Source organism: Triticum aestivum, chromosome 2A (assembly GCF_018294505.1).
Source record: "Triticum aestivum cultivar Chinese Spring chromosome 2A, IWGSC CS RefSeq v2.1, whole genome shotgun sequence".
Lineage (NCBI taxonomy): Eukaryota > Viridiplantae > Streptophyta > Magnoliopsida > Poales > Poaceae > Triticum > Triticum aestivum.
Window position 1 is genome coordinate 105,315,906 of NC_057797.1, and position 71,933 is coordinate 105,387,838.

The 71,933-nt window shown below is 45.9% G+C and overlaps 3 protein-coding genes and 1 pseudogene across 3 annotated transcripts; all 4 read right to left on the reverse strand.

The window, feature by feature from the left end:
- Nucleotides 1–6,689: 6,689 nt before the first annotated feature.
- LOC123191568 (cytochrome P450 709B2-like) lies at nucleotides 6,690–8,542 on the reverse strand. Its single transcript, XM_044604252.1, has 4 exons — nucleotides 8,257–8,542; nucleotides 7,955–8,175; nucleotides 7,598–7,851; nucleotides 6,690–7,500 (listed from the first exon to the last, which is right to left on the reverse strand). Exons 1-4 carry the CDS (start codon nucleotides 8,540–8,542, stop codon nucleotides 6,690–6,692), a joined length of 1,572 nt encoding a protein of 523 aa, XP_044460187.1.
- Nucleotides 8,543–10,715: 2,173 nt separating this feature from the next.
- Nucleotides 10,716–12,825, reverse strand: LOC123187826 (cytochrome P450 709B2). Its single transcript, XM_044599786.1, has 4 exons — nucleotides 12,440–12,825; nucleotides 12,121–12,344; nucleotides 11,764–12,008; nucleotides 10,716–11,670 (listed from the first exon to the last, which is right to left on the reverse strand). The coding sequence occupies exons 1-4, from the start codon at nucleotides 12,711–12,713 to the stop codon at nucleotides 10,869–10,871; spliced, it is 1,545 nt and encodes a 514-aa protein (XP_044455721.1). The 5' UTR covers nucleotides 12,714–12,825; the 3' UTR covers nucleotides 10,716–10,868.
- A 4,979-nt stretch (nucleotides 12,826–17,804) lies between these two features.
- Nucleotides 17,805–17,944, reverse strand: LOC123038503 (uncharacterized; annotated as a pseudogene).
- Nucleotides 17,945–28,937: 10,993 nt separating this feature from the next.
- LOC123187828 (cytochrome P450 709B1) lies at nucleotides 28,938–36,041 on the reverse strand. The gene is made up of 4 exons (XM_044599787.1): nucleotides 35,670–36,041; nucleotides 35,359–35,582; nucleotides 29,881–30,125; nucleotides 28,938–29,771 (listed from the first exon to the last, which is right to left on the reverse strand). Exons 1-4 carry the CDS (start codon nucleotides 35,941–35,943, stop codon nucleotides 28,970–28,972), a joined length of 1,545 nt encoding a protein of 514 aa, XP_044455722.1. The 5' UTR covers nucleotides 35,944–36,041; the 3' UTR covers nucleotides 28,938–28,969.
- Between the last annotated feature and the right edge of the window lie 35,892 nt (nucleotides 36,042–71,933).

The following is a 71,933-nucleotide window of genomic DNA, read 5'->3' on the forward strand; positions in this document are numbered from 1 at the left end:
TATTTTTTAATTGTGGAGGATCTACGGCCTCCTCATCAAATTCAGGTAGAAACTTTCACTTCGGATAGCTCTTGGTGTGGCGATTACTGTTGTATTTCGCTGCAGTGTTGAGTACTTCACTCCATTTGATTTTGAGTGTGTCTTGTGCAGCCTTGAGCCTTTGCTTCTGTTTTTTTAGACTTCTCGCCGTGGCAACAAGCCTTTGGTGGGCATTATGTTGCTCCTGGCACCTGTCCGGTGTGATGTCGTCTGGACTGTTATCTTCGACGGGGTTGGGTTGTTCGGCTTGATTTTCTGTGTTGCCGTGGTCGGGTAATGGTTCACCCTACTCTAACGTTGGGTCTATGTGATCGTTATTTCTGCCGAGGCGGGATTTGTAGCGGCGTTTACGTCCCCTCTTTGACTGCTTCTCGAGGGAACCACCCTTCGTTGCGTCCTTCCGTTCCTCGTTGTTATTTTCTTTGGGTGTGTCCACCATGTATACGTCATGTGATGAAGTGGGCGTCCAGTGCCCTGTGGGCAGTGGTTCCTCTTTGCCTCCCGCATCATCGTCCATACCGTCGATGCCTTCGGAGTCGAAGTCGAGCATGTGTCATCGACGGTGGCTACTAAGTGGGTGGTGGGTGGGCGGCGAATTTCTTCGTCATCCGCATTGCAATCCTGTCGGGCGTAGTTCGGTAAGGACTCTCCTGACAAGGAGAGAGACCTTAATGAGTTCAGTATGTCGCCAAAGGGCGAGTACTGAAAAATATCCGCGGAGGTAAACACCATGATCAACGCCCAATCGGATTCGACAGGAACGGGCGCAGGCGGTTTGGAGTCCGTGTTCGGAGAAGGATCCGGCAGTTTGGCAAAACGGCTCTCGTGAAGGGTAAGGTCGATATTCGGCTCGATCGCCGCAAAGGATACGACCTCCGTGGCGGGGTTTATCCACCCATCCATGGATGGCGCAACTGGCTCCGAATTGAGGCTCGGAGCGGCTGCCGGTGCGATCTCCTGAATACGGTCCAATGGTAGAGCTAAATCATACTTATCGTGACCACGTGGCGCACAAGGCAGGGGCTCGAATCCGTCGAAGATCAAGTCTCCGCGGATATCGGCCGTGCAATTTAAGCTTCCAAACCTGACCTGGTGGCCAGGGGCGTAACTTTCGATCTGCTCCAGATGGTCAAGCGAGTTGGCCCGCAGTGTGAAGCCGCCAAACACAAAGATCTGTCCGGGGAGAAAAGTCTCACCCTGGACTGCATCGCTATCGATGATCGTAGGAGCCATCAAGCCTAATGGTGACGACATAGAGGAACTCTCAATGAAAGCACCAATGTCGGTGTCAAAACCGGTGGATCTCGGGTAGGGGGTCCCGAACTGTGCGTCTAAGGAGGATGGTAACAGGAGGCAGGGGACACGATGTTTACCCAGGTTCGGGCCCTCTTGATGGAGGTAAAACCCTACGTCCTGCTTGATTTATTCTTGATGATATGAGTATTACAAGAGTTGATCTACCACGAGATCGGAGAGGCTAAACCCTAGAAGCTAGCCTATGGTATGATTGTATGTTGTTCTATGGACTAAAACCCTCCGGTTTATATAGACACCGGAGGGGGCTAGGGTTACACAAGGTCGGTTACAAAGGAGGAGATATACATATTCGTATTGCCTAGCTTGCCTTCCACGCCAATTAGAGTCCTATCCGGACACGAGACGAAGTCTTCAATCTTGTATCTTCATAGTCCAACAGTCCGGCCAAAGGATATAGTCCGGCTGTCCGGAGACCCCCTAATCCAGGACTCCCTCAACGGTGGTGGATTTGTTTTATAGAAACTATTGATCTCTCATGCTTCACTTAGATTATTTTGAGAGTCTTAAATAGCATGGTAATTTGCTTAAATAATCCTAATATGCTAGGTATTCAAGATTAGTAAAAAATCTTATGAGTGTTTTGAATACTAAGAGAAGTTTGATACTTGATGATTGTTTTGAGATATGGAGGTAATAATATCAAAGTCGTGCTAGTTGAGTAGTTGTGAATTTGAGAAATGCTTGTGTTGAAATTTGCAAGTCCCGTAGCATGCATGTATGGTAAATGTTATGTAACAAATTTGAAACATGAGGTGTTCTTTGATTGTCCTCCTTATGAGTGGCGGTCGGGGACGAGCGATGGTCTTTTCCTACAAATCTATCCCCCTAGGAGCATGCGCGTAGTGCTTGGTTTTTGATGACTTGTAGATTTTTGCAATAAGTATGTGCATTTTTTATGACTAATGTTGAGTCCATGGATTATACGCACTCTCACCCTTCCATCATTGCTAGCCTCTTCGGTACCGTGCATTGCCCTTTCTCACATTGAGAGTTGGTGCAAACTTCGCCGGTGCATCCAAACCCCATGATATGATACGCTCTTTCACACATAAACCTCCTTATATCTTCCTCAAAACAGCCACCATACCTACCTATTATGGCATTTCCATAGCCATTCTGAGATATATTGCCATGCAACTTTCCACCATTCTGTTTATCATGACAAATTCATCATTGTCATATTGCTTAGCATGATCATGTAGTTGACATAGTATTTGTGGCAAAGCCACCGTTCATAATTCTTTCATACATGTCACTCTTGGATCATTGCATATCCCGGTACACCGCCGGAGGCATTCATATAGAGTCATCTTTTGTTCTAGCATCGAGTTGTAATCATTGAGTTGTAAATAAATAGAAGTGTGATGATCATCATTTTCTAGAGCATTGTCCCAAGTGAGGAATTAAAAAAACGACCATAAAAAAGAAGAGAAGGCCCAAAAAAGAGAAAAAGAGAGAAGGGACAATGTTACTATCCTTTGCCACACTTGTGCTTCAAAGTAGCACCATAATCTTCATGATAGAGAGTCTTTTGTTTTGTCGCTTTCATATACTAGTGGCCATTTTTCATTATAGAACTTGGCTTGTATATTCCAACAATGGGCCTCCTCAAGTGCCCTAGGTCTTCGTGAGCAAGCAAGTTGGATGCACACCCACTTAGTTTCTTTTGTTGAGCTTTCATGCATTTATAGCTCTAGTGCATCCGTTGCATGGCAATCCCTACTCCTTGCATTAACATCAATCGATGGGCATCTCCATAGCCCATTGATTAGCCTCGTTGAGGTGAGACTTTCTCCTTTTTGTCTTATCCACATAACCCCCATCATCATATTCTATTCCACCCATAGTGCTATGTCCATGGCTCGCGCTCATATATTGCGTGAAAGTTTATAAGTTTGAGATTACTAAAGTATGAAACAATTGCATGGCTTGTCATCGAGGTTGTGCATGATGAGAGCATTTTTGTGTGACGAAAATGGAGCATGACTAAACTATATGATTTTGTTGGGATGAACTTTTTTTGGCCATGTTATTTTGAGAAGACATAATTGCTTAGTTAGTATGCTTGAAGCATTATTATTTTTATGTCAATATGAACTTCTATCTTGAATCTTTCGGATCTGAATATTCATACCACAATTAAGAAGAATTACATTAAAATTATGCCAAGTAGCACTCTGCATCAAAAATTCTATTTTTATCATTTACCTACTCGAGGACGAGCAGGAATTAAGCTTGGGGGTGCTTGATACGTCTCCAACGTATCTATAATTTTTGATTGCTCCATGCTATATTATCTACTGCTTTGGACATTATTGGGCTTTATTATCCACTTTTATATTATTTTTGGGACTAACCTATTAACCGGAGGCCCAGCCCAGAATTGCTGTCTTTTTGCCTATTTTAGGGTTTCGAAGAAAAGGAATATCAAACGGAGTCCAAACGGAATGAAACCTTCGGGAACGTGATTTTCTCACCGAACATGATCCAGGAGACTTGGACCCTACGTAAGAAATAAAGGAGGAGGCCAAGAGGTAGGGGCGCGCCTACCCCCTCCCCCCCCCCCCAAGGCGCGCCCTCCACCCTCGTGGGCCCCCTGTTGCTCCACCGACGTACTCCTTCCTCCTATATATACCTACATACCCCCAAACGATCGGATACGGAGCCAAAACCCTAATTCCACCGCCGTAACTTTCTGTATCCACGAGATCCCATCTTGGGGTCTGTTTCGGAGCTCCGCCGGAGGGGGCATCCATCACGGAGGGCTTCTACATCAACACCATAGCCCCTCCGATGAAGTGTGAGGAGTTTACCTCAGACTTTCGGGTCCATAGTTATTAGCTAGATGGCTTCTTCTCTCCTTTTGGATCTCAATACAATGTTGTCCCCCTCTCTTGTGGAGATCTATTCGATGTAATCTTCTTTTTGCGGTGTGTTTGTTGAGACCGATGAATTGTGGGTTTATGATCAAGTTTATCTATGAACAATATTTCAATCTTCTCTGAATTCTTTTATGTATGATTGGTTATCTTTGCAAGTCTCTTTGAATTATCAGTTTAGTTTGGCCTACTAGATTGATCTTTCTTGCAATGGGAGAAGTGCTTAGCTTTGGGTTCAATCTTGTGGTGTCCTTTCCCAGTGACAGTAGGGGCAGCAAGGCACGTATTGTATTGCTGCCATCGAGGATAACAAGATGGGGTTTTTATCATATTGCATGAATTTATCCATCTACATCATGTCATCTTGCTTAAGGCGTTACTCTGTTTTCATGAACTTAATACTCTAGATGCATGCTGGATAGCGGTCGATGAGTGGAGTAATAGTAGTAGATGCAGGCAGGAGTCGGTCTACTTGTCTCGGACGTGATGCCTATATACATGATCATACCTAGATATTCTCATAACTATGCTCAATTCTGTCAATTGCTCAACAGTAATTCGTTCACCCACCGTAAAATACTTATGCTCTTGAGAGAAGCCACTAGTGAAACCTATGGCCCCCGGGTCTATCTTCATCATATTAATCTTCCAATACTTAGTTATTTCCTTTGCTTTTTTACTTTGCTTTTATTTTACTTTGCATCTTTGTCACAAAAACACCAAAAATATTATTCTATCATATCTATCAGATCTCACTCTCGTAAGTGACCGTGAAGGGATTGACAACCCCTTATCGCGTTGGTTGCGAGGAGTTATTTGCTTTCTGCAGGTACGTAGCCTCCTACTGGATTGATATCTTGGTTCTCAAAAACTGAGAAAAATACTTAGGCTACTTTGTTGCATCATCCTTTCCTTTTTAAGGAAATCCAACGCAGTGCTCAAGAGGTAGCAACCCACACGCGCGTGGACTGGGTGGTGACTGTGTGGGCTGGAACTGAGTCACCCACACGACGCAGCTAGCAACCGCGCGCCGCGAGTCGTGTGGTCGAGCGCTCTAACGCCCACACAACACGCTATGCCTATGTGGCACTAAAATTCCAATAGATTTCTTTAGGATTCATGCAAAATAGAATCAACATGCATCAACACGTGTGGGCGAAGTGCAAATATGCCACACGTGTGGACGTTATTATTTGGGTAAAATTTTGTTAGGACCAATCCACGGAAGGTCCAATGATTTGACAAGGATTCAGCCGTATACGAACACGCGATAATCCTACATCTACATAACACGCTACGGAGACTTACGAAAGCTTCCTAACTAAATATCTCTGCCCTCCCCCCCCCCCCCCTTAACGGGGTACCTAGGTCTAGCATTACTCATGAACACGTAGGACGACGCAGGTTTAGAGCAATATCCATCGCCATTGGCACGACACTCGTTCGAACGGATACTCGCCTCATTTAGATCTCCCCAGGTCTAGCATTACATTGACTTCATCGCATTGTCAAAAAAATCAAGATCGATAAAAGTCTAACATTTTCCATACCCCTACAGGTACTTCAAAGAAAGATAATAGGGATATTGACATGCTAGTTCTTCCAGCAGCTTAGTTTCTTTTCAAACCGACCCTCAAGGAATTTCCACTCCTTGTTTGACAGCTTGCGATGGTGGATTGAAATTGGATTGAAATTCCTAGGTAGGTGAAAGGTAAAGAACTTATTTCACAATCAAATGGTTGTTTATATGCATCTTGTTCCTCTTTGGCCCTTCCAAAGAAGAAAAATTCGCTCTTGTGAAAAATAATTTTTAGCCCTGACAATTGTTCAAAAAGACAAAGCACTAGTTTCATATTTCTATGCTTTGTGATATCATGTTCCATGAAAATAATTGTATCATCGGCGTATTGAAGTATGGAGACCCTGTCATCAAAGATGAGGAACGAGCCCTCCTACTCGGCCATTTTCTTTGGCTCTGCCGACAAGTATTGTCAACATATCAGCGACTATGTTGAACAATATAGGAGACATCGGATCTCTTTGTCTTAAGTCCTTATGTGTCTGAAAATAATGACCTATATCATCATTAACCTTAATCCCAATACTATCTTTTTGGATGAAAGAATTCACCTGTTTCCTTCAGGGCCATTTGACCTTAGTACGCTTTCTCAAAATCCACCTTGAAGATTACTTCATCTAATTTCTTCGAATGGATTCCATGTAAGGTTTCTTGTAAGAAAACGACTCCCTTGAGGATATGTCTCCCCGGCGTAAAGGCGGTCTGACTTAGCTGTACCACCGAATGTAATGTTTCCTGTGTAAGAAGTTGAACCCTTTCATTTCCTTTCACGGCTAATCTGAACCTACACCCAAAGTTGGACGCTCAGATTGAAAGTTAAACGGAACAGTTTTATTCATGACGAACTCAGCCAGATGTGTGAATCTTTTTGCACGTCAGGCGTCGAGTCTTGTGATGATCATCGGTAGCCCGTACTTTGGCCGCAGCGTGATCACGTCGGTGGGCGCGTGCACATAGCTCGGGGAGAGCGACAGCGCAAACCTCCGGAGGATGACGGCGACCTCGGCCTTGGCCTGGACCATGGCGAAGTTCTGCCCGATGCACGTCCTGGGGCCCATGGAGAAGGACAAGAGCGCGTTGGCGTGGCTCGCGGCGGCGCCGCCGCCGCCGGCGTCGAACCTCATCGGGTTGAACTCGTCGGCGTCCTCGCCCCACACCTCCCTGTCCCGGTGCATCGTCGCGATCGGGATGGTCAGGAGCGCGTCCCTCGGCACGGTGACGCCGCCGAGCTCCACCTCCGACCTCGTCCTCCTCCGGATGAGCGGCACCGGGCTGTACAGCCGCAGCGTCTCCAGCAGGAACAGGTTCACCAGCCTCAGCCTGCTGAGCGTGTCGTAGGTGGGGACCTGATGATCCCCGCCGCACTCCCGCAGCACCTCCTCCCTGAGCTTCCGCTGCCACTCCGGGTGCGTGCCCAGTAGGAACATGGTCCAGTTGAGCATGTGCAGGCTCGTCTCCTGCCCGGCGAAGAAGAAGGTCTTGCACTCGTCGATGATCTCGTCCATGCTCAGCAGCGGCGCCTGCCCCTGCTCCGGCGCGCACGCCTCCAGCATCAGCCCCAGCAGGTCGCTCCCATAGCCGTCCGTGTCCTTGGCTGCGAGCCTGTTCTCGATGATCTCCACCAGCGTGCTCCGCATCATCTTGTTCAGCTTCCACAGCCTCATGTTCTTCTTGGTTGGCACGAACCTGGGGAACAAATCAACGTGGGACGCCACAGTTCAGTGTATCTCTGAAACCACATCCGGAACGTGCAGTGCTATGGTTGATCTGATCAGTGGTGCACCTGAATCCTGGAATGTAGTCGGTCCAGAGGGTGGAGAAGGCGATTAACTGGATCTCATTCAGCGCCAGGAAGATCTTCCGGCCCTCTCTGTAGCTGCTCCCGAAGGCGGTGCGCGAGATCACATCCGCGGTGAGCTCCTCGAACTGGCTAGTCAGCTCGATCTCCTGGCAATCTTTCTTCCCATGACTGGCCAACTGCGCCTCCCACCGGGACGCCATCGACAGCACGCAGTCCACCATTGTCGACGTCATCACCTATATATCAAAGGTACGTAGCAACAGGCTCGCAAAACCAGCACACCACCAAGCAAGCACACTGCTAATTAAAAGGAGTGCCTAAGATGATGTACGTACGTACCTTGAGCTTGTCCACGTTGAAGGCCGGGTGCAGGACCTTCTTGTGGCGGTGCCAGACGTCGCCGTCGGTCATGACGAGGCCCTTGCCCACCAGCCGGACGATGGGGTTCATCCAGTTCTTGGGGAACAGCCCCGTCCGGTCCGACAGCAGCTGCTTCGCCATGCCCAGGTCGGCCACGCACATGTTGGGCGTCGACCCGAACCAGTAGAGGAACACGCGCCCTGCACGCACGCGCTGGCCGCTTTCAAAACACTACGACACTTCAGCTTAGCTACTTCGGGTTCGGAAGCTAACTGTGTTACCGTAGAGCGGGATCCATTGGCGGAACTGGGGCTGGGAGATGGGGATGAAGTCGTGGGAGGAGACGTCGAGCACGAGGCCGGCGCCGGCCGCGCGGAGCCGCCGGATGTCGCCGAGGTTCCCGACGAAGAACCTGTACCCCGGCCCGCGCACGCCCTGCCGCGCCAGCCTCCCGGCGATGGCGCGCGGCCTCCACACGAGGCGCACCAGCGCGTTGAACAGGCACGAGGCCAGCACGGCCGACGCCAGCGCCGCCCAGACCGTCCAAGCGGTGGCGACCGTGGCCATGGTCATCACCTCACCTCAATAAGCTGGGCGCAGCTGCTGCATGCGTGTCTGCCGAGTGCGCGTACACCTTGGAGGTTAAGTAGGTGCAGTTGTGGTGAAATTCCGATGGATAGGCGCATAGAGAATTCCGGTAACAAGTTGGACACTAGACGGTGGTATGATTGTCCTCTGCGCGTTTTCGTAAATGTAGACGTAATGCGATCTCATGACTGATTAGATTATGGTTCTCGGATTGAGACCCGTGGCTTCATGGTGACGTGATCGATGGGACACGAGCTTCATGAACAAACTCGTTTCCAAACTGCCAGACTTCCAACAAGCCCAACAGGACAAATGAGGTGCGGCCGGTGTGCCGGGAGAACTTCCTCCGAAATTCCTCCGGATCTGACCCTGCTTGTCTTGTGAGAACTACTAGGCAGTCTTCTCCTGTCTTGGGCGAAAAAGATCCGGTCTTCTGTTAAAAAACACAAAACACTCGGTCTGACGCACAGTAAGACCGGGCTCCTGTAGCGAATTCGGAAGTGTACTATAGCAACCACACCACTGTAGCCCCCCTTTAAAAATGTGAACGTTTTTTACGCGACTATTTTTGTAAAATCATGATATTTTCTTTAAATGCGAATGTTTTTTAAAATTTCTAAACCTTCTAGAAAATGCAAACATTTTTTTGAATTTTGCGAAGGTTCTCTTGAAAACGTGAATATTTTCCCAAAATTTGAAAGTTTTCTGAAATAGCAAACAAACTTTGAAAAACATGAATATTTTTAAATTCTTAGTGATTTTAGAAACCATGAAAAAATTTCTAATTTGCAAACATGTTCTGAAACCGCAAATTCTAAACAATTTTTAATTACGGAAACATTTTTCAATTTTAAGGAAACATTTTGAAAAATGGAAGAATTACAAAAAATACATTTTTAAATAAAAATTTCAAATAGGAAACATTTTTATTTTTTATTAGTTCTAAAATTATGTTTTTTTCTAGAAATAAAATAAAATTTTGAAAATACAAAAACGGGAAGAAAAGAAAAAACCAAAAAGGATAAGAAAAACCCATAAAAATGAAACAAAAAAATAAATAAAAATGGTTTATGAACCTTCCAAAATGGGTCGGCCCACTTGAGCATCATTTATCGATTGCGATCTTTGTCTCAAAAAAAATTATCGATTGCGATCCTTAACAGTCCTAAAAATGATGAAGTCCTGGTAATTGTAATCAGCTTAGAAAAATCAACACTCAAAATATAATGAGAGATAAATGAGTTATTTTGTTAAAAAAAGTGGCAATAGCATTTATTTTAGAACACATGCACCTACCATTGAACACCGCGTACCATTATTACTTGTGTGCGATTTAAGGAAGATTTTCCAATGTGGAGAAGTAGGAGTGAGTTGTATGGATCTGTTCCCTCCTGCATGTCAGGATTGATAAGAAAGAATTGCAATTTTGGTTTATCTATAGATAGTGACTATGTTTTGGGGAAATAAAGGTGGTTGATGGTAAGAAAAATCAAGAACTTATGAATAAAACACTTTATTATTTATATTTACAAATAGGAAACATTATACATTGATAATTTTACAATCTTATCTAGTGCGCAACATAAACTAAAATCCAGTCAAATAATACAAAAAACCTTGTGTTATACTTAACACCATACACCTTTTTCTACATCTCTAGGCTCTTGATGATCATGGGGAGCCCGTACATAGGCCGCAGCGTGATCACATCCATGGGGGCATGGACATACTTCGGTGATAGGGAGAATGAGAACATCTAAATAATCACGGCGATCACAGTCTTGGCCTCGATCATTGCAAAGTTCTGCCCTATGCACGACCTCGGCCCACTGGAGAAAGACAACAAGGCATTGGGGTGCTTTCCGGCCCTAGTCACTCCATTCTCGAACCTCATAGGCTTGAATTCGTTGGCATCTTCTCCCCATACCTCCTTGTCATGATGTATCGTCGCGATGGGGATCGTTAGGACCATGCCCTCAGGCACTTTGATGCCACCAACCTCAAGATCCGAACCCGCCTTCCTCTGAATGAGCGACACAGGGGCGTATAACCTCAGAGTTTCTAGTAGGAACATGTTGACCAAGTGCAGTTTGTTGAGCATGTCACCGGTAGGAACCTCACTACCACACTCTCGTAGGACCTCCTCCCTGAGTTTCTCCTGCCAATCTAGACACTTTATTATTTACACTCACAAATAGGATACATTATACATCGATAATTTTACAAGCTTATCTAGTGCATAACATATACTAAAATCCAGTCAAATAATACAAAGTTGTGTTATACTTAACACCATACACATTTTCTACATCTCTAGGGTCTTGAGGATCATGGGAAGCCCAAACTTGGGCCGCAACGTGATCACGTCCATTGGGGCATGGACATACTTAGGTGATAGGGAAAATGAAAATCTCTGAAGAATCACGGCAATCACAGCCTTGGCCTCTATCATTGCAAAGTTCTGCCCAATGCATGACCTCGGCCCACTGGAGAAAGACAACAAGGCATTGGGGTGCTTTCCGGCCCTCGTCACTCCATTCTCGAACCTTATAGGCTTGAATTCGTTGGCATCTTCTCCCCATACCTCCTTGTCACGATGGATCATCGCGATGGGGATCGTCAAAACCGTGCCCTCAGGCACTTTGATGCCACCAACCTCAAGATCCGAACCCGCCTTCCTCTGAATGAGCGACACAGGGGCGTATAACCTGAGAGTTTCCAGTAGGAACATGTTAACCAAGTGCAGTTTGTTGAGCATGTCACCGGTGGGAACCTCACTGCCACACTCTCTTAGCACCTCCTCCCTGAGCTTCTCCTGCCACTCGGGGTGCGTGCTCAGCAAGAACATGGTCCATGTGAGCAGGTGCGAGCTGGTGTCATGCCCGGCAAAGAAGAAGGTCTTGCACTCATCTATGATCTCGTCCATACTCAAAATCGGATTATGGCCACCCTCTGCCGCGCACGCCTCTAACATAAGCCCAAGCAGGTCGTTGCCGTAGCCCATGGTGTCTTTGGTGGCAAGACGGGTTTTGATGATGTTCATCAGCATGGTCCTCACCTCCTTGTCAAGCTTCCATATCCTGAGGTTCTTTTCGGTTGGAAGGTACCTGATTAATTCCACAAACATAGATTAATTTCTGCTGTGTGTTGAGTTAAATTAAACCGACAACGGTACAAGAAGAAGAACAAGATGCATTTACCTTAATGCTGGGATTTGCACGTTGAATACGGTGGAGAAGGCAAGGAACTGGAGCTCCTTCTGCGCGAGGAAAACCTTTTTCCCTTGTTCGTAGCTGCTTCCGAATGCCGTGTGAGAGATGACATCCGCGGTGAGCTCCTCGAACTGGTGGCTCAGCTCAATCTCCACGCTGCCCCCCTTCTCCATCTTTGCCGTCCACTCCGACATCATTGACCCGGCACAGTCGGACATGGTCACCGTCATCATCTGCCGTACAGATAACAGTTAGCGGAAGTGATACGCATTGTGCATTAGTGAAATTCGAATGGTGGAAAACACGCACACGTCAGCGCGTGTCGCGCTGGAGATGGGCACATACCTTGAGCTTGTCCATGTTGAAGGCCGGGTGGACGACCTTGCGGTGGCGCTTCCAGTCGTCGCCGTCGGTGAGCACGAGCCCCTTGCCGAGCAGCCGGGCGATGTGCGGGTTCCCGAGGTTCTTGGGGTACAGCCTGCCGCGGTCGGAGAGCACCTGCTTCACCATGTTCACGTCGGCCATGCACAGGCTCGGCCTCGCCCCGAACCAGTACAGGAACGTGCGCCCTGCAGAGCAGGAAACAGCGTAAGAAGAGGAAGGAAGAAGATAGATGACCAGTGTCGAACTACGGAAGCAATTGCAGTGTCTCTGAGTTTCGTACCGTGGATGGGGATCCATTTGTGGAAGTGCGGCTGGACCATGGGGACGAAGTCGTGGTTGCCGACGTCCAGCGCGGCGCCGGCGGTGTCGGCGCGGAGCCGCTTGATCTCCGCGAGGTTGCCGGCGAGGAACCTGTAGCCCGGCCCGCCGACGCCCTGCGCGCGGAGCTGCCGAGTGATGGCCCGCGGCCTCCACACGAGGTACACCAGCGCGTTGAACGCCCACGACGCCAGCACCGCCGCCACGGCCGCGGCCACCATCCAGACGAGACCCATGGTGGACCGGTGGTCACTCAAGATTCAGGATAAGGGTGAAAATATCAGCGACCTGTATTGTACGCCTCTGCTTCTGATGAGACCGGGAAATGTTTGTGTGTTTCCCTTGTGAGACTCGGGTCGGGGAGGAAGGTATTTATATGGCGTTTGCGGCTGCGTTTTGACCATGGCTTTCTGGTCGCCTGGTTGCTGGCTACGCGCCTGTGACCCACCGCCACCGGGGTAGAGAAGGAAGAGGATAGGCGTTTGGTCGCGGTGCGGGTGAGATCAGCCGTGATGCGTGCAAGTACGAGCCAGCCCCGGACACGCACCAACTAGACTATAGATGGTCCACAGCTCGTGGGAACGTGTGGTCTGCCGGGAAACCGTCGTACGCATAGTGCTGCTGGTCGACATGGACGGGATATCCGCACGGGGCTGGCTTCTAGACAAAACATTTTTCATTTTGACAAGATGGCTTCTACTCCGTAGTAGATAACGACACGCGGAATGATATATACGATCAATGGTGCTTTCGAGCACACAACGGCAGAGGCTGTCGACACAGGCATGGCTAGATTGAGCGCCTGATTTATCCCAATCGACTTCTCTTACTCGCCACGAATCTATTTCCTTGTCAAACATGGTCCTTCTAGAACGAGATGCTGATGCCTGCGTAGCGATATTTCTTTAAGGCCAACTCCAACGGAGAAACTTAAACGGACGCGGATTTTGTTGTTTGGGTCGGCCAAACGAACATTCGTGTCCGCATTTGTATTTGGGTCAGCTGATTTGTCCAACGGGATGCAAACCCACTTTGGACATGTGCGCCCCGACATTTCAACAAACACCTGATGGGCCGCCGCGCTCGCCATGCTCCAGACGCGTCCACAGTCGTGCTTGTGCTCCTGCCTGTAAGATTGTTTGGGAAGCGTAGAACCCTTTGCTCGGGCCACACTTGTATTTATATCAATAATGCCGTGGCTTACAAGATGATCGATCGAAGAGATCGTTTACAGAAAGACGCTACAGAACGGGAAGAAGTTGGACAGAAGAAAGGATAGAGAAAGACTACAAGTTTAAACATGAGAAAGTAGAGTCCTTCCTCTATTCAACTATTCCAACACTCTCCCTCAATCTAAATCTAAGTGATTGCAAGGTTAAGATTGTACTTGAACTCATCCAGTCTTCTCATAGTAAGGGGTTTAATAAAGCCATCAGCCAGTTGATCTCCAGTGGGTATGAACCTTATGTCAAGTAACTTGCGAGCTACTCTTTCTCTGACGAAGTGGAAATCAACCTCAATATATTTAGTTCGTGCATGAAAAACAGGATTAGCTGAAAGATAGGTTGCACTAATATTATCACACCACAATCTTGCAGCTTGAGGAGTTTTCACTCCAAGCTCATAAAGCAAAGTCTGAATCCACATGACTTCAGCTATGGCGTTTGCTAGAGCCTTATACTCAGCCTCGGTACTTGATCTTGAGACTGTAGCCTGTTTCCTTGCACTCCATGACACAAGATTTGTCCCCAGGAACACAGCAAAACCACCTGTGGATCTCCTGTCATCAGCACACCCTGCCCAGTCTGCATCTGAGTAGGCAGTCACAAGCATAGATGGTGACTTGACAATTTTAAGTCCAAGTCCTTCTGAGAATTTTAGACACCTCACAATTCTTTTAACTGTTGTCCAATGAGTTGTAGTAGGTGCATGCAAATACTGACAAACTTTGTTCACAGAATAAGAAATATCTGGACGTGTGAGAGTCAAATATTGTAAAGCACCTACAATACTTCTATAGTTTGTTGCATCTTCTAGTCCAAGTGCTTCTCCACTTTCAATAGTAAGTTTTTCTGAAGTTGAGATTGGTGTACTTACAGATTTAGCAGTTCTCCAATCCTACTCTCTTGAGTATGTCATGTGCATATTTCTCCTGTGAAAGAATTATACCATCTTTTGTCTGTTTGACCTTGATACCAAGAAAATAATGAAGATCTCCCAAATCTTTAAGAGCAAACTCCATCTTTAAATTCCTTGAGCAAATAAGTGGTGGCATCTGGACTTGAACTAGCAACAATAATATCATCAACATATACTAGAATATATATAGTGACACTACCTTTTTTATAGAAGAACAATGAGGTATCTGCCTTGGATGGTGTAAACCCAAGTTTCTGTAACTGTGTGCTCAACCTTGAGTACCAAGCTCTTGGGGCCTGTTTCAAACTATACAATGCTTTGTCTAGCTTACAAACATGATGAGGTGTGCTTATATTCTCAAAACCTGGTGGTTGCCGCATAAAAACCTCTTCTTCCAGAACACCATGAAGAAACGCGTTCTGAACATCTAGCTGCCTCAAACTCCAACCTCTGGAAACAACAATAGATAGCACAAGTCGAATAGTAGCTGCTTTAACAACAGGACTAAAAGTATCTTCATAGTCAATACCAAATCTCTGCTTGAAACCTTTTGCAACTAATCTTGCCTTATACCTGTCTATGCTTCCATCAGATTTTCTTTTAATTTTGTACACCCACTTACAATCAATGACATTCTTGCCTTTTTCTGGTGGTACTATACGCCATGTTTTATTTTTCATGAGTGCACTATATTCTATATCCATAGCTTCTTTCCATTCTTTGCTAGCAAGTGCATCATGCAAATGAGTTGGTTCACCCATACTGGTAAGGAAAGCACATTTAATTCTATCATACCTTATAGTACCATCAGTGTATTCTTTCTCCTTGACAACACCAGACTGAGATCTTGTATGGCGGCGAGGAAGCTTAGGTGCACTCGCTTTTGGTATAGAAGACCGTGGCATTGCTGAATCAGCAGTAGAATTCCCGTCCATAGAAGATCCTACTGGATCTGGATCCACTGCACCGGATCGCTCCCGATCCGAGACAACCAGGGAGTCAGGAATCTCCCTCGTAACCCCAACGCCGGCAGGAGTATGCCACGTGGCGCCTTCGGTGTCCACACGCTCAGTCGAGTGGGGCGGGGCATCGATGCTGGGCCTCGCGTCTGTCGCTTGGTCAGCCGTGTGCCTTTCCGACGCGCGTGTGGTGCTCGGTGACTCGCGCCGGCCCGCGTTGGTTGGGCTGGGGAGGCCCAAACTGCCGGGGCTGTCGGCCACTAGACGACCTGGCGCTCGCTACGCACCGAGGTCTTCCTGGGATCGCGCGCCAATATCTCCCTCGGATCGCTCGCTGCTGCTGCTTGCTGAATCAAGCTGGGATTATGTGACAGGTTTGGCTGCTTCTCCTTGCATAAAATCACAACCTGAAGCTGCACACTTATCATCAAAAATTAAACTTTCTTTGGTACTAGTCATATGATCAGCACTATTTAACTCGCCCCCGTGATCTGGACTAGGGATATAATTAGGAAGAAGAGCAATTTCTGCACGAAGTAGGGCTCCCGCATTTGGATGAAGCTTTGCAAAGGGAAATATTGTTTCATCAAATATAACATCACGAGAAATATAAATGTCTCCAGTGGAGATCTCAAGACACTTGTACCCCTTGTGAAGATTACTATAACCAAGGAAGACACATTGAGTGGAGCGAAACTCGAGTTTGTGTCGATTATATGGACGAAGGTTGGGATAACAAGCACACCCAAAAATTCTTAGGGAATTATAGTCTGGTTTTTGATGAAACAATTTTTCCAAGGGAGTAATGTTTCCAATAACTTTGCTAGGAAGATGATTGATAAGATAAGTGGCAGCAATAAAAGCTTCATCCCAATATTTTAGAGGCATTGATGCATGAGCTAGAAGGGATAAGCCTACTTCAACGATATGACGGTGCTTACGTTCGGCGGAGCCATTCTGTTGATGAGCATGAGGGCAAGAGACATGATGAGCAATGTCGATGTCACGAAAGAAGGAGTCGAGTTTCTCATACTCACCTCCCCAGTCACTTTGAACCGCAATAATTTTTCTGTCAAAGTGATGTTCAACAAGTTTCTGAAATTCTTGAAAGATGGAGAGAACTTCAGATTTAAACTTAAGCAAATAGATCCAAGTGAACTTGCTAAAATCATCGATGAAGCTAACATAATATTTTTTTTCTTCCAAAAGAATCTCTTGCATGACCCCAAACATCACTAAAAATAAGTTCCAACGGAGCATGAGACACTATTTGACCTAGGATAAGGGAGTTGGTGACTCTTTGCACATTGACAAGCATCACAAATAGACTCAATACTTTGACTAGATGACAATGGAAGATTGCCTTTATTCACTACTTGCTTAACTATGATCGAAGAAGGATGTCCTAATCTTTGATGTCATCTTGCCAAGGAAGGCTTGACGACGGAGTAAACTTGATGACGATGATTTCGACTAAGTGCTCCGGATGTGATGGGATACAAGCCTCCAATGCATCTACCATGGTGAATGAGCTCCCTCATTGCCCGATCCTTTATGAAAAAATAAGTAGGATGAGTTTCAAAAAAGACATTGTTATCGTCGTTTAAACGAGACATAGATGCAAGGTTCCTGTCGGCTTGTGGAACATGAAGAACATCTTTTAGAACTAGATCACGTTTAAGAGTAGGGGAATTAATAGATGCTTGACCAATATGAAAAATATCCATACCTCCACCGCTTGCGGTGTGAATTTGATCGCTGCCGTAGTACTTCTCCCTCATGGCAAGTTTCTCAAGCTCATTGGTGACGTGGTCAGTAGCCCCTGAATCGGCGTACCAGATAGTGCCATCGCCTCCTTGCTCCCTTATTGCAGCAGCGACATGGCGAGCATCAGGAACATAGTCCTCGTCGAAACGGTGCCAACAATCCATTACCTCATGGCCTGGTTTCTTGCATAGCTGACACCAAACACGGCTGTTGGAAGAAATGATCCAGAGGAGGCGTTATTGTTGCTGTAGCCGCCCCCTCCAGACCTTGCAGAGGCGTTGTTGTTGTTGTAGCTACCACCGCTTGGTCGTCCGCTTTGGCTGCTGCCGCGGCCGCGCCCGTTGCTGTTGCTACTCCGATTTCGCTGCTGCTGATCACACCCACGACCACCTCCGCGGCCACGTGACGCGGAATTTGCTGAAGATTGCCGGATGTTCATCCCGTGAAGAAGATTAAGACGAGAGTCGAAGCTCAACAGCTGTGTATACAACTCCTGGACGGTGACGGGCTCTACCCGTGTAGCAAGGGCGGACACCACTGGATTGTAGTCAAGATCGAGTCCGGCCAGAACTTGAGACACGATCTCACCCCTTGTCAGCGCAGCTCCATTGTAGGCGATCTCATCAGAGAGGGTCTTGATCTTGGCTAGGTATTCAGTCATAGACATATTCCCCTTCTTCAGGTTTGTGAGCTCTATCCGGGTATTGATGGCTTGAGCTTCGGATTGGGCAATGAACATGGCATGGATCGCCGCCCATACCTCCGCCGGTGTCTGAAGGGTAACAACTTGTGCAAGTATCTCACGAGACAGAGAACCCATCAAAAAACCCTGGACTTGTTGCTGATGTGCATACCAGAGAACACAGGCGAAATTGGCGATCTGCTCCTCTTTTCCATCTTTGGTGATGGTGAGAGTCTCCGGCGGCGCTTGCCTCTCCGGATCAAGGTGGTGGCCCATCTGTGCGCCCTTGATTTGGGGCAGCACGATGGCCTTCCACATGAGGTAGTTGTTCCTCGTAAGCTTCTCCTGAGGTGGTGGTCCAATGGACATGGCGAAGGATGAATTTGAGGAGGAGGAAGGTGCGAAGGTGGATGATGAAGACAGGGATGTGGAGAGGGCACTCATGGTGCTGTTTTGGGTGGAGGCAGTAGTCATGGCGAAAGGTTGTGGTAGGGCTAGTCTAGATGCGATCCTCTTTTGATCGATAGGAAGAAGATGCTCTGATTACCATGTAAGATTGTTTGGGAAGCGTAGAACCTTTTGCTCGGGCCGCACTTGTATTTATACCAATAATGCCGTGGCTTACAAGATGATCGATCGAAGAGATCGTTTACAGAAAGACGCTACAGAACGGAAAGAAGTTGGACAGAAGAAAGGATAGAGAAAGACTACAAGTTTAAACATGAGAAAGTAGAGTCCTTCCTCTATTCAACTATTCCAACACTGCCGTGCTCGCCGCCCCGCCCATCGCCGCGCCCGCATCCTGCCTTGGCTGCCGCCTGCGCACCCCGCGCTCACCTGCTACCACGCCGCGACCAACCGCCAGCACGCCCGCATCCGGCCTCGCCCGCTTCCGCGTCCTGTCGTGCCCGCCACCGTGCCCGCGAGCTTGCCGTACCCGCGGTTTGGACGTGCGCGGGGAAGGGGGGCGGAGCTGCACCGCGGCCACCACGCGGCGCGAGCGCGGCGATGCATGGCGAGCGGGCCTACCGAGGCGAGCGCGGCGGGGCGAGCGCAGCGGGGTGCGTGCCGCGGCCGTGCAGGGCGAGCGCGGTGGCGAGGGGCAAGCGCAGGCGGGCGACCGCGGTGGCGCGACACGGCGGACGCGGCAGCGCGTCGCGGCAGGCTGATGCTAGCCAGCTAGCTAGTTAGCTCGCTTGCATGCACGACCCGGGCAGAGTAGCTGCTACTCTAGCTAGCTAACTAGTAGCTAGCTCGCATGCACGAAGGCCCTGGCAGAGTAGCTCCGGCAGGGGACGGGGGGACGGGCGCCGCTTGCGGGGAGTAGCTCCGGGCGCTGGCGAGGAGTAGCTCCGGGCGCTGGCAAGGAGCACAGCGCGGAACAAGATCTGGTGAGTGGATGGTGGGCCAGTACAAAGAAAAGAAGGACAGAAAAGTGAGCCTGTGATAAGTAGGCCATACCTCGCATGCAGCGGACGGAGCGGACGAGGAGCACGCAGAAAAATGGAAATGGGTCCACACGTTAGGCAGTTATTTTTGTCCGCGCGGACCCAAACGGATATGGGTGGACGAAATGGGTCGCCCCATTGGAGTTGCTCTAACGCGCCTCTCGTGGCGTAACTGTGTATGTGAGGTATTCTTCTTCTTCGCCCGCAACTTTTAATTCCTTGCAAACATATAATGAGTAGTACTTAAACTAAAACCACGACAAGCATTTTGAAACTAAGAAAGTACATGAAAGAACGAATAAAATTGTTTCATTACACGGTTAATATCACCACCACATGACTAAATTCTGGGAAGATACTTGTAAGATCCGGTGACTCGCCTTTCTTGAAGGTGGTAATAAGGATGAAAACATCTTCTTTCATATAACTGAATTTATCATTGAGAACGATAACACAACTAGATTTTGAGAAGATATTTGGTTAGGAGATACGCCACTAGCCGCACAATATTCTTCTCTCTAGTAGGTGATCGATGAGACAGTTGGCTATATCTTATGCGGAGGTTGATGAACATTCACCTCTTTAATAAGCCAGATACGATTTAATGGAAGTTATCTGTGAATGGGATATTCTTCGTCAAGTCTATGTATTTAAACTTAATTGATTCTGGTCTAATTCCAAAATCAATTCATATTTGGAAGATTAGAATTCCTTTAAAAATCAAAATCTCCATGTGCTTTTGTTCACAAGGAAGTGATTCTGACTAAGGATAATCTAGCCAAGCGAAGATGGAAGGGTAATAAACGATGTTGTTTTTTATGATCAAGATGAAACCATAAAACACCTCTTTCTCAAATGTTTTCTTTCTAAACGTTTATGATGTGCGATTCATGTAGCCTTTAATATTAGTCCTCCAACTAATACTAACACGTATTTGGAACGTGGCTGGATGGAATGGAAGCAAGTATCACAGGACATATTCAGATAGAACTATGCGCATTACTTTGGCTGTATGAAAATGCAAAAATGACATGATTTTTAACATACAAACTCTTATAATTTTTTTTGCAGGTTCTATACAGAGCCACTGTTTGGATCCGTACGTGATCGTTACTCAGTCAAACGAAAACCAAGGAGCATGTGGCTATTCGGTGTACTCTTTCAAGACGATAGCACGAGATACTTATCACTGATTTGGATGACGGTCTATTAATAGGCTAGGTTTTTAGTCATCTTGATCTATTATCATTGGTTGAGGCAATTTTTTTATCACTTCATCATGTTATTTTCGCTCTTCTTGGGAGTTTGTACTGAACTTCAGATTGTTTTTTAATCTTTCGCTTAATAATATGTTGCATACATTATTTCAGATGCAAAGACAGAGGCGACCCTTCTTTTCAGAAAAAAAAAAGGAAACTTCGCCGCCACACGCGGTAATACTTCAGTGATTTATTTGACGCTTCGATCACTAGCCAGCTGCAAAGTGCTAGGGTCCCGATTTCTCGTAAGCAGGCCGGTTTTCTCGTCGATCATCTACAGCTGGATTTGGCAAATGCAGCCCCTCAAATGCCTGCGGGCGCATTGAATGGGTCCTCATATTTCCTTTCATGTATTCATATATTTTAAATCCGGACTCTTAAATCCATGCAAATACATATACGTAGATTATGTAACACAATGTCACACACGTAAATAGCAATTGTTGATATCAAGCATACATAGTGTTTACATAAAATTTATTTGAAGTGCCAAACTCAAGCATTGCCTCATTGGTTGTCATTGTGGGTTCACATGTGATTCATAGGATCATTGAGTAGCTACGTGGGCACCTGCTGATTTCGAAGATTCTGATGCATCTGCAGAAAGTTCATAAGCTGAGCCGCATCTTGATGTTCCGGGATTTCAACTTGTTCTCCGGGTGCTTTAAAATCATGGGTTTGGGCTACACCATCACCCTCATCCTCGACAATCATATTGTGCAGAATAACATAACATGTCATCAGCTGCCACAAAGTTTCCGATTCCCAATCATTGCAACGCTCCACACAATTTCCCAACGAGCTTGAAGCACACCAAATGCCTTCTCCACATCCTTCCTAGCATGGAGAGCTTGGGAACGGCTGCGGATCGGGCGCGACGGCGGAGCTTCGAGCTGGACGACGCGGAGGAGGAAGAACAGACGAGAGAGCAAATGAATCCGGTAGCTCGAGGGGGGGAGGGGTGGTGCAATTTGGGGTGGGGTGGGGTTGTTGTGTCCGACGTGACGGCCGTGGCCGGGCGTCCCATATTTAGGCTGGATATGTGGATATGGAAGGTGCTGGTCTGCCCAGGCATTTGAGGGCTGTTTGAAAGGCCCGTCTGGGTCAAAAAATTGTGACCGAGAAGCGACTGGACGGCCTGCCCGAGCGTATGAGGCGAGTTTAAAAGATCCGATTGTAGATGCTATAAGGAGTCGAGACAGCACATGTATGGTACAGTTTTACTAAGAAAGTATAAAATCATCAGTTGTGTGATTTAAAATGATATCACTACTCTATTTAGAAACACTTACACATTTGAAGAAACAGCCGCGTATTAACGTGAGCCGCTATGTTATTTGTAAGAACGCCGTATAAGTATACATATAATGATTTTTCTAAAGGAGAATATACCCTCAGCCTCTTCATCTAGAAGATGTATGCAACTATTTTATTAATTATTCATAAAGACCTTATAAGGTAATATATTAGTATGCCTGAAGCCATCATCTTGACAACACATCCGTTGCTACCCCTATCCTTTTGATGAAAAGATGCTAAATGTCCGAGCCTAATACCGAATAGACATCACACTAAAGCCTAACATTTAAAGCCGGATGCCCCAGCCAAGCCACAATGTCAGGACTGAGTCACACACCGGACTGGCGCACCCTCAGAGGCCACCGCCACCGTTAACTACTGATCCATCTCCAGAGCAAGTACTGACACCAACCATGCGAGGCTTGTCGTCGTCGCTAATGCGACATCAGACAACGCCACCATCCTGTGCATGTCCATCCACACGCGCCCATCACCGAAACTCCGCAGCGCCATGCCGCCGTGATCCGCCATCGGCCTTGTGGTAGATGTAACACCGCTCCTCCTCTTGTCACCTCCAGCCAACACTTGCCCCAAAACGACGCCCCTAGGAGGAAAAATGATACTGAGAACGCCACCATCGTCCGATCCGGGAGACCCAGATCTAGGGTTTCCCACGGAGCATCCCGAGCCTGATGACGCAAACTGCAATGACGATGCCTCGACAAGGAAACGACATCAAAGATGCCGCCATCGTCCGCCATGATCGTAGTTGACGCGATTTTCATCGGCAGTTGCGCCACCGGGCGTGCGCCGCCGGCGACGCTGGTCCCTTCAACCGGAGCAAACTCCAAAATGATGCCCTGAAGATGGACTACGATGCAAAAGCACCACCATCGCTCGATCCCAAGAAGATCTAGGGTTTTCCCCGAAGTTGCTCGCGCTGTCAAGAACCAGACAAGGGTGGAATCCCACAGATCCGCCTAGATGCCGACATGTCGCAACCGCCACCGCGCCGATCGCGGCCCGGAGCCCAAGCCCATGCCAGGGCCCAGATCTGGCCGTGTCACCGTGGATCCAGACACGCCGCCGCCGTCTCTGGCGACCGCGACACCCCAGACCTTGAAGCCGCCTACCGCGAAGATACGGGATCTCCGGAGCGCCGCCACCACCCGCCGTGAAGCCCGGCCGCACGCCACACTTCGGCCCGAGGGCGCCGGCCCGCGCTAGCACCTCAGAAGCGGGAGGGCCCCGAGTCCCCGCCGCCACCGGAGACAACAAGGCTTCGTCTGGTCGCGCACCCGAGCGGCGGCGAGGGAGGAGGAGGAAGAGAGGGAAAGGCGGGCCGACGAGAACGGTCTAGTATGACATTTTCAAGCAAAGAACAGAGGCTGTCAACACATACACGGTCACCCGGACGAGGATTCTTCTTTGGTTGAACTTCTCCTCCAATAGCCCCCGAAGCCCCCGCGTCGCCCCCGCTCGGGCGACTCGGGCGGGATCTCGATCCCTAGCCGCCGCCGGTCCCCTCCCCTCCCTTCCTCCCCTCCCTCCGCCGCCGCCGAAGGACGCCGCCGGCGATGGCCCGGGGCTGACGGCGGTGGCGGGGGTCCTCCCTCTTGCCTGCGCCGTGGGGGTGGTGCGGCGCCCCGCGGCATGGGTGGCGCGGCCGATCTAGCCTGGCGGCGCGGCGGCTGCCTCGGCCAAGGGCCGATCTGGCCTGGCGGCGCGGCGGGCCTGCCTTCTGGCGGCGGCGCGGCGGCTGCCTTGGCCAGGGGCGGCGATGGTGGGGTGCGGCAGCCGGTTCGGCCTCAGGCTGCGTGGCGGCGTTCGGCGGCGGCGGCCGGGTCTGCGGCGACACACCATCTGACCTCGGATCGGCGGTGGCGGCATGGAGGGCCTGGTGGTTGGGTCGGCACCATGCGGGTTGTGCCCTCCGGACAGATCTGATCTGGCCGGTGCGGCCTGCTCGTTGTGCGGCGGCTCAGATCGGCGGCGACCCGTGCACACATTATGTGATGGAGGTTCTTCGAGCGGATCCGGGTGAAAACCTTGTGCTCGGCTTCATGCCATGGCCGGCGTTGGTGACACCCTGTTGTGTCATTACCTTCTTGAAGGCATCGCCGTGGAGAAGCTCTAGACCTCTATCCGCTACCTCCGGGGGAAACCCTAGATCAGTTGATCGGATGACGGCGGCGCGTTGGTGTCGTTTCCTCCTTGGGGGCGTCATTCTTGGAGGCGTACACGGGATCGAGGGACCAGCGGGCGCCTTTTTGGTGGAGCGGTGCTTCATCCTTCACATTGATGACGGCGGATCTCGGCGGCGTGGTGCGGTGGAGACTCGGCGCCCGATGCGCGGTGATGGACTCGCGCAGGTGGAGGTAGTTGTCTGGCGTCAAGGTGGCGTCGATGACGGAGTGACCTCACAAGGTAGAAGCCTCAATATCTGCTCTGAAGACGGACATGTGGAAGATGGCGGCGACGACACATGTGAGTGCGTCAAACCAGTTTATGCCCCAGACCCAGTATGTGGCTTGGATGGGGCTTCTGGCTTTGGATGATAGGATTAGGTGAGTAGTCTGGGTATGTGGCCCAGGTAGCACCCCTGCATCATTTGGATAGGAGTAGTGGCATATGTTGTCAAGATGGCGGATTCAGGCATATTGTTGTAATACTTTGTAAGGTCCTCGAGAATAATCAATAAAGTGGCCGTATGCATCTCCCAGATGCAGAGGCCGAGGGTCATCCTCCTTTTCTAAAAAAAAAGAATACACGGTCACCCAGGTTGAGCACTTGATTTTATCCCAGCCCACCTGACTTCTCTTCCCTAAGTATCTGCATTTCTTGTCAAACGTGGACCTTGCGGATCAAGACAGTGATTTTGCAGATAGAAATTAGCGCGGTGGCGTCCGAGGCATGATTCCATTTCTTGTCAAACACGGTCCATGAGTAGTACTCTCTCTTTCTCTAAACAAATACTCCCTCCAGTTCTTTTTTACTTCGGGTATTAAAGTTGGGTCAGGTCAAACTTTACAAACTTTGATCAAATATATATTAAAAAATATCAACATCTACCGTACCGAATATACATTCCATGAAACTACATTTCGTAATGAATCTAACAATATTGATTTGGCATTGTTAATGTTTATACTTTTTTCTATAAATTTGGTCAAAGTAGAGATGCTTTGACTTCAGACAAAACTTATATGCAGACTAAAAAGGACCGGAGGGAGTATAAGATTTTAGTGATTTAAAACGTCTTATATTTGTTTACAAAGATATAGTATTTTTTTCCTTCGTTACCGGGAACATCAAATAGGGTAACATCAAAATTTTTTTGCAGGGTAGGGTAACATCAAATTGCATTAAGCAAATGCAGAAGAACGCTTGATAGTACTCCACGAGTAACATGATAGTCGAGGTAGCTAGGTATAACTGAAGAGGTACTACACGAGTGAATAAATTAGTAGCCTCCGAGAGCTGATGATTTAAAGCAACCCGAAACAAAATATCCCCTAATTTAAACAACAAACATCAGACACACACGCGCTGGCTATGATTTCAACGATTTCCACTCCTTATGGATCACCAGCCAACGGCTATTTAAAATACCAAGCCGGGTTCATCCGCAACTAGTTCCAGTTAGCGCACTCGTTCCGCCCGTTTTCCTCATCATTTTCTTTGTTAATTGCCTGTTTTTCATGTGTTTTGTTGTAGTCTCTTGCCGCCTATTGTCGCCGGTGTACGCTTACTAACTTTTGCCACGCCGACATGCATATGCCGTTTTGCTTTTGAAAATATGCAGCTTGGAGTAGCTGCTGGAGTCTAAGTCTAGTTCATCGAAGCAGAGGATAGAAGTCAACATATAGCCACCGTGCACGTGTGTAGCAGGACTAACATGGCCCATGCATAGAGATGAAATAAGTGATTCTTCAGTTCAAAAATTCGGATCCGATTGCAAAAGGCAAAAGAGCGACTATTTTAAAAGTCGGCCGCATCATTGACACTTTATCCAATAAGCACTTTATTCAATTTAATCAACATGATAATAACCATTTCAGTTTAGAAATAGCAATCCCTTTCCTACATAATGCTTCCCAAGGCAAGGACGGAAGCTATGGCATCTCATAGAAGAAGATAGTTGTCCGATTAATTGAGGAAAACCAGATGAAAACCAAGTACATGAAGTATACACAAATAAAACTACCGCTAGGGGGTAGGGTTTAGACGATCACCACTCATAATATCAAGAATCATTGTCTGAGCCAGACACAAAAAGTGAATGTCGCCGTAGGGATCATGCTATAGGTTCTCCAACTTGCACCAGTCAGAGTCTGGACAAAAATTAAACCATTGTATATTTTAAATTTTTGCTCAACTTGACAAACTTGTAGATAAATACTCCATCCGTAAACAAATATGAGAGCATTTAGATCACTATTTACTGATCTAAACACTCTTATATTTCTTTACGGAGGGAGTCTTAGAAGATTTTCTTTATCAGAAATGAAGAATGACTCCAATCTTCTGAGTCAATTGTAACATAACATTAATTAATGTCGAAATAAAGGTCTTACAAAAAATAAAGAAAAAAATCCAAGACCCTCTCCATAGGACATGCCTTACAACAACATCTCCAAACTCGTACCACACAACCTATAAGAGATATGTCAATTAATAAAGGGCATAACAATAAGATACCGCCGCTGGCACATCGATGTTGGATGGTCCAACCAGATGACAGGCCAGGAGCTATCACTCCGGAAGCATATCGTCGAACCATCAACAAGGGGAAGATCTATATGTTCAATGTTGGTGATTACATGAACCTTCCTGAAGTGATAAAATTACGGGAAAAAAACAACAGATGCAAAACTTCCTGGATAATGATGGCACAAAAAATGGTGCAGTCAGGGGAGTCATGTGAGTCCCACACGACCCACGAGCAACGTGGCCTAGCCGCATGGGCCCCTCACAATTTTTGTCTACTTTCAGATTTTTGCAGAATCATACATCTCCAGCAATTAATGAAATAGTGTTGATGCGTCATATTTCAGCATCCAAAATAGTCTCTCCCAAAAGATAGCTCTCCCAAAAGATAGCTCCTGTCGGGGCTCTGGTATCGGGGGTACCCAAGCCCGTCTGCCTGCGGCCCATCGCGTGGCATCATCAAAGGCCCAGTGCGGCCTAGCGCCAAGACCTCTCGAGCAAGACCCTCGCGAGGGCCCCCGCTTCGCGAGGTGAACTACATCAAGGCCTCCTGAGGGCCTCCCGCAAGGCAGTCTCCCGAGGCCGCCTCACAAGGCCCCTCGCGGGGTGGATACTTCTAGGCTCGCCATCCAACCCCACGAGGCGTGTGGTGATGTGAGCCGTGACGAGCGGAGACAGGAGAGCGCCAGCGGGCACAGACAAGGACACTTTCCTGTTTGGTGCTAAGGAGGCAAGGACGTAAGCGGGATTCCCGAGGAATCTCCCAAAGGTTGCCATTCCGGTGCAACGAGACCAAGAGTACGGACTCGTCAGGATGGAGGTCGTCACCGAGCCCACCTGCGCGTCATGACCAGAAGCTTTGCAGGCGAAGATCACCTTTAGTCAGGATAGGGTGTACTACTGTCCCTCTTTAAAATCGGCCGATGTGGTATCCCTTCCCGCCTAGAGCCTTGGGAAAAGAGGATCGGGCCAGTATAAGTATAGGCTAGCCTCCCCTGTAGAGAGGGGTCGAGTCCACCGAATCCATTCACCCTCCGAGCCCTCATGAGGCAGCTCACCCTTGTACTAGTTCATACTCATCCTCCTCATGAGGCAATCCCCCACAAAGTAGGAGTAGGGTTTTACACCGCAAGGTGGCCCGAACCTACATAAATCATCGTGTTCCTTCCTCTCCCGCTCGCTCGAGCATGACGGAGCATCGCCGTGTGGCAGTGAGCAGCGACGCATAGCCCAGCGAAGTACTTCGTGCACACCCCAGAGTTCGAACCTTATTTTGGGTCCGCGGAGCCCCGATTCCGACAGCTCCAATCTGCGGAGAGACTCCCGTTCTCCACCACCATAGCCAACAAAAACCGAAGAGGAAACACCTCTACTCTCCCCGGCGGTGCCGAAACACTTTCAGGAGCACCAACATCATCACCATCATCCCCATTGCTTTCATCGCATCTTCCTCATCTATCTGTCGCATCTCCATCACAAAACATATGCAATCCTTTGGAAAACATGATGTCTTATCATATGAAATGTTTCCCCATAATTTTTTACGTCTTTACATCTATGTTTGAGTAGTTATTTGTTCTACGACATTGCCAAAGTAGTATGAAGATTGGTTGCACATATGTATGTTAATTTCTATGCTATAGTTTTTGTCTTTTGTACAAGTGTATGCGTATATTGGGGGAACAAATAGAGATTGCAATGTTTTATGATAAATGATGGAGGGAATACATGAGTGATAGAACCAAATCCCATGAGTATTGAGTTATATCATACAGTGGCATGGCAACCTTAGATGTTAAACCTGTGATTGAGTTTACAATAACAATTTGCAATTATTTGTGGATTTCTCCTTGGGACTTCAATCATAAGTACAGCGAGTCAATGGTTTTACAACCTATATGCTTAGGCTTCGTCCTAGAAATAAACACAAGCTTAACTTCTGGGGGGAAATACGAAGTCCATCTCACCTAATTCCTTGTCTACCCATGTTGTGATAGTATCTTGAGGAGACATTGGAGAGAACTCACATAGGTAGAACACCGAAATGCATCTTAGGCATACCCTCTAAACTTTGACCACAATTTATACGAAAGAAAACCACTTTATCAAAAGAAACTTGTGAATGATCTAAGTGTTATCTAGTTCTCAATAGAGTCCAGCATAGTAGCTTTCCAAAAAATACATTTGCAACGAGACCAATAAAAAACTTGTGTAGTACTCAAGGCAACACTACATCTCTAGGCTCTTAAGAACCATGGGAAGCCCAAACTTGGGTCGCACCGTGATCACATCCATCGGGGCATGGACGTACTTAGGGGATAGGGAGAATGAGAACCTCTGAAGAATCATGGCGATCACGGCCTTGGCCTCAATCATAGCAAAGTTTTGCCCTATGCAAGACCTAGGCCCACTGGAGAAAGACAACAATGCATTGGGGTGCTTTCCGGCTCGTGTCACTCCATTCTCGAATCTCATAGGCTTGAATTCATTGGCGTCCTCCCCCCAGACCACCTTGTCACGATGTATCGTTGCGATGGGGATTGTGAGCACTGTGCCTTCGGGCACTTTGATGCCACCGACCTCGAGATCTGAACCAGCCTTTCTCTGAATGACAGCTACAGGGCCATACAACCTAAGAGTTTCCAGCAAGAACATGTTGACCAACTGCAGTTTGTTGAGCATGTCTCCGGTGGGAGCCCCATTGCCACACTCTCTCAGCACCTCCTCTCTGAGCTTCTCCTGCCACTCTGGGTGTGTGCTCAACAAGAACATGGTCCATGTGAGCAGGTGTGAGCTGGTGTCATGCCCTGCGAAGAAGGAGGTCTTGCACTCATCTATGATCTCGTCCATGCTCAAAATAGGATTTTGCCCATGCTCTGGTGCGCACGCCTCCAACATGAGCCCGAGCAGATCGTTGCCGTAACCCATGGTGTCTTTGTTCTCAAGGCGGGTTTTGATGATGTTCATGAGCATGCTCCTCACCTCCTTGTCAAGCTTCCATATCTTGAGGTTCTTTTCAGTTGGAAGGTACCTGATAAATTCCACAAACACACATAGATTAATTTCTGCTTGGTAAAAATGTAGGTTGTGAGTTGATTCAGACCAATAATGGTGCAAGAAGAAGAACAAGATGCATTTACCTGAATGCTGGGATTTGGATGTTGAATACGGTGGAGTAGGCAAGAAACTGGAGCTCCCTCTGCACGAGGAAGACCTTTTTCCCTTGTTCGTAGCTGCTACCGAATGCCGTGTGGGAGATGACATCCGCGGTTAGCTCCTCAAACTGGTGGCCCAGATCAATCTCCACGCTGCCGCCCTTGTCCATCTTTGCCTTCCACACCGACATCATTGACCCAGCACAGTCGGACATGGTCACCGTCATCATCTAGCATAGAAATAAGAAAAAAAAATTAGTATGGTCCCAAGCAATTTTAGCCGTCTATGTTCTTAGATCCAAGGGACATATCTCTACTCCTAATGACTGAGTTGGTAGGATTGCGTCCACGGTTTATTTTCGTCAGGTTTATTTTCGTCTGGTTTATTTTTGTTTGGTTTAATTTGGTCTCTCCTTCCATCATCATATCCTCACGTTGATTTTTTTCACCCTCCCAATAAAAACTTTCTTAACATTTACAAACTTTCCCAATAAAAACTTTCTTAACATTTACAAACTTTCCTAACCAGACACCGTCACAAACGGGCAGGTACAGAAATCACATTACAAACATTAAAACCCTATTTTCATGAAAATCAATTCAAAATCCTAACTTTCCTAACGCATCGATTCTTACCTTTCCTATGTACCTCATTGGTGCCCCATCGATGCCCCCTCCCACCAAATGTAAGTTCTTTCATCCCCTCGCACGATCCCCTCGAACCACCGTCAAAGTAAGGAAACACCCAGCGCCTTTGTTCCAAATCATGCCATTTTAGTCAACGCCAAGCTGCTCATGGCCGGGGACGCCGTCGTCTTCATGCGCCGCGCCGACGGGGAGCTGCTCGCCGGGATCCGCCGCGCGCCCAGGTACCCCGCCGTCTCCCAGCAGGCGTCCGAGGGCGCCGAGCGCCGGCCACGCAACGCGCGCGCGGGTCCCGCCCGAGGAGGTGGACGAGGCCGTGCGGCTCGCGGCAGAGGGCACGCTCTTCACCGTCACCTACTACCCGCGCCAGGGCGCCGGGGAGTTCGTCGTGCCCAAGCAGGAGGTGGAGGACGCGCTGATCGACGCCTGGGCACCCGGCGTGCAGGTGCGCATGAAGTTCCTCGACGCCGAGGAGCGCCGCTCCGAGTGGAACAACGGCGCCGTCAAGGCCGTCGAGTCGTCGACCCCTCCATCTGGCGCATGCTCGAGGTACATCTTGCGTCCATACATCCATCTCTCCAGTCAATCCATCCGATCATTGCGATAATTGTCTGGTTGATCGATGGAGTCCACCTCTGTTTGGTTCAGGCATGCTTGCTTCAATTTGTTTGCTCTGCCATTCAGTATGGAGTAGCCCTAGATGTTCACCATGCTAGCGACTCGCCCGTCAAACCGCAGAGATCCCTCGCATGGAGTAGCCCTAGATGTTCTAGGCCACCACCGCCAATCCGGCGAGCCTACGCTGCGACCGTTCATGGCGCCTGGGGGCAATGAACTGGCATTGCGGTCATGGAGGGGAGGCTCAGGAGCAGGGCGACGCTGGCTAGTAGAGGAATTCGAAGGAGCCAAGCCGCCCTGGCGATCACCTTGACTGCTGCGTCGTGCACCAACTAACGACAGTGTCCGCGGTGGTGAAGAAGCATACACGGCGAGGCTAATATAAGGTATACCTTGGAGGACGCAACCCCCTGTCGTCAACACGTCATGGCCCGAATCGCCTGGAGGCCGCAACCCCTGCCTGTGCTCCAGATTCACAGTGTGTCCTGACGAACGAGGCGGCAATCTCGGAATTGAATAATTGATCGTTCATCCCGTTCTACCGCTGATTCGCTCGGCGCCACCTCTGTGGTACTCTTGACTGCTTTCACATATCCCCACAAGGTATAGTACGTGGTATCCCACCCCATGTCATGTAATTGCATTCTGAAGCAATTAGTACATAGGAGTCAACCCATAGGACAAGGAGGACCCAGTTATAGATTTTTTTAAGGGAGGGTGTGCCGTGTACGGGAGCATATCTGTTAATTTGTATCCTATGTTTAACAATTTCGGAAATTTTTGTAGTATAAAAATCTCAATAGTGAGGATACATTGCTGAACGTGATGTGATGTATATGATTTAGTTTATCATTAGTTGTTCTCCTTGCCACTACCCACTAAATTTCAGATCTGCCTTCAACTTCTAATGGTAAATATTCAATTAATTTTAGTCGGCTCAAAAGGCTTCAAGCTTCTTTGTCCATTATTTCCTGTTCAACTTTAAGAAACCTTTCAGTTTGTTTTGTTTCACTTACTTTACTATTCCTTCTTGATAAACTCACCAGGTACTGTATATATCTCTCCCTGGTCACAGTGGGATGGCTAATAATTTCATGCACAACACCACAATAGCAGATATTCGGAGATTTGGAATTGTTTTGCTGTTTTCTTTCTATGAAAGATAAGCATGAATGCAGCGATGGCTAACCTAAACATCGTTGCCAATTTTCTCTTTCACATAATAGGATGAATGTCACGGCAACAGCTGCAAACTCCAAGAACGTTATTGTCATGGGGGGCACCAGTTTCAATTGTGTCTTCTTGCAAGCTCCTTGTCAATGAGAGGCACAAGGTCAGTCTGTACTCTGTAGATACATTTGTGATGCAGTGATTCTTCTCTTATGCTAACTAATACATTGATTATGTCCTATGATTCTCTAGGAGCACTAAGAAATTATATGTTTTCTTAAGGGTCACATCACACGAGGAAACTCTCACCCACAGCCATGAAATTTCCAATTGAATCAAATGCAAATTATACATAGTGCTCTTCCAAGCCACAGTTCAACCCCCACTTCTTGCCGCTCGCCTTCAGCCCCAGCAAGACGATTAAATATTTTACCTCAATCCATATATCAGATCTCGTGCTCAAGAAGGCGATGGTGAAGAGCATGATAATGATCCAAATGTATGTTAACAACTGGTCCAGTTTAGAAATCTAAACAGGAAAGCTGAGGGGCCATTTAGTTTATACCCAGGCCCACCTCGCCAGAGATGGTGCGTGCAGATATTTTGGCGAACGATTCCCCTGCCCCTGTTTCGCCTGTCCGTGGACGTAGAATGAAAGCAGCGACCAGTTTTTTTTGGCATGACTCCTATAATTGGGTTTCAATCCAAACAGTACCCAGTCAATGCCGAACTTCTTACTCAATATGACTCCTCAGGTTTCATTTGTTGGGGAGGCAGACAGAAACAACGATAACTAATATTTTTTCTTTTCACTCACAATAATATTGTCATCAGATACAATTGCTATCAGGTTAGTGTTTTGTGAGCTTTCATCATGTCCCTTTATGGAACTTTTAAATGTTGATTATCATTTATCACTGCTGCTACTTTATGCAGAGTATTGATGTTTGTACTGAAGGAAGTCCAAAAGTCTTATCGATGCAGGCAAGACACTTGATATGACAAATTTCAAGTGGAAACGAACAAATATTATGCTTGTTCATCGCTTGATGTCTACCCTGACTATTCTTTCATTTGAAACTCGCTAATAACAAGTTTTTACTCTGCTGTTAAAACTGATGTTGCTAATTCGGTTCATAAAATTATTGTCGTTATAATTTGGCGATGTAATACTTTGCCATAAGCCAATATCAAATTATGAAGCATTGCTATAACTTCCAACGTGGTGCTAGAGCATTATATATGAATGTACTTAGTTAAAGGCCATCCAAAGATACACATTTGCAAGGAAACTGCACAATGTCAATACGAATATGAAAGATAATTGGATAAATAACTTTGAAATCTGATCTTTTTCTGATGATAACACAACTTACGCTGATTTCCATAATGAACAGAGAATAGAAAAAGTGTTGTTGCGGCCATGACTTGAATAACAAACCAAATTCACAAGGTCGGTACTGGACTATTGGTAATATATATTCTTTTGGCAGGGATTTAGAAATACTTCACATCTCTTTTTAGTGGATTTTGTGATAGGAGTGAGAGTTGAGAGTGAGCGGGTTGGAGGCTGTGGTTGATTTGTTCAGTTACGAATGTGAGCGGAATATTTTCCCTACTTAAGAAAAAGTGGCAAATTGGATAAGGCAGTCATATTTTTTTGATCAGGTCATACAATATATTTTTTAGGATAGAAGGGTAAATGCATTAGTTTGTTGTTTTAATAGTTAATAACAGACGCGGTGGCGTATTAGTTGCATCCCCAACAACAGCCATCATATTTTTGTTTTGTGGTAATGCATGACATTCAACTGTATGTTACAACATGGCAATGCCTCATGAGACATCGAATTTGCCTTCTTTGCTTGGGGTCGTCATGGGCGGCGCACGCCTCCTCCGCCTTGATGGTCGTGGCGGATCGGCACGAACACGGGAGGAGGGGATCATGGCGGAGAGCAAGCGGTTGGTGGGGGCACTCCTCCTTGGTGGTCCGTGGGGAAGTATGGTATGAAGGGAAGAGGGCGCTAGGACGAAAGTGAGGTGAGTCTCATCCGGTTATAAAGTAGAGGGCTCCAGCGAGAAATATTAGGCTATGGTGGGAAACTGAGCTGGAAGGAGAGAGGGTCCGACATGAGGGAAGGGTGCCTCATGGTGTGGGGTTTTGTGTTGTGTTGGGACCGCGTGTTGGAAATAACATGGCAGATAGTTCGGACAACGACATTGCTCCCCATATATGAGATGGATTTGGGGCAGCCTGTACTAAACCCGGGCAAACGTCGGGCCGGGCCGGGTTTCGGGCCGGGCTTGTAAAAGCCCGACCTTCATTTCTCAAGCCCGAGCCCAGCCCGAAGCCTAAAATACTCCCTGTTTTCAAGCCCGAGCCCGGCCCAAAATCAAGCCCGAAGCCTGAAAGCCCGGCCCGAATGCTGTTTTTTAGTACGCGCACGTGCAAGCCCGGCCCGAAGCCCGAAAGCCCGATCTGAAATACAGAAAAATTGAAGCTCGAGCCCGGCCCGAATTATCTTTCGGGCTGCAAAACAAAGCCCGAGCCTGGCCTGAATGTCAAGCCCGACCTGGCCCGGCCCGGGTCGTCGGGCCGGGCTGCCCATGCACGGGTTTAGCCCGGACTGTCCAGTCGGTTGAGTTTTGAGACCGTTGGGCGCCCATTTGAAGTCCGAACATGCCCGGACGTACGAGGAAGAAATAAGCTTCGACCATAGAGGTGACCTTAATCATTTATTTGATTCATTTATATACATTATAGCCCGTAGCAACGCACGGGCATTCTACTAGTACGGCAATAAGTTACTAGTATTTTGCTTTTGAAAAGGCACCGATTTCAGCGTATTTTTTGTTTTGGAAAAGGTAAACTAATATAATACCCTTGATCTCGTGAATAACGTGTCTTTTAGGTTTAGGAAAGAAAATAATCTACATTACTAGTTTCCTTTTTTATGGCACGGTGCATTAACTGGATAATTGTCAGCGCAATGAATAGTACAGTTAAAAAACAAAACACACATCACGCACCTTGAGCTTGTCCATGTTGAAGGCAGGGTGGACGACCTTGCGGTGGCGCTTCCAGTCGTCGCCGTTGGTGAGCACGAGCCCCTTGCCGAGCAGCCGGGCGATGTGCGGGTTGCCGATGTTCTTGGGGTACATCCCGCTGCGGTCGGAGAGCACCTGCTTCACCGTGTTCACGTCGGCCACGCACAGGGTCGGCCTGGCTCCGAACCAGTACAAGAACGTGCGCCCTGCAAGCAGGAAATGGCGTGAGATCACGAGCTAGATCTGATCTGCTAGAGGAGAGGAGTTTACAGGCTCGGCTTCGTAGTTCGTACCGTGGATGGGGATCCATTTGCGGAAGTGCGGCTGCACCCTGGGGACGAAGTCGTGGGAGCCGACGTCGAGCACGGCGCCGGCGGTGCCGGCGAGGAGCCGCTTGATCTCGCCGAGGTTGCCGGCGAAGAACTTGTAGGCCGGCCCGCCCACGCCCTGCGCGCGGAGCTGCCGGGTGATGGCGCGCGGCCGCCACACGAGGTACACCAGCGCGTTGAACGCCCACGAGGCCAGTACCGCCGCCGCGGCCGCCGCCACCATCCAGAGGAGACCCATGTCGTCGGGAGCTTTGCCCCTACGTACGGTGGCGGAGAAGATATCAGCGACCTGGGAGATGCCTCTGCTGTTTGAGTTCGTTGAGAGAGACTGGGAGATGTGTGCTTCTGTTGTGAAAGACTCGGGTCGGGTAGGCGGATGATTTATAGCAGGTTCGTGGGCTGCGCTTTGACCATGGATTCGGGACCGCGCGACCCCGGACGTCCGGATTGACCCGAATCTGTTCTTTTGAAGCGCTGATGGGTACATCCGTGTCCGGCTGTGTTCATTGGATCATGCATGCGCCTACCGTGCGGCCGCATCCCAAATCGTGTCCGGAGTGAACGGGATTAAAAATAATAATTAAATAACTAAAAAGCAAATAAACGCATTTAAAAAAACATAAAACATATATATAGGTTGGCCACAAAACGGCCCAGTTTCAACGGCCACTTAAAAGGCCCAGATTCATAATTAACACAATAAGAAAATAATAAAAACTCCTCCCGCACGCTCCTGCCGCGCCCGTCGGTGCCGTGGCCGTCGCCGTCTTCACTGGCCGCCGGTGTCATCGTCGTCGCTGACGAGGTCGACGTACTCCGGCGGCGTTCAGAGGTGGGTCGGCGGTGCGTGGTGGACGGGGGCGGGCTGGACGGCCGGAGGTGCCTGCACCACCTCCTCCCACGACGACGCCTCCCGCTCCAGAGTGGGGCACCAGTTCACGCCCAGGTCGGCGGCCATCTCCGGCGCAGTGCACGACCAGCCCCACCCCTGGCCCAGGAGCTTCTCGAACGCGGGCGAGTCCTCCTCCATCGGCTCCTCCTTGGTGGCCGCCGTGACGGCCGCCAGCTGCAGCTCCGGGAAGGCGACGTCCCCAGCGGCAGAGAGGACCATGGCCTCCTCCAGGCCGTCCCACTGCTGCTCGTCATGCGTGTTCATGGAGTCGTCCATGACACGTTGCAGGAGACGGGCCTCCTCCTCCGCTGTCATGAGAGGAGGGGGAGGGGGCGACGGAGACGGGGAAGGCAACGGCGTGGGCGTCAGGCCACGCACCCGGGTACGCCCGCGCGGCTCTGCACGTGGCCTCCGCGGCCCCGACACGGTGCCGGCGAAGTAGGACGCGCGCCGCACGTCGTGCTCGTCCTGGAGCCATGTGTCCCAGAGCGGCGAGTCGGGGGCATACCTGTGGTCGTAGTACAGGTCGTCGGGGAAGAGGCGGCGGCGGCGGTTGATCTCATCGCGCCGTGCACGGCCGGTCGTCGGCACTGGCGGGATGGGGACCCGGTCCGCGGAAAGGTGCCACCCGTTGGGGAGGTGGGCGTCGCTCCACGGGACCGGCGTCCTCGTCTCCCAGTACCTCCGCACACGTCCGCGCAGATGTACTGCTGGTCGCGCTCGTCGGAGGGCCTAGGGGCAATGGTGAAGGGGGCCGACGCGGGGGCTCGATGGGAGGAGTGCGGCGGTGGCGCGGGGGCCCGACGGGAGGAGCGCGGCGGAGACGCGGGCTCCTCCTTCTTCACGGAGCCGCGGCGGCGCCCCGAGGAGGAGCCGGCCTCGCGGTCGTGCTTGCCTTTGCCGTTCCAGAAGCCCATGGCGAGGTGGGCGGCCGGCGAGCTCGAGGAAGAGTCGGGCTAGGGTTTCTGCGCTGTCGGGGTTCGGGGAGGCCGCTGGGTGGCGTGGGGCAGTGTGGACGACGACCCATCCACGCTTCTCACTTAAAGAAGGACGACGACCGCTCGACGTGCGGATGACAGGTGGGGCCGCCCGCTCGTGTGCATTGATGTGGGTGGGTGAGAGGTGGGTGGCCGCCTGCCACGCGCCCCCGACATGGACGAGCACGCGTCCGTTTGGTGTCCGTCGCGATCTAAACCCGGCGCAAGTTTGCGCTTGAAATGGGTCGGCCTGAACACAAAACGGACAAGATAGGTCCGGGCCGTCGCGCGCTGAACCGCCTCCTTTGTCCCTTTTACCCCAAACAAATAAGGCCGGACAGGATAGGGTCGCGCGGTGGAGTTGGCCTTACGTCGGGGTGCTGGCCACTCGCTGGCGTTTCGCCGCGGGGTGAGTGGCGTCAGCTGTGATGCATGCATGCAGGTTCAGGCCCGACGCGCAGCAGCTGGATTGTTGGTTGGCCCCCAGCTCGTGCGAAACGTGTGGTTTGGCGTGGTCCTGCAGGTCGAGACCGACAGCATATCAGCACGGGGGTGCAGGGTGCTAGTGGCCTAGTGCTACTAGCGAAACCTCCTTTTCTTTCTTGAGGTAATAGCACCAGGAGTCCCTGAACTTGTCATGGATGTGATGTTTTGGTCCCAAACTTGCAAAATGCAACTATTGAGTCACACAACTTGCAGCCAATGTGCAAGTTTGGTCCCAGCCAATCAGAGCTCGACAAGTGGATCCTAGTCAGCACAGCCGTCAGCCCCAGCGCCTTTTGCATTTACCCCCCTGGACTTTGCACTAATCAACCCGCACTACAGCTGCCTGGGATATTCTGCTGCCCCAGCGCCTTTCTCTGCTCTCGACCATCTCCTGCTCCCCAGGTAGTCGCCACCGTCCAGCTAGTCGCCGCCGTCCAGCTCGCCACCACCGTCCGTCTAGCTCGCCGCCATGGTGTCTTGGAGTGAAGGATCCAGCTCTTCGTCCGAAGGGTACTCTATCACAAGTGAGGTTAGCTCCAGATCCAGTATAAACATACTCACTTGCATTTAGGGTTAGCAATGGGGAATTTTTGCTGACAACAATTGTTTATAGGCTCCTGCTCCTGCCGTCATTTTCTGCTCTGAGTGGAGAGGCCTGGCTCCAGATCTTGCAGCTAGATGTGAACATCAGTGTGTCTGTGAGAAGTTAGTTTCCTTTGAATCAGTTGACAGTGGAAGGAGGTATCTTGCTTGTGCACAAAAGGTTAGCAGATCTCTAATTAAGGCCATCAAATCTTGTAGTGTGGCATTTAACTGTGGATTAGTGCATCAATATAGTTTATTGAGCAAAATCAGTTCACTGAAGAAAACAGTATTTAGTCAACTGAAGTTTTGGTTATGCTAAGAATTATGATAGTGTTGTATTAGTAGATCAATAGTGGTACAAGCTTTGCCATTTATCTAAAAATGTTTTCTTTCTTATTTTGTAGGAAATACCTAAATGCAACTTTGTGCAGTGGATTGATCCTGAATGGCCTGCCACTCTGAAGATGAGTTTAGCCAGGGTTTGGGGCATGTATGAAGATGGGAACAAGCTAAGGCTCAGGGAAAATGTAGTTAATGCTGAAGAGAATTTTAGGGTTGTGAAAGAGAAGGAACAGATGGAAAAGGATCTGAGGTTTTTTAAACTAGATTTTGCTAAGATGGTGGCTGACAAGGAGCAGGCAATTACTGAATTGGGCAATGCAAGACTTGTTGTTTCTGACCTGAAGCAAGAGCTTGAGAAGAAGAAGATGTCTGATAAATCTAGCACTACCATTCATCAGGTTTTTAGGGCTAAGGCAGAGAAAGAGAGGGATGAGATGAAGCAAAAGATGGACAGCATGAAGCAAAAGATGGACAACATGAAGGAACAGATGGACAACATGAAGGAAGAGTTGGACATAGTTGTGTCACAGAGGGATGACCTGAAGAAGGAGAAGAAGAAACTTGAGTACATGATTGGTGATTTATTCAGGCACAAGGAGGAGAACAAGAGCAAGATAAGGAGGTTGAAGGAGATCTTAGATGAATTTGAGTAATTAGTTGAAGAAGACCTTTTAATTAGTTGTATTCCTGTAGTGAACTTGGTTAATTTCCATGGCACTGATGATGTATGACTGCTCTAAGTTAACTTATTTCCTATATGTATGACTGCTCTGAATTTGTCTTAATTTAATGTTTAGTTAACTGAAGATTTAGTTATGTATAACAGAACAAAATAGCAAGCATAGCAGCATTGCAGCATAAGTTTCAGCATCTGATCAAGCATAACGTTGCACCAGTTCCCACAGCAGATTACAAATAACTTATGTGCTGAACTTATAAGCAGCACACCTAACTTAACTAAACGCAAAATAGCACTACACTAACTTATATGCTGAACTTATAAGCAGCATACCTAACTACTTGACCTTCTTCTTCGCTCCTTCTTCAGTCGTTCTTCACATCTTCAGTCGCTTGAGACGCTCGGAGCGGCGCACCTCCACTGGAGAAGATCTCTTCTTGCCGATCCTTGCCGGCTCCGCCGCTGAGTCCTGCTTGGGCTCCTTCTCCACCAGCTCCTGCTTGACGATGTCAGGCACATCTGGGAGAACCTCCACATCAATCGGGAGGTCTCTGTCGCCCTCCCTGCCATTGTGGACTGGCGCGACCATTTGGATCTCGTCCTCCTCCGCCTCTTCTTCGTCATCTGACAGGACAACGAGCGACACCTCGACCGTGTCAGACGACGCATACGAGTCAGAGGAGTCCGAATCTCCTCTGTAGCCCGAGTCGTTGTCGGAGTTCACCTTGCAGTATTCCGAGTCGGACGACAGAGAGACGTCGTCGTCGTCGATGTGGACGAGGGGCGCCAGCGCAGGCATGGCAAGAACCATGTCCTGGACGCGCTGCATCCTGGACCACACGCGCTTCGGATCCGGCTGCGGCTGTGGCGTGGTGGCGGACCTGTACATCCACCAACGCGCGCGCTGCCTCGGATCGTCGGAGCACGTCTCCGCCATTGCGAAGCGGAGGATGTTGGCCGGAGGGGTACCTGGGCCGTCCACGAGAGTGCGCCTCTTCTCGTCGTCGGTCATCACGTCGATGAGGCCCCGCGCGTGGTTCGCAAGCATTTCGACGCTGGGGAACCACCGGCCTATCTCCTGGAGCTCCGCGCGCGCGACCTCGTCGTCGCCTGCCAGCTCGTCGACCATCCTCTGCCATGCAGGGTGGTTGTCCATGGCGTCGGCGGCGGCGTCGAGATGGCCGGCGAGGGTTTTCTTGGGGTGGAGTGGGAGGTGGGGAGCGTAGAACCCGAGGCGTCGTGAAACGGAAGTGGTGAGTGGGGGCGGTGGGCGGTGGGTGGTGGCCTCTTAATTGGAGTGGAAGAGCGAACGGCACCGCTCTGATTAGCACATACAGTTTATTTTGTATAACAACTGTGGCAATGAGTATCTACCAAGATCACTAGTACTAGCGCATTGGCAAGGAGTTCAAGTTATCAAACAAAAGGTCCTGGGTTCGATACCCAGGGCAAACAATTTTTTTTCTCTAATTATTTTTAATTAACTACAGTAGTGTTCACTCCAAAACAGATTAGTCAGTTAACAACAACACTATTGACTGCAAAACTTTTTTTATATCTTTTTTTTCAGTTCAAAGCAGCAAAATTCAGTTGACACTGTAAAATTCAGTTTAAAGCAGCAAAATTCAGTTGACACTGTAAAATTCAGTTTAAAATTCATTTAACACTGTAAAATTCAGTTCACACTGCAAATTTGAAAAGCCTTTTTTCAGTCCAACATTCATTTGCCATCCATCATTGACTTATCCCCTAGTTTTGCATCATAGTTTAGTTACAAAAAAGGCAATTAATGCCAATATTTGCCATCAAAAAGTGGCAACTTAAGCAAATGTTTTGCCATCAAAAAGTGGCACCTTAAGCCACTGTTAGGCCAGTCATTGTGTTACATCACATTAGGCCTCTACAAAAAGATGGAACTTTAATGTCCCACAATCTCAGGGATCAGGAGCCAGAAATTCTTCAGGAGGATCATTCAGGTCTGGAATCTCCACTCTCCTGTCCTCTCCAAACAGTAGCCAGTATGCCCTATCATCTGGCATACCTCTCCCTCCACCTTGTTCCTCTTCCTGTCCTCTCCACCTTGTTCCTCTTCCTGCAACATGAGTTGCTCCTCTCCCTCCACCTGCAGTTGCATTTCCCCCTCTTCCTCTGCCTGAAGCTGCTGCTGCTCCTCTTCCTCTGCCTGAAGCTGCTGCTGCCCCTCTTCCTCTGCCTGAAGCTGCTGCTGCTCCTCTTCCTCTGCCTGAAGCTGCTGCTGCTCCTCTTCCTCTGCCTGAAGCTGCTGCTTCTCCTTTTCCTCTGCCTGAAGCTGGGTTCCTTTGTCTTTTCCTCCCCCTTCCCCTACCAGAAGCTTGAGAGCCTTCTCCTCTCTCAACTACTGTCCTTGCCCTTGTTTGCCTACCTGCATTCATTTCTGTAGTGACTCTTGGCTGAGGTATTGCAGCACCTGCAGCAAGAACAAATGAAGACTGCTCTGGTAGTGGGCCATGAACTCTATTTGGAGCTCTTCTTAAAAGTTCTCTTTGACTCATGCTGTAGACCATACTGGTTGGTGACTGCATTGGATCCAGTATAGGATCAGCCTGACTAGGGAATATGTTCTGCACAAAAACATTGAGCAATTGAGATATGTACAGCAAAATTCAGAGAACTACATTAAATTCAGAGCACTAGAGTGATTTCAGTAAATTCAGAGAACTACAGTAAAATGCAGTAAATTCAGTAACCTGAAGAAATGTGGGGTCATCATAGTTTTCATCAACTAGCTCTACACCTTCTTCAATGAGAGCTTCCTGCCATCTGTAATGGCCCTTCCTGTTGTGATCAGCTCTACCACAAATTGAGCAGTGCATTGTAACACCTTTCTTGTTCAAAACCCTAACACCATTCTTCATCTTCTCCTCAGGAGTCTTCTTCCTGTTTTTCTTGGGCCTTCCCAACTGTTTTGTAAACACAGGTGGATACACCTTGTAAGCATTCTGTACCTCCCACACATTTGGGTCTTCCAAAGGGACAAGAGTATATCCATATGCTTTCAGATATGTCCTCACAGTGTAGCACTCATGCACAAATGTCTCTGGGTCAATCCTCTCCTCCCTGCAACAAGCTATTGAATGCCCACATGGTACTCCTGACAACTGCCATCTCCTGCAATCACATGTGTACAAACCAAGATCAACTGTGTAGCTATTGTTACCTGACTGAACTCTGAACATCTGTTGTCCAGCTTCAGATACATGGCAGTTAGCAGCAAATTCAGTGTTCTTGTCCAATTTCTTCTTGATCTTTGGGCATATTCTCTGCCCTGCCCACTTTTCTATAGCTTCTCTTTGCTTACTCACCATCCTATGCATTATCTTGTAAAAAATGTACTCAAGCATGCTTAGCACTGGCATTTCTCTACCCTCTAGGATATAACTGTTAAAAACTTCAGAGTTATTGTTCAGGAGGATGTCACATTTTGGAAATTCACTGAAGAATGCTTTGCACCAAGTTTTCCACTCAAGTCTTTCAGTCCAGTGGAAAGCAGCTGAGCTGTGACCATCCATTTTTTCACAGTTCTCTCTCCACTTCAACTTGTTTGGTGATCTGGCAATGGCCCACAGGTCTTGCTTCAGTACCTCTCCTTTGTGCTTCTCATTGAAATTTTGGTAAATATGCCTAACACAAAACCTGTGCTCTGCATCTGGCCAAACTTTGTGGACAGCATTTATCAGACCTTTCTGCTTGTCACTCATAAGTGTGAAAGGAGCAGTGTTGGTGATGTTCAGATCATCTTTCAAAGTTGTGAGAAACCACTCCCAAGAACTTGTGCATTCTACTTCCACCCAGCCCATAGCAATGGGGTAAATGCAGTCATTAGGATCAATGCCAACTGCACTAAGCAGCACACCTTTAAACCTAGTTTTCATATGACAACCATCTATGAAGATAATAGGCCTGCAGCCCTTAAGCCATCCTCTCTTACAGGCATCATATGACCAATACAGTGTTTTCAAACATTTTCTGCCCATTGGAAATTTTGTATCTCTGACCAGTCCAGTTGTCAGCAAAAAAGTTGAGCCAGGGTTCTTCTGTCTTAATTCATGTCCATAATCCCATAGTCTACTGAATTGCTCCTCTTCATCACCATGGATCTCCTTCAGTGCTGCTGTCCTAGCCCTAGCTAACTTCCATCTATTAGGGGTGCAATTAAACTCCTTTGTTATTTTCCTTGAAAATGTTCCAAGTGACATCTTCTGGTCATCTCTGAATTCTTCTATGAAATAGTTGCAAAGGAATTTAGCTGTCATGTCCTTGAGCCTCCACTTCTTCTGACACATATGATCACCATAGTAGGCCTTAATGACAAATCCTCCTGTCCTGTTGTCATTGCCAGCCTTAAGCAGCCATGGACAATCACTCTGACAAACTGCATGAAATCTGATCTTGTTATTTTTCAACTTTTTGATTTGCACTCTGTTCTTTATTGAATATGAAGTAATAGCTTTCCTCAGCTCAACCACATCAGCAAAGACCATCCCTACTTTAAATACAGGGTTTCTCATGTCCACCTTGGAATTGAAAGCTTTGAACTTGTACATCAGTTGCTCTTCTTCTTCTCTTGACAGATTCAAATCTTCATCATCAAGTTCATACTCAGGTTCCACCTCTTCCTCCTCTTGCTCAACTTCATCAACATCAAAGTCAATGTTATCTTCATAAAGATCATCATCTCCATCATCTATGTCATAATCACTGTCACTGAAATCTGTATCTGAAAGCACTACATCTTCTGCAACATCAGTCAGCAAGTGATCTTCTTCAGCAAAATCAGTCAGCAACTCATCTGCTATTGCAACATCAAAAAGCAACTGCTCTCCTTGTGCAACATCATTCAGCAAGTGCTCTCCTTCTGCAGCATCAGTCAGCAAAAGCTCTTCTTCTGCAAGATTAACCAGCAAATTGTTAGCTTCTGTCTCCTGTGTTGCAAAGTCTGAATTTGGATGTTCAGCATTGACTGAAATGATGCTGTGAGAACTAGCTGCACTGGCTGCAACATCATTTGGGTTTACCACTCTGACAGGATTCTCTACTGTTCCCACTGTACATATCAAATCTTGCCTGAAATTACTGATGAAATCTGCATGATCAACCATGATTGTAAGAACCTTATGCTGAGCACTGGCTGTTATCATTTTCTGCACATCCTCATCACCTCTGATTCTGAGCATACCATCTGAAATTGTTTTGTCAGGCATGCACCAATAAATGATGTGCTCACTGACAGAATATCCCAACCAAAGCAGGTGCTCTTCAATGACTGCATATGAGAATGTGCCAGCATCAACATAGTCAAGCACCTCCACTGAAGGATTATAGTACTCCATGTTATTGATTGGTCCACAGAAAATCCCACCATGTTCCAGTTCCAATGTGAAGAAAGGGGTGTCCACACTGAGTCCCATTGCTGAATCACAAACTACAACAACACAGTGCAGAATGTAAGCACAATCATCAATAAAAATAACTGAATAAATACATTGAACTGAGTTAACTGAACTTTTTTCAGTTAACTGTAAATTGGAACTGAGTTCAGTTAACAGAAGAAATTCAGTTAACTACAGCTTACAAATTAACTCAACATAAGCAGTAACAAACTGATGATTTAGCATGGCTAATGTTCAAACTAAGTACTAAGCACAAACCATAAACTACTTACCTCAAACACTGGCCTACATTGGCCAGACAAAGTTTACATTTTTTAAAATGCAAATGCTGCCCCCTAAGCACAAACCCTAGGCCAAATTGGCACTTGTATTTGCAAAACAGTATGTACATACTAGCCACAAACCTAAAGTCTGGCCGAAAAGGATTACAAACAAGAACCCTAGGTTCTTGCCTAAATCCCCAACTTCACCCAAAACCCTAGGCGGCTACAATCGACTACCAAATAACCAGTATGAGGTCGCGGGAAGCACTACAACCACAAACTACCAACCAATGCGGCTAAAACGAGCTCAAAACTGGTCGATCCAACCAGGAAGACAACACCGACCGAGAGGGTTGACAACATCGAGCACACAGAGGAGGAACAGAGCAGAGAGGAGGAACAGAAGAGAGAGAACTAACCATAATCCGGAGGGTTGACAGCGAAGGGCCGAACTTGGTGCGCGGTAGGCGGCGGCGGCACACCGCCGGTGAAGTCCGGCGACGAGGCCATGGCTCACGAGCGCAGCCAGCACGGCCTGTCGGCCGGTCACGGACAGGGGGGAGAGAGCGACGAATGATTGGGCCAGGGGAGGGAGAACCAATAAATTCAGGTGAAAAGTGCGGTGTAGTGCGGGTTGATTAGTGCAAAGTCCAGGGGGGTAAATGCAAAAGGCGCTGGGGCTGACGGCTGTGCTGACTAGGATCCACTTGTCGAGCTCTGATTGGCTGGGACCAAATTTGCACATTGGCTGCAAGTTGTGTGACTCAATAGTTGCATTTTGCAAGTTTGGGACCAAAACATCACATCCATGACAAGTTCAGGGACTCCTGGTGCTATTACCTCTTCTTTCTTTGAGCCAGCTTCTAGAGAAACCGCAGGTCCTCCTACGGAGCTAGCGGCAGCATGTCGCATACGTACCACGACATGTGAACGCGTGTTAACACAGACATGGTACTCCGTACTTGATTTGTCCCACTTGACTTGTCTTCCTCGCCAAGAATCCATTCCTCGTCAAAGATGGTCCTTGGGTAACAAGATAGTGATGCTTGCGTACAGAAATCGGGTCCGTGAGTTTTCTTCTTCTTCACCTGGAGCTTATAATTCCATTAAGCAAACGCACAGGAGCGTCGAGAAGTACACATAGAGAGCTCACAGAGCTGATTTTTTATTTTATTTTGCGGGACACAGAGCTGATGATTAGAGCTGCAACAACCTACACGAAAACGTTGCCTTAAACAATTATAGTAACATGGACACCACACACGCGGTACGACTTCAACGATTTCCTTCGATCACCAGGCAGCTACTCAGTGCCACTTTCTCGAAAAAAAAAGAAACCACTCAGTGCCAAGGCCCTGTGAGTTCTCGTTAAACAATACCAGGCCTTTTTTCCTTGAGCTTTGTTGTAGTCAGTCGCCGCCGATCGTCGCCAGCGCACGTTAACTAACTTTTGCCGCGCCGACATGCATATGCCATAGTACCTGTCGATGTCCAGCTTTATCCAAGCAGACGATTAGAAGTCAATATGTAACTGCCGTGCATGTGTATAGCAGGATTAACATGGTCCAAGCATCTGGAAGAACGAATCAAAGTGTTCTTTTAATCTCGAGCTCAAATCCTCCTGTCACGAACAACAACAACAACAACAACAACAACAACAACAACAATAATTGAATATTTTGTACAACAAACATTGCCTAGTTTACTATTTGTGTGTAAACTTTCGTGATGAAATCACATTTATGAAAATTTGGCCAAAAAAACAACAAAATCAGCTCTCCAAAAGGTTTTAAAAAATGGGATGCTATACACGGATTTTTCATGGTTCGGGACCAGGAGACGTCCCTGATATTTGTAAGAACGACTTATGTCCTGATTGATAAAATAAAATCTTTCTTTCACCCGCAAAAACAAGGCGGCTAAGGCAAAGTCTCATGCCCTCCAAGGTCCACCGGCCATCCCATGCATTCTCCTCCCCTCTGCCTTTCGCCCTCGATGGCTGGTGGGGGGAGGGGGGAGGGGAATCCCGGTGCCTCGGCTCCGGGTAGTAGTTTAGGTTAGTGATTTTTGTACTCACGGGGGAGGCGTTCGGATGGAAGCCAATGCTTCATCTTCGAGTTGGTTTTGTGAACTTTCATCCTCCCTGAATTCACCCATCGGGACAGAGTCAATGGAGCTCCAACGTAAATTCCTGTGAACTCCTTAGGGCGACGAGGTAAGCATTTTTTCGTCATGCGTGTGTGAGAACGAGATTTGATGGCACACGGTTTGGATCAACTCAAGCGTTCAACGACCGCTACAACCCTAGGGTGCTGATTCTTTGGGGCACGTGCATGAAGACTTCCCGGCTGTCATCGGCAAGGTAAGGTCGGCTCTACTATGGGAGCGGCGTCAACAGGATGTGAGCGGCTCATTCTGGTGGTGTCCGAAGACCTTGATGTCAATTTTTATTTTAATTAAGGTGTTTTGTACTTCTGGTGACCTTTTATAACATATCTAGGTATTTAAAAAATGCTTTCAAAAATAATCTTTTTTGGAGCATCAATATTAGGAATGGTTTTTCTTCACGAAAATCTGTAGGTATGCAAAAGGTAAGAGTGTGTCTATTTTTCGAAGTACTGCCAGAGTACTAGTTGTTGTTTTTCACTGTTTTGATTTTCAGTAAAAAAAAGTATTTTCTACATGTCAAAACAATAGAAAATCGATGACGATTATTAAGATAAAGAAAACAGGAGCCAAAAGCCTACTCCGAAGGGAGCCCTAGGCCCAAACCTGTAGCAGCATGCCAAGGGCGCGGGAGGTATATCTAGGGAGCTCCTGTTCGCTGCTTGCTTCGGCAAACAGGCACGGTTTAATGCTCTGCCGTCGTGGGAAATCGAAACAAGGACCTCACGCTATAATTGACGTGGTTCTACCAGTTCACCTAGCAGTCATTACATATTCAACAGCAGCGCCAAGCTTAATGAACCAACCCGCAGCCAGGATTTAAACATGAAGGGGGCGAGAAAGATAATAATCATTCGAGAGACACAACATAAGATTGTAGTCTCAAAGTAGAATTGATATGAAATGTATGGCAACATATATCTGGTAATATGTAAAATACTTACATTGTTTCAGTAGCATATCGACTGGATTGTGGTTGGAATTATTATCTACAACAGGTTGCTGGATTTGCATTTTCTGTAATATTTGAGGTAGAAGCTATGTGTTTGAAAAATGAAACTCTTTTTCTTGTATTATTTCTCTTCATCCTTCATTCATTGAAACATTCAACAGTGAGTAAAATTAGATTCCTAAACTATAATCCTACCTTATCCGAGCAATTAAAATCAAACCATTATCTTCGAAGAAATTGTACTAATTCACAAATATTATAATTTACCGGTGCCGTTCCTTGGTTCCTTGAAGTTGATTTTGGGAATGCATGATGACGGCGAATCACACAAACTGTCATGAACACTATCCTGGATTCAATCGCCGCTCAAGTAGAGGGCCATCTGCCCTGCGCCACAGCAGCGGAAGCAGTGAGAGCCGAGAGGCGACCGGCGACGGCATACAGAGCCATCTGACCTAGAAATCGCAATGCTCACGAACAAAATTACAAGAAGGATAAGGAACGATGGACGCGGCTAATCTGCACCCGAGCTCATATGCTCCCGCATGAACAGTAAAATCGAAAAAAATTCAAAACCGATCTCACGGCTGCACCTAACCCCTTTTTATGATGCGTACAACTAGCGATAAGGCTTCAAATACGCTTTCTTGCGTTGGGCCTGGGTGAAAAGTTATTATGTTGGCCCATTAGCGTTAGACGTATACGTACACACTACTGAAACTAGTATACCTGGACGAAAAATCATAGGGGGGGGGGGGGGGGCGAGGCGATGGGGGGTGTCTGACCCCTGCTCGCACCCCCTGTCTCCGCCCCTGCCCGCAGCGCAAATCGAAATTATATCTTAAATTTCAAAAGCATTTTTTATTGAAACAATGAAGGGATCTATGAAACACAAACAAGTTGCTAATTTGCAAATAAAATTTTAAAACTGATATACTTTCTAAAATCAGGATTCTTTTTTGAAATTGGGACATTTTTTTGAAATTCCAAGACAGAATTTGAAAACACGGATATATTTTGAAAAATGTGAAAATAAGATTTTTTTTTAAAATTTGTGATTTTTGGGGAACTGAACAATTTTGAAACTCCTGAAGAAAATGAAAACATGCACATTTTTAAATTTGCGAACAATTTTTGGAAATGGAAACATGTTTTGAACTGCCCGGGTTTCTCACTTTTTTTCTTTATCATTTTATTTTATGTTCTCGTTTGGTTTTCTTTTTCTTTATTAGTTTTATTTGGTCAATTTTTTCATGATTATTCTTCATTTCTTTCACAGTTTTTTCTGATTTTTCTTTCTTTTTTGGTTTTTACTAGTTTTTTACTTTTCTTTCTTTCGTTACTTCTTTTTCTTTATTTTTTTTTTCTGTTTTTAGTTTCTGTAGATTTTCTTTGTATATTTTTTGTATAGATGAGGAACAATTATTATATACATGTTTAACACTTTTTCGTTATGTGCTTAACAATTTTGACAACTATATGTTTTGAAGTCTACTTTTTCATATACATTGTACATTTTTTGTATACAACAGAAACATTTTATATACATGTTTAACATTTCAGAAATACGTGATTAATATTTTCCTAAAACATATATTTTTATGTCTACTTTTTCCATAAAATTTGTACTTTTTATATATATCAGGAACATTTTACATATAAATTCTAACATTTCACAATGTCATAATTACCATTTTTTAAAAACTTACATTTTTTATGACCACTTTTTCATACATATTCTATATTTTTTGTATACATCAGAAACATTTTTTATATACACGTTGAGCATTGTCCAAATAGATGATTAACATTTTGATATTTTTTTATGTCTACTTTTTCCAATACACATTCTATATTTTTTGTATTCGGTTTTCGTAAACATCAGGAACCTTTTTGCTATATAAATTAGAAGAATGCATGATTTTTATGTAATAAAATTGAAAACTTATATTATTTTTACTGCTAATTGTTTCCATACGCATTATTTTTTTATACATCCAAACATTTTTGTGTACACAATTAGCATTTTTAATGTAAAAATATATTTTTCAACTTTTGGATATAGAGTGATTTTTATAATACACATATTCTGAATATTTTGAAATAAAACCAAATGTAAAATAAAACAGAAAAAAATGCGAAAAGCAAAAAAAGGAAGAAAATGGCGCCGAAGGTTTGTGCCCAGCTCGGGAGGCCCAATTGGGCAGTTGCCTGAAGCGAGATGTCTTATTGTCTCACTTCAGGCTAGAGATTTTTTTAAAAAAATATTATTATTTTTATACAAAATCTCGAAACTATATCTTCCTTTTATTTTATTTTTAAATTCTAACACCCTGTCGGTCTCCTCAAGGAATCGGTCTTCGTTCATCGCCAAACCGAAGAGCTATCTTCTTTCATCACCTGGCCGAGGTGCTCATCTTCCGTCTCCTGCCAGCCGAAGAACATCACTTCGGTTTTCTGGTGGACGAAGTGTGGTGACTAGCAGGAGAAGTGCTACCCACGTACACAGTACGCATGCAACTTCACAGATGATCGTTCATGCTGCACCGTTGCTCCTCTGGTCGAATCCTTTTGCCACCAAGACCACATAGATGTAGGGAATCCATTCAGATGAACAAGAGCTTGAACCGTGTATTGTGGACGACGAATTTTGCTGTTCAATCTACGCTGATCAGCGCAAGCCTACGCCACTGTCAGTGACTCTTTTTCCAATTAATTGCACACATGACGTAGGCATGCAATCCTCCTAGACAATGTTCCTCTTCCTAATGTTGTCGTTGGCCTCACACATCACTATCCGTGCCATCCACAAACGTGAACCGGATGTTGCTCACACTGTCATCACTACGACGGGGTCATCAGAATGTTGTTATGACGTGAACTTTCTATGTCACTATGTGTGTCTCATCCATAGGAGTTCAGATCAGTTAGCCTTCGGTCCGTCCGATCATTGAAGCTCTCTCGCTACCACCGTGAACCAAGTGTTGGTCGTCGAGAATAGCTCGTTCGATCTGGGTTCTTCCTAAAGACAATGTCTAGGGGGGTGGCGGCATCCATGTGAGTAGACGGGTGTGATCAATTGAAGAAAAAATCACCGAGCATGACGTAGGCTTGCACCGGTCGGTGTGGATTTTTCGATAAAGGGTGTATTTTATTGGCTCAAAATGAAGCATCAAGAGGATACAAACATAATGAACACACATCCGGCCTCTACATAATTTGAATGCACACACCCAACACCGACACACGCACACATAAAACACGCCAACAAATAGCAAAGTCATATATGACCAAAGCTATGCATGGCGAGAAAAAAACGATTGGATCTATGATTAATAAACTACAACAATGACCATATCTGCACCAACCATCTCATGACACCACATGAACGAGGAGGTTCTTCAATAGCAACGCCTTCAGGAAGGGAGCAATGCTCAAGCGCCGCCATCACCGGATCCAACCACCTAAGGCCAGAATCTAGGTTTTCACCCTGAAGAACTAGTCTAAGCATATCCGAGCAATGCCTTCAACAAGGTAACAATATAAAAACATCGCCATTGCCAAGTATAAACAACTCGGGTCAAACCTAGACTTTCACCCCAGAACTCAAGACCGTGTGCTCAAGTAGCACCACGATCAACGTCGGTCATGTGTTGTTGCCACCACTTTTTCTTGATCCTCGTAGCTACATGTGATGCGATGTGATGTGATGCGATGCGATGTCAAGACCGGTGTGGATTGAACGGCAAAATTTGTCGTTCCCAATGCATAGTCCGAGCTCTTGTTCGTCTCGGTGGATTCTCTACATCGATGCGGTATTGATGACGGAAGGGTTCTACCAGAGGAGCTACGGTGCAGCGGGGACAATCATCCGTGAGTTTGGGTATCGCACTGTGCTCGTGGAGAGCACCTTCTCGATCTAGCAAAGGGAGAAGACAACTTTTCGTCCACCAATGGATCAAAGAGATTAGCACCTTCTCGATCTAGCAAAGGGAGAAGACAACTTTTCGTCCACCAATGGATAAAAGAGATTAGCACCTTCTCGGTCTAGCAAAGGGAGAAGACAGCTTTTCGTCCACCAAGGGATCGAAGAGATGCTCTTCGTCCAGCATGTGACTGAACACAACCTCTTCGTTCTAGTGTAGACCGAAGAGAAACACTTCGTCCTATAGTAGACCTAAGACATACTCTTCGTCCCGGAGTAGACCGACGGGGTATTAGAATTGAAAAAATTTAAACGGGAGATATAGTTCTGGAATTTTGTAGAATAATAATAATAATATTTTTTAAAATGCAGGCTAGACATAGGCGCGTGAGGGAGCACCTATCTGACACATTCTTCGCCAAAAAAACATCTCTTCGCATAGGAATCGTGTGACTGGACCGGCCCATTTGGATTGAAATCGCGCGAGCGGTCGGGCGACAAATGTGCTAAAAGAAAACAACACCCGACCAGGAATTTGAATTGCAGATCTCCAGTTTGTGCACCCATCATGCTAGCCTCCACACCTACTAAGCCTTCGTGACATATGTGTGGTGCGAAATCAAATGAACTAAAAACCATGGCGTAAATTCAGCATTACTTTTTTTTTTGCGAATAAATTCAGCATTACTTAAAAACTATGAACACTTTTATGATATTGTGAATACTTTTTGACAAATGCAAAACAAATTTTAAATTTCAAAACACGTTTTGAAACTGCGAATACATTTTAAATTTGTGAACAGTTCTTGAATTTAAAATAAACGTGAAAAATTGTACATCTTTTTGAAAATCCGAACAATTTTCTATAAGGCAAATATTTTTCCAATTTGCCGAACATTTTTTTAAAACGTGAATAATTTCCCAAATTCCAGAACATACTTTGAAAACGCAAACATTTTCTGAAATGGTGAACAAAATTTGAAAACGGGTACAACTTTTGAAATGCATAGAAAAGTTTTGAATCTAAGAACAATTTGAAAATCTTTAAAATGCCAAAAAAATCAAATTCCAGAACTTTTTTGGAAAACACAAACATTTCTAAATTTGGTGAACAAATTTTGAAAATAGTAACAACTTTTGAAATGAAGAACAAAATTTTGAACCGGAGAACAATTTGAAAATCCCAAAGATTTTTTGTATATGTGAATGAAAACTTGAAAATGCAAACATTTTTTGAATTTGTGAATAAAATTTGAAAACAGGATTGTTTTTGTACTTATGAACCTGTTTTGAAAGGCAAACATTTTTTAAATATCACAAACTTTATTTGAATTGTGACCAGAAATTAAAAAACAGAAACATTTTTGGACATTCTGAACATTTTTTTGCAATTCAAACAATTTTTAAAATTATGAAAACAAAAACATACAAAAGGAGAATAAAAAGGAATTTAAAATTACCAAGAAATAAGAAAAGGAGACAAGATAACTAAAAACAAGAAAAAGAAAAATAATGAAAAACCGAACAAAACCATAGAAGAAACAGCAGGAAAAAATAAAAAGAAAAAAACTAGACCTGGACCGGTAGGGAACCTACAAGAAGGTTCCATAAACAGGGATCAGTGAAACGCGCAAAAAGACCGGCCCATCCATGTCTGTGCGTTCCCACGACAACTTGAGGCAAAGAGCGTCATATAGGGTTTCCTGGCGCCCACGCGCCATCCCTCGTTGGCTGGCCCATGGACATGGCTCAACTCTTGACTTGCAAGAGAAAAAACCAAAAAAACGAATAATTCATTAAAAAATAATAACATCGTAAATTGAAAATTCTTCATGGATTTTGGAAAAAATATTTATGAATTTAAAATAATTTATCAGTTTGATAAAGTTAATCTAATCTGAAAAAAATCTGATCGGTTTGAGAAAAGGTCATCAAATTGAAAGAAACTTCATTGAATTTGTCAAAGTCATTAATTTTAAAAATATTATAGATTTCAAAAATAAGTCATCAATTTTTAAGAAGTTCACTGATTTTGAGAAATAATTTCATCGTTTTGAAGAAAAATATAACGAATTTGAATAAAGTTCATCGGTAAAAAGAAAAAGAAAAAAGAATTAAATAATAAAGGAGAAAGAAGAAAAGAAACAAAAGACGCAAGTGAATGCATATGGTTATTTGGCGTCGAGACTCGAGGTTGCGGGTTCGATTTACTCAGTGAGCAAATTTTGTGGATTAAAACACACACAAAAAACGCTACATGAGCCGGCCCTGGGCTGAGGCGCTTCAGGTGCCCATTTGTAAAATACTTAAACGTGCGCCTGAGGCAGTAAATAGGAAACGCCCGTCCCGCATTGTGCAATCCCTACGAAAGTGCTCGCGAAATCACTAATTGAGGAATACTCTTTTAAAAGATCACTTCCACTTTCCTAGGTTACGACAGGCGAAGCGCTGCATGTACGTCACTTGTCGCATTCTGATAGATTTTCCTTTTTTCGTAGATCTGTTTATTCAAAATATTTTACATTTTAAACCGAGCGTCCAAGTCTCAAACCGTTTTCACCTTAGATTTCTCACATAGAGATCTTCAAAACTATATCACATGTTGATAGGGCTTGACGAACTCTTTTTTTCACAAAACAAACCCGACGAAAAAAAACCGTGCCCCTCGCATAAGCAATAAAAATAGAAAACACATTTTTGCTTCCGAGGGGCACGGCCACGGAAGCAAAATCCTGCCTCTCATGAAATTAAAAAAAAAAAGAAAACACATTTTTTTTATTTCCAAGAGGCATGATCATGCCTCCCACGAAAGCATACCTGTCAAGGAAGGGTAAAAAGAGAAGATGCATTTTTTTCGTTTCCGAGAGGCATGGCCGTGCCTCTCACGGAAGCGAAACGTGCCTCCCACAGAAGAAGAAAAGGCGTTTTTTTGTTTTGTTTCCGAGAGGCATGACCGTGCCTCTCTTGGAAGCAAAACCGTGCCTCTCATGAAAGAAAAAAAATATTTTTTTTTCGTTTCTCGCAGAAGCAAATCTATGCCTCTCGCGAAAATAAAACCATGCCTCTCACGAAAAAAAGAGAATAGCATTTTTTGAGCAAATAAAATCATTTTTTTGTCCCAAACCAGGATGACAATTTTGCCCCTCGGTACGGGTACCAGCGGATACCATACCCGTACGGGCAGGGTATGGGCACAATTTTATAACCATGAATAGTACTCATACCCTACCAATTAAGTCGTGGGTATGGCACGAGTATAGCCTTGTACTTATGAATATACTCATATCCTATCCATTATACTAACATGCATGTGGACCTTACCCTTGGAGCTCCAATATATATATGCTAGTTTGTGCTAGTTGCGGTTTGTGCTAGCTGCCGTATGAGTTGGTCGATGGGTACTTTAGATGTCTTTTATTTGTTACTTGTCAGATGTTATTTAGTGAAGTGTTTCGTTAGCTTGTGAACTTATGTTAAAATTGTCAGCAATTGTTAATTTGGATTGAGATAATTGTCATGTACTCATCCATCTCTTATTGAGTTGAGATAAATGTTTTTTATCAAATGCGTTGTCGATGAATGTAAAACTGTGAACAACTTGTGTATTTTTGATCTACCAGTTGGGTATGCAATGGGTATGGGTACCTGCCAGGTGTGGGTATGGGTAAAGTTTCATACCGTGGGTACATGTATATAGTTGTAATTTTGTATACGTCGACTACACGGGTATGCGTATGATATTGCTATACCCGCCCCATACCTACCCATTGCCATACTTAGTCCAAAAGCTAAGAAAGACCGGCGAAAAACCAAAAGACCGAAAACACCCAAAAAACTCGTCTAAGAAGCAAAAAAAAATTGTGCGAAAAAATAAAATAAAAACCGAAGGGAGCGTCCAGAGCGCGTCAAGTGGCATGCTGTAGGATCGAAAGTATGCTAGAGGGGGGGGGGGTGATTAGACTACTTGACCAAATAAAAATCTAGCATTTTCCCAATTTTAATTCTTGGCAGATTTTAGCAACTTAGCACTAGTCAGGTAATCAACCTACACATGCAAGTCTAAGAGTATAGCAGCGAAATGTAAAAACAATGCACATGAAGGTAAAGGGAGGAGTTTGGAGGGAGCAAACGCAATGTAGACACGGCGATTTTTGGTGTGGTACCGATAGGTGGTGCTATCGTACATCCACGTTGATGGAGACTTCAACCCACGAAGGGTAACGGTTGCGCAAGTCTATGGAGGGCTCCACCCATGAAGGGTCCACGAAGAAGCAACCTTGTCTATCCCACCATGGTCATCACCCACGAAGGACTTGCCTCACTAGGGTAGATCTTCACGAAGTAGGTGATCTCCTTGCCCGTACAAACTTCTTGGTTCAACTCCACAATCTTGACGGAGGCTCCCAAGTGACACCTAACCAATATAGGAGACACCACTCTCCAAAAGGTAATAGATGGTTTGTTGATGATGAACTCCTTGCTCTTGTGCTTCAAAAGATAGTCTCCCCAACGCTCAACTCTCGCACAGATTTGGATTTGGTGGAAAGATGATTTGAGTGGAAAGCAACATGGAGAAGGCTAGAGATCAAGATTCATATGGTTGGAATGGAATATCTCGACCTCAACACATGAGTAGGTGGTTCTCTCTCAGAAAATGTATGATGGAAATGTAGGCATGTTCTGATGGTCCTTACGAATGAAGAGTGGGTGGAGGGGTATTTATAGCCTCCACACAAAATCTAACCGTTATACACAAATCACCAAACTCGATGGGACCGAATACTGAAATTCGGTTGGACCGATTTAGTTCAAAATGTGAACATTAGGATTTTTGGTGGGACCGACATGTCAACTCAATGAGACCGATTTCATTAGGTTAGGGCATAACGTAATCCCGGTGAGACCGATTACACAAACTCGATGAGACCGACTTTGGTAATAAGCTAACCAGAGAGTTGGTCAGGCAAACTCGGTGGGACCGATTCGCTCATCTCGGTGAGACCGAAACGTTACGAAGGGGAAACAGAGAGTCTGCATTGTGAACTCGGTGGGATCGATCGCTCATTTCGGTTGGACCGAAATGTTACGAAGGGAAATAGAGAGTTTACAATCCCATCTCTGTGAGACCGAGATCCCTATCGATGAGACCGAAAAGACTAGGGTTTTGTAGCAGTGGCTATGTCAACTGAACTCGATGGCGTCGGATAGAAAGTTTCAGTGGGGCTGAGTTTGACTTTTGGTTTGGGACATATGTGGATATGAAGAAGTGGTTGAGGGTTTTGGAGTATATCACTAAGCATTTTGAGCAAATAACACCTTAAGCAACACCTCATCCCCTTTTAATAGTATTGACTTTTCCTATGGACTCAATGTGATCTTGGATCACTAATAGGTAAAATGTAGAGTCTTGAGCTTTAGAGCTTGAGCCAATCTTTTGTCCTTAGCATTTTGAGGGGTCCACATTTCTAATTCATGCCATGCCAATCATTGAGCTTTCCTGAAATGTTTATCTTGAAATAGTATTAGCTCAATGAGCTATATGTCGTCAGGAATTACCAAAACCACCTAGGGATATGCATTTTCAATCTCCTCCTTTTTGGTAATTGATGACAATATATAGATCAAAGCTTCGACAAATGATTATAAGATTGAAATACATCGTCGCTTTGAGAAGTATGTGATAAGCAAGAGCTCCCCTTAAATTTGTGCATTATTTAAAATTTGTTTTTGAATGCAAATGCACAATCGATTAGGATCATGGGTCACTCTTCCATGTTACATACATCTTGGTGGAGCGCTCAAAATGATGGAATTGAAAGCATGCACTCATCACCAAGCAAAGTGAATGATCATATATGGAATATAGGAGATAATATCATCCAAGCAAGTATTAGGTAGCATATGATCAATCACATGATCAAACAAGTATGTAATCAAACAAGTATCTCACACAAACAAAGACATAGTGTATCAACCAAGCGCATAAAAAAGGTTCAACCAAAAACAAGAGAGATAAAAGGCAAAACACACTCTCTCGAAGCCTATGATCTATACATATTTCTCCCCTTTAGCAACAAGTTACCAAAAAGTTTGAAAATGCATAGTGCTATGCGTCTCTCAGGCTTGGTCTTCGGGAGGTGGTGTAGAGAGAACTCCAAGGACGAAGGCATCTGTCGATGTAGTTGGAGCTGGTGGAGTGGCTGCTGGAGGTGGCATTGAAGTTGTAGCTGCTGGTGCAGATGATGTAGCTCTAGAATCAGGTACAGGCACTGCAGCAGACCTGTGACTCCTTGGTAATCGCTGAAAAACATCAGTAGTTGACTTCCCTCTCCTCTCTTCTGCTTCCTCTTGGAGCTGCTCAACTGGAGTCTGTATCTCAGTTACCTTGAGGTCAAGATCATAAAACTTTGATTCAACAATCCTCTCCATGCTCTCCTGATTCTGAGTCAGGGTGGGCAAGCCCTTCTCAACTTTCGGTGTAGCTTGATTTAGATAGCCCAATTGATCCTGTTTTGACTTGAGGTATACCTGAGATGCTTCTTCTGCACTTGGCATGCTTGCAGCTCTCTCTGCCTTAGCTTTGGCTCTCTTCTCTTATGCTTGAGTTGATAATGGTTCATCCTCATTCATTACAACTTCATTATCTTCAAACTCTGAAAGCAAGGGTAAGTTCTCTTTGTCCAACAAGTATGTTCCTGTGCCCATCTTTGAGTTGATGAGCTCCTGAATATGTGGAGCATACCCACAGCTTCTCTTTTGGTCAGCAGTTTCCCTCTTGATTGTCTCTACAATCAGGCTCATTACTTTAAACTTTTGAGGGACATCAAAGATTTACAGCAAGTTGATGGAATGTCCTCTGATCATCTTGTGATCTTCTGATTTGGGTAGCAACATGTGCCTTAGGATGGTGTTGATGGTAGGCAGACCAGACAACAAGTAATGTATAGATCCAAGCTTGTGAGTCTCCAAAGCTTTATCAGGGATCTCTTTGTACATGTTTGCCATGGAGTTGTGGTCTTTCTTCTTCTTGGCATACACATCCAAGTCATCCTCATGTTCCTCTGGGGCATTGATCAGCTTGGCCCATTCTTCAACAGTGGATTGGTACCTAGTACCTTCAAACATACAAACTATCTTCCCATTTGGGTAAAAGTGAGCAGTGGAGTAAAACTGCATGATCAGCTCATCATTCCATTTTGTGAGCTTTTGTCCAATAAACTCATCTACTCCACATGCTTTGAAGCTGTCATATACTCATGGGAAGTTATGTTCATTCTCCTTGATGTATTCCCAATCAACCCATCTCATGTCACAAACAATGAGCTTCTTGTCAAGCAAAATTGTCTCATATATAGAAGTCTTGTTGTTCTTTGGTATGAAATCTGTAATCAACTGCAGTCGTTCTCCTCACAACACAGGGATCAGACTATCTCCACAATCTCAGTCCAGCATCTTTTCTGATGTGCATGTCTTCAGCCACTGGATGAGCATCATTGTGGTCTGGGATCTTGGGTTTCAATTGAGGGAGTCCTGGATTAGGGGGTCCTCGGACTGCCGGACTATATACTTTGGTCGGACTGTTGGACTATGAAGATACAAGATTGAAGACTTCGTCTCGTGTCCGGGTGGGACTCTCCTTTGCGTGGAAGGCAAGCTTGGCAATTCATATATGTAGATCTCCTCCCTTGTAACCGACTCTGTGTAACCCTAGCCCCCTCCGGTGTCTATATAAACCGGAGGGTTTAGTCCGTAGGACAACAACAATCATAATCATAGGCTAGCTTCTAGGGTTTAGCCTCTACGATCTCGTGGTAGATCAACTCTTGTAATACTCATATCATCAAGATCAATCAAGCAGGAAGTAGGGTATTACCTCCATCGAGAGGGCCCGAACCTGGGTAAACATTGTGTCCCTCGCCTCCTGTTACCATCCGCCTTAGACGCATAGTTCGGGACCCCCTACCCGAGATCCGCCGGTTTTGACACCGATATTGGTGCTTTCATTGAGAGTTCCACTGTGTCGTCACCATAAGGTTTGATGGCTCCGTTGATCATCGACAATGATGCGATCCAGGGTGAGGTTTTTCTCCTCAGACAGATCTTCGTATTCGGCGGCTTCGCACTACGGGCCAACTCGCTTGGCCATCTGGAGCAGATCGAGAGCTACGCCCCTGGCCGTCAGGTCAGGTTTGGAAACTTAAACTATACTGCCGACATCCGCGGAGACTTGATCTTCGACGGATTCGAGCCCGTGTGATAACCCACAAGTATAGGGGATCGCAACCGTTTTCGAGGGTAAAGTATTCAACCCAAATTTATTGATTCGACACAAGGGGAGCCAAAGAATACTCTCAAGTATTTGTAGCTGAGTTGTCAATTCAACCACACCTGGAACTTAGTATCTGCAGCAAAGTATTTAGTAGCAAGGTAATATGATAGTAGTGGTAATGGTAGCAAAAGGTAACAGTAGTAAAAGTAATGTTTTTGATATTTTGTAGTGATGATAGCAATAACAACGGGAAAGTAAATAAGCGAAGAACAATGTATGGAAAGCTCGTAGGCAATGGATCGGTGATGGAGAATTATGCCGGATGCGGTTCATCATGTAACTGTCATAACCCAGGGTGACACAGAACTAGCTCTAGTTCATTGATATAATGTAGGCATGTATTCCGAATATAGTCATACGTGCTTATGGAAAAGAACTTGCATGGCATCTTTTGTCCTACCCTCCCGTGGCAGCGGGGTCCTTACGAAAACTAAGGGATATTAAGGACTCCTTTTCACAGAGTACCAGAACAAAGCATTAACACATAGTGAATACATGAACTCCTCAAACTACGGTCATCACCGGTAAGTATTCCGATTATTGTCACTTCGGGGTTAACGGATCATAACACATAATAGGTGACTATAGACTTGCAAGATAGGATCAAGAACACTCATATATTGATGAAAACATAATAGGTTCAGATCTGAAATCATGGCACTCGGGCCCTAGTGACAAGCATTAAGCATAGCAAAGTCATAGCAACATCGATCTCAGAACATAGTGGATACTAGGGATCAAACCCTAACAAAACTAACTCGATTACATGGTAGATCCCATCCAACCCATCACCGTCCAGCAAGCCTACGATGGAATTAATCACGCTCGGCGGTGAGCATCATGAAATTGGTGATGGAGGATGGTTGATGATGACGATGGCAACGGATTCCCCTCTCCGAAGCTCCGAACGGACTCCAGATCAGCCCTCCCGAGAGGTTTTAGGGCTTGGCAGCGGCTCCGTATCGTAAAACGCGATGAATTCTTCTCTCTGATTTTTTTGTCCCTGAAACACAATATATAGAGTTGGATTTGGAGTCGGAGAGGCACCAGGGGGCCCACGAGGTAGGGGGGCGCGCCCCCACCCTCGTGGAGAGGTGGTGGGCCCCCTGGCCTTCATCTTTTGCAGGTATTTTTTATATTTTCCAAAAAGTTTCTCCATGAAGTTTCAGGTCATTCCGAGAACGTTTGTTTCTGCACATAAATAACACCATGGTAATTCTGCTGAAAACAGCGTCAGTCCAGGTTAGTTCCATTCAAATCATGCAAGTTAGAGTCCAAAACAAGGGAAAACGTGTTTGGAAAAGTAGATACGACGGAGACGTATCACCGTGTCAGGTGCGCCGCACAGCCATGACGAGCATGACTTAGCTCTGCCGCCGGACAGTGTTTGGGAGATCACACCTGTGGCAACTCCAGCCCTTGATCCGGAGCAGATCGCGCCGTCTGAGGACGGGTGGATGGACCTCGCCACGGAGGCCGCACACTCAGCGGCGACAGAGCCGAATACTGACTTCACCTCCTACGAGACCTATGTTGCCTTGGATTCGTCCCCGGCCACGGGCTCCGAACCGCCTGCGTCCATGCCTATCGAATCTGATTGGGCGCCGATTATGGAGTTTTCCTCCGCGGATATCTTTCAGCACTCGCCCTTGGGCGACGCGCTGAATTCATTAAGGTCTCTCTCCTTGTTAGAAGGCCCTTGGCCGAACTATGTCCGGCTGGAGTGGGAAGCGGACGACGAAGAAATTTGTTCCCCACCCAGCACCCACTTAATAGCCACTGTCGACGACTCAACCGACATGCTTGATTTTGACTCCGAAGACATCGACAGTATGGACGACGATGCAGGAGAGGAATAGGAACCACCGCCCATAGGGCGCTGGACAGCCACTTCATCACACGATATATACATGGTGGATACACCCAAAGAAAACAATGACGAGGAATGGAATGATGCAGCGAAGGATAATCCCCTCGAGAAGCAACCAAAGCGATGACGTAGGCGCCGCTCCAAATCCCGCCTCGGCAAAAATAGCGATAACAGCGCAAGAAAGAATAATACACCGGTCGACTCCAAAGCAAACGACGACCACATGGACCCAGCGACAGAGCAGGATGAACCAGCAGACGACAAACATAGTACGGAGCCGCTGTCCCATCACGGCGACGCCGAGGGTAAAGCTCATCAACCTATCTCCGGAGAGGAGAACAGTCCGGACGACGATGCACACATCATCCCGGAAAGGCACTTGGAGCAAGAGGACCTCCACAGAAGGCTTATTGCCACTACGAGGAGTCTGAAGAAGTAGAAGCAAAAGCTTAAGGCCGCGTAAAATACACTCAATAGTAGATGGAACAAAGTGCTCGACACTGAAGAAAAGTACGGTGGCAGCCGCCACACAAAGAGCTATCCAAAGCGCGAGCTGCTGCCTGAATTCGATGACGAGGCTTTAGAGCCTATACCGCCGAAAAATAAAACGGTCAATCAGCCGGATCAACCACCCCGTGGCCGCGGTAGGGCGGCTAACGATGTCGCACATAAGTCAGCACACGATTTATGTGAGGACTCGCACCAAAAAGCCGGTATGACCAGGTCCATCTACGGATCTAGGAAGCGCGCTCCGGCACAGAATCAAAACCGAACACTACAACCGTCAGAATTCCATGACACATCCAAATATAGGGGTGCCGCGCACCCCCTATGATTCACCGATGAGGTTCTGGGTCATGAATTTCCAGAAGGATTCAAACCCGTGAACATAGAGGCATACGACGGAAACCCTAGGGTCTGGATTGAGGACTTTATCCTTCATATCGGCATGGCTCACGGAGATGATCTCCACGCCATCAAATAGTTGCCCCTCAATTTGAAAGAACCAGCTCGGCACTGGCTGAAGAGCCTCCCCGAAAACTCAATTGGAAGTTGGGAAGAGCTTGAGGATGCTTTTAGGGCTAATTTTCAAGGGACCTATGTCCGACCTTCGGATGCAGATGATTTAAGTCATATAATTCAATAGCCCGGAGAGTCAGCCCGAAAGCTTTGGAATAGATTCCTCACTAAGAAGAATCAAATTGTCGACTGCCCGGACGCTGAAGCCTTAGCGGCTTTCAAACATAGTGTCTGAGACGAATGGCTCGCCAGACACATCGGCCAGGAAAAACCGAGGACAATGGCAGCCCTAACAAGCCTTATGACCCGCTTTTGCGCAGGCGAAGATAGTTGTCTGGCCCGTAGCGGCACCAGCGACCCAGGCACATCCGAAGTCAGGGATGGGAATGGAAAACCATGACGCAACAAAAGCAAGCATCGAAACAATGAAGGCAGCCCAGACAACATGGCGTAAACGCCGGATTCAGGGGCTCTCAACCCGGTCAATGGAAAAAGCCATTCAAAGGCAGCAGAGATGGACCGTCCAGCCTAAACAAGATTCTAGACAGATTATGTCAGATTCATGGCACCTCCGACAAACCGGCAAATCACACCAACAGAGAATGCTGGGTCTTCAAGCGGGCCGGCAAGCTAAACGCCGAACACAAGGGGGGGTGACACCAAGTGAAGACGAGGATGAGCCTCGCCAGCAAAACACTAGGGGACAGAAAAAAAATTCCCACCAGAGGTCAAAACAGTGAACATGATTCACGTAACAAAGAGGAGGAGCAAACGCGCACTCCGAGATGTATGCACCGTGGAGCCCATCACCCCCAAGTTCAACCCTTGGTCGGCCTGCCCGATCACTTTTGATCGCAGGGATCACCCGACTAGTATCCGGCACGGAGGATCGGCTGCCTTGGTACTAGACCCAATAATTGACGGATACCATCTCACCCGAGTCCTTATGGATAGCAGCAGTAGTCTTAATATGATATATCAGGACACAATCCACAAAATGGGGATAGACCCGACAAGAATCATCCAAAGCAATACTACCTTTAAAGGAGTAATACCAGGCCCAGAGGCCCGTTGCACGGGCTCTCTAGTACTAGAGGTTGTATTTGGTTCTCCCGACAACTTCCAAAGTGAAGAGTTAACCTTCGACATCGCTCCATTCCGAAGCGGCTATCAAGCACTACTCGGAAGAACGACCTTCGCTCGTTTTAATGCAATACCGCATTACGCTTATCTCAAGCTTAAGATGCCCGGTCCATGTGGCATCATCATAGTTAGCGGAAACACAGAGCGTTCCTTATGTGCAAAAGAATGTGTGGCGGCTTTAGCAGCCGAACACTGAACGACCTCTCCAACCAAAATAAATGGTCAGTCGTCAAGACCGCGGACACGGCTAGACGAGTCTGGCGCACCACTAGTTGTAACAACTCAGATAAACCTAAGGCTGGGTCGATGGATATACCCCCATAGGTGGTGCTAGGGGCTTCCCACATGTAAAAAGGACTACAGTTTGCCTTGATCTTATTTAGATTGAATTTTAATGGTTTATTAAGAATAACCAATTTTTCGCACGAAAACTTTCACCTGGGCTTTTCTCTCTTACAGATGATCATCGTGCTACACCCTTCCTGTGTCCCCTACGTCAAGACACAAAAGAGGAGGCCACGAGGTAGGGGGGCACGCCCTCCACCCTCGTGGGCCCCCTGTTGCTCCACCGACGTACTCCTTCCTCCTATATATACCTACGTACCCCCAAACGATCAGATACGGAGCCAAAACCCTAATTCCACCACCGCAACTTTCTGTATCCACGAGATCCCATCTTGGGGCCTGTTCTGGAGCTCCGCCGGAGGGGGCATCGATCACGGAGGGCTTCTACATCATCACCATAGCTCCTCCGATGAAGTGTGAGTAGTTTACCTCAGACCTACAGGTCCATAGTTATTAGCTAGATGGCTTTTTCTCTCTTTTTGGATCTCAATACAATGTTCTCCCCCTCTCTTGTGGAGATCTATTCGATGTAATCTTATTTTTGTGGTGTGTTTGTTGAGACCGATGAATTATGGGTTTACGATCAAGTCTATCTATGAACAATATTTGAATCTTCTCTGAATTTCTTTTATGTATGATTGGTTATCTTTGCAAGTCTCTTTGAATTATCAGTTTGGTTTGGCCTACTAGATTGATCTTTCTTGCAATGGGAGAAGTTCTTAGCTTTGGGTTCAATCTTGCGGTGTCCTTTCCCAGTGACAGTAGGGGCAGCAAGGCACATATTGTATTGTTTCCATCGAGGATAACAAGATGGGGTTTTCATCATATTGCATGAGTTTATCCCTCTACATCATGTCATCTTGCCTAAGGCGTTACTCTGTTTTCATTAACTTAATACTCTAGATGCATGCTAGATAGCGGTCGATGAGTGGAGTAATAGTAGTAGATGCAGGCAGGAGTCGGTGTACTTGTCTCGGACATGATGCCTATATACATGATCATGCCTAGATATTCTCATAACTATGCTCAATTCTGTCAATTGCTCAACAGTAATTTGTTCACCCACCGTAGAATACTTATGCTCTTGAGAGAAGCCACTAGTGAAACCTATGGCCCCCGGGTGTATCTTCATCATATTAATCTTCCAATACTTTGTTTTTTTACTTTGCTTTTATTTTACTTTGCATCTTTATCATAAAAATACCAAAAATATTATCTTATCATATCTATTAGATCTCACTCTCGTAAGTGGCCGTGTAGGGATTGACAATCCCTTATCGCGTTGGTTGCGAGGATTTATTTGTTTTGTGCAGGTACGAGGGACTCGCGCATAGCCTCCTACTGAATTGATACCTTGGTTCTCAAAAACTGAGGGAAATACTTACGCTACTCTGCTGCATCATCCCTTCCTCTTCGGGGAAAAACCAACGCAGTGCTCAAGAGGTAGCAAGAAGGATTTCTGGCGCCATTGCCGGGGAGTCTACGCAAAAGTCAATATACCAAGTACCCATCACAATCCCTATCTCCTGCATTACATTATTTTCCATTTGCCTCTCGTTTTCCTCTCCCCCACTTCACCCTTGCCGTTTTATTCGCCCTCTCTCTCTTTATCCTCCCTCTCTTTCTCTATTTGCCTCTTTTTGCCCCTTACACCTTCTGTCGTTATGTCTGAAATTGGGGAAATTATTGTCGATATGGACAATAATAATATCATGAAAAATTCTTATGCTCCTACTAAAGAACCACCCATCTTACATACAAAAAAATTCCGTGTTGGTAGTGGTAATATTATTGGAAAATGAGTTATTCAAGATTTCTTTACTTGTGCCGGTGCTTTACCTTCTATGGGTAGTTCTATCCTTCATAGAACTAGTAGTCTTGCGGACGCTATTGCCATGATTGTAGTTGAAATTGAAAGACAATTCATGCACATGCACCCTTGCATACAAAGGATTTTCCTAGAATTTTCTAATATTAAGCATCCTTCTGTTAAGCGTGCCGCTACTATCTTTTTGGCTCATGAGTTTAGATTCATAATAAAAGAGGCCAAAGAAATCTTTGCGCATTATAGGGTGGACGCTTGCCGTCCTCCCATAGAGGCCATCCTCTTTGATCAAGAAGAAATAATGCGTTTTCAATCTCTAGACTATGTTGCTTTCAATGAATATCTTAGAAAAAGGGTTCCTACCAATGTTTTAGTTGATAGAATTTCTGAACTTAATGATGATTTGGCTATTCTAAATAATGAACTAGGATATTCTCTTGAATATAGGCTCACAAAGTTCTGTCAAAAGAATGCTTATAATGATGAATTGGTTGTGCAATACGAAGGACCAAAGGAGGAACCTATACCTCCCAAGGTTGATCTTGGGGACTTTTGCCCCATTAAATTTAGCCCTTTTGATTACTTTTGCTTACCTCAAATAAAACTTCCTGCTGAACATAGAGAATATGAAATGAGTTTTAATGATCTATCTTACTATTATGGCAATACCTAGATCTATCCTTGCTTTTTATGCCTAGCTAGGGGCGTTAAATGATAGCGCTTGTTGGGAGGCAACCCAATTTTATCTTTATTCCTTGCTGAAGGAGTCCTGGATTAGGGGGTGTCCGGATGGCCGGACTATACCTTCAGCCGGACTCCTGGACTATGAAGATACAAGATTGAAGACTTCGTCCCGTGTCCGGGAGGGACTTTCCTTGGCGTGGAAGGCAAGCTTGGCGATACGGATATGCAGATCTCCTACCATTGTAACCGACTCTATGTAACCCTAACCCTACCCGGTGTCTATATAAACCGGAGGGTTTTAGTCCGTAGGACAACATACACATCAACAATCATACCATAGGCTAGCTTCTAGGGTTTAGCCTCCTCGATCTCGTGGTAGATCTACTCTTGTACTACCCATATCATCAATATTAATCAAGCAGGACGTAGGGTTGTACCTCCATCGAGAGGGCCCGAACCTGGGTAAAAATTCGTGTCCCTTGTCTCCTGTTACCATCCGTCCTAGACGCACAGTTCGGGACCCCCTACCCGAGATCCGCCGGTTTTGACACCGACACTTGCTTTTTGCTCTTGTTTAGTAATAAATAATTTATCTATCCACTGTTTAGGTTGTGTTTTTTGTGTTTAATTAGTCTTTGTGCCAAGTAGAACCATTGAGAAGACTTGGGGAAAGTCTTGTTAATCTTGCTGTAAAAAACAGAAACTTTAGCACTCACGAGAACTGCTACCATTTTTATTTGGAAAGTGATATTTAGTTAATTCTTTTTGCATATGATTAATATATAAATTACTCACGTCCAGAAATTTATTTTAGAATTTTTGGGGTTCCATATCTTGCGCTAGCTACAGATTACTACAGACTGTTCTGTTTTTGACAGATTCTGTTTTTCGTGTGTTGTTTGCTTATTTTGATGAATCTATGGCTAGTAAAATAGTTTATAAACCATAGAGAAGTTGGAATACAGTAGGTTTAACACCAATATAAATAAATAATGAGTTCATTACAGTACCTTGAAGTGGTCTTTTGTTTTCTTTTGCTAACAGAGCTCACGAGATTTTCTAATTTAAGTTTTGTGTTGTGAAGTTTTCAAGTTTTGGGTAAAGATTTGATGGATTATGGAACAAGGAGTGGCAAGAGCCTAAGCTTGGGGATGCCCATGGCACCCCCAAGATAATCTAAGGACACCTAAAATCCAAAGCTTGGGGATGCCCCGGAAGGCATCCCCTCTTTTCGTCTACTTCTATCGGTAACTTTACTTGGAGCTATATTTTTATTCACCACATGATATGTGTTTTGCTTGGAGCGTCTTGTATTATTTGAGTCTTTATTTGTTAGTTTACCACAATCATCCTTGCTGTACACACCTTTTGAGAGAGCCATACATGATGTGGAATTTGTTAGAATACTCTATGTGCTTCGCTTATATCTTTTGAGTTATATAGCTTTGCTCTAGTACTTCACTTATATCTTTTAGAGCACGGTGGTGGATTTGTTTTATAGAAACTATTGATATCTCATGCTTCACTTAGATTATTTTGATGGTCTTAAATATCATGGTAATTTGCTTAAATAATCCTAATATGCTTGGTATTCAAGAATAATAATAAAACTTTCTTATGAGTGTGTTGAATACTATGAGAAGTTTGATGCTTGATAACTGTTTTGAGATATGAAGATGGTGATATTAAAGTTGTGCTAGTTGAGTAGTTGTGAATTTGAGAAATACTTGTGTTAAAGTTTGTGATTCCCGTAGCATGCACGTATGGTGAACCGTTATGTGATGAAGTCGGAGCATGATTTATTTATTGATTGTCTTCCTTATGAGTGGCGGTCGGGGACGAGCGATGGTCTTTTCCTACCAATCTACCCCCCTAGGAGCATGCGCGTAATACTTTGCTTTGATAACTTGTAGATTTTTGCAATAAGTATATGATTTCTTTATGACTAATGTTGATTCCATGGATTATACGCACTTTTCTTCCTTCCACCATTGCTAGCCTCTCTAATACCGTGCACCTTTCGCCGGTATCATACACCCACCATATACCTTCCTCAAAACAGCCACCATACCTACATATTATGGCATTTCCATAGCCATTCCGAGATATATTGCCATGCAACTTTCCACCGTTCTGTTTATTATGACACACTCCATCATTGTCATATTGCTTAGCATGATCATGTAGTTGACATCGTATTTGTGGCAAAGCCACCATTCATAATTGTTTCATACATGTCACTCATGAGTCATTGCATATCCCGGTACACTGCCGGAGGCATTCATGTAGAGTCATATTTTGTTCTAAGTATCGAGTTGTAATTGTTGAGTTGTAAGAAAATAAAAGTGTGATGATCATCATTATTAGAGCATTGTCACAGTGAGGAAAGGATGATGGAGACTATTATTTCCCCACAAGTCGGGATGAGACTCTGGACGAAAAAAAGAGAGAAAAAAAGAGGCCATAAAAAAGAGAAAAGGCCCCAAAAAATAAAAAAATGAGAGAAAAAGAGAGAAGGGACAATGCTACTGTCCTTTTACCACACTTGTGCTTCAAAGTAGCACCATGATATTTATAGTAGAGTCTCCCATTTTGTCACTTTCATATACTAGTGGGAATTTTTCATTATAGAACTTGGATTGTATATTCCAATGATGGGCTTCCTCAAATTGCCCTAGGTATTCATGAGCAAGCAAGTTGGATGCACACCCACTTAGTTTCTTTTGTTGAGCTTTCATGTACCTATAGCTCTAGTGCATCCGTTGCATGGCAATCCCTACTCACTCACATTGATATCTATTGATGGGCATCTCCATAGCCCGTTGATACGCCTAGTTGATGTGAGACTATCTTCCCCCTTTTTGTCTTCTCCACAACCACCATTCTATTCCACCTATAGTGCTATATCCATGGATCACGCTCATGTATTGCGTGAAGATTGAAAAAGTTTTGAGAATGTCAAAAATATGAAACAATTGCTTGGCTTGTCATCAGGGTTGTGCATGATTTAAATACTTTGTGTGGTGAAGATAGAGCATAGCCAGACTATATGATTTCGTAGGGATAACTTTATTTGGCCATGTTATTTTGAGAAGACATGATTGCTTAGTTAGTATGCTTGAAGTATTATTATTTTTATGTCCATATGAACTTTTATCTTGAATCTTTCGGATCTGAATATTCATACCACAATTAAGAAGAATTACATTAAAATTATGCCAAGTAGCACTCCGCATCAAAAATTCTGTTTTTATCATTTACCTACTCGAGGACAAGCAGGAATTAAGCTTGGGGATGCTTGATACGTCTCCAACGTATCTATAATTTTTGATTGCTCCATGCTATATTATCTACTGTTTTGGACATTATTGGGCTTTATTATCCACTTTTATATTATTTTTGGGACTAACCTATTAACCGGAGGCCCAGCCCAGAATTGCTGTTTTTTTTGCCTATTTTAGGGTTTTGAAGAAAAGGAATATCAAACGGAGTCCAAACGGAATGAAACCTTCGAGAACGTGATTTTCTCAACAAACAAGACCCAGGAGACTTGGACCCTACGTCAAGACACAAAAGAGGAGGCGACGAGGTAGGGGGGCGCGCCCTCCACCCTCGTGGGCCCCCTGTTGCTCCACCGACGTACTCCTTCCTCCTATATATACCTACGTACCCCCAAATGATCAGATACGGAGCCAAAACCCTAATTCCACCACCGCAACTTTCTGTATCCACGAGATCGCATCTTGGGGCCTGTTCTGGAGCTCCGCTGGAGGGGGCATCGATCACGGAGGGCTTCTACATCATCACCATAGCTCCTCCGATGAAGTGTGAGTAGTTTACCTCAGACCTACAGGTCCATAGTTATTAGCTAGATGGCTTTTTCTCTCTTTTTGGATCTCAATACAATGTTCTCACCCTCTCTTGTGGAGATCTATTCGATGTAATATTATTTTTGTGGTGTGTTTGTTGAGACCGATGAATTATGGGTTTACGATCAAGTCTATCTATGAACAATATTTGAATCTTCTCTGAATTCTTTTATGTATGATTGGTTATCTTTGCAAGTCTCTTTGAATTATCAGTTTGGTTTGGCCTACTAGATTGATCTTTCTTGCAATGGGAGAAGTGCTTAGCTTTGGGTTCAATCTTGCGGTGTCCTTTCCCAGTGACAGTAGGGGCAACAAGGCACGTATCGTATTGTTGCCATCGAGGATAACAAGATGGGGTTTTCATCATATTGCATGAGTTTATCCCTCTACATCATGTCATCTTGCCTAAGACATTACTCTGTTTTCATTAACTTAATACTCTAGATG

Excerpts from the sequence above, each read along its gene's own strand:
- LOC123191568 (XM_044604252.1), bottom strand. The coding sequence starts at position 8,542 with ATGGCCACGGTCGCCACCGCTTGGACGGTCTGGGCGGCGCTGGCGTCG. Across the intron at positions 8,176-8,256 it reads CCAATGGATCCCGCTCTACG|GGCGCGTGTTCCTCTACTGG; the intron begins GTAACACAGTTA and ends GCGTGCGTGCAG. Across the intron at positions 7,852-7,954 it reads TCAACGTGGACAAGCTCAAG|GTGATGACGTCGACAATGGT; the intron begins GTACGTACGTAC and ends TTTGATATATAG.
- LOC123187826 (XM_044599786.1), bottom strand. The coding sequence starts at position 12,713 with ATGGGTCTCGTCTGGATGGTGGCCGCGGCCGTGGCGGCGGTGCTGGCG. Across the intron at positions 12,345-12,439 it reads CAAATGGATCCCCATCCACG|GGCGCACGTTCCTGTACTGG; the intron begins GTACGAAACTCA and ends CCTGCTCTGCAG. Across the intron at positions 12,009-12,120 it reads TCAACATGGACAAGCTCAAG|ATGATGACGGTGACCATGTC; the intron begins GTATGTGCCCAT and ends TCTGTACGGCAG.
- LOC123187828 (XM_044599787.1), bottom strand. The coding sequence starts at position 35,943 with ATGGGTCTCCTCTGGATGGTGGCGGCGGCCGCGGCGGCGGTACTGGCC. Across the intron at positions 35,583-35,669 it reads CAAATGGATCCCCATCCACG|GGCGCACGTTCTTGTACTGG; the intron begins GTACGAACTACG and ends TCCTGCTTGCAG. Across the intron at positions 29,772-29,880 it reads ATCCAAATCCCAGCATTCAG|GTACCTTCCAACTGAAAAGA; the intron begins GTAAATGCATCT and ends GGAATTTATCAG.